At 62.7% G+C, this 62,702-nt stretch overlaps 3 protein-coding genes across 3 annotated transcripts; 1 reads left to right on the top strand and 2 right to left on the bottom strand.

Annotated features, from left to right (window-relative positions):
- Positions 1-2,381: 2,381 nt before the first annotated feature.
- ARHGAP27 (Rho GTPase activating protein 27) lies at positions 2,382-18,992 on the bottom strand. The gene is made up of 16 exons (XM_054176666.1): positions 18,310-18,992; positions 17,835-18,096; positions 12,158-12,628; positions 10,743-10,955; positions 10,077-10,187; positions 9,910-9,977; positions 9,716-9,803; positions 7,283-7,387; positions 6,526-6,624; positions 6,343-6,433; positions 6,033-6,158; positions 4,578-4,676; positions 4,227-4,304; positions 3,963-4,097; positions 3,080-3,185; positions 2,382-2,562 (listed from the first exon to the last, which is right to left on the bottom strand). The coding sequence occupies exons 1-16, from the start codon at positions 18,783-18,785 to the stop codon at positions 2,385-2,387; spliced, it is 2,706 nt and encodes a 901-aa protein (XP_054032641.1). The 5' UTR covers positions 18,786-18,992; the 3' UTR covers positions 2,382-2,384.
- A 1,773-nt stretch (positions 18,993-20,765) lies between these two features.
- On the bottom strand, positions 20,766-56,002 carry PLEKHM1 (pleckstrin homology and RUN domain containing M1). The gene is made up of 12 exons (XM_054176626.1): positions 55,826-56,002; positions 48,567-48,655; positions 47,582-47,829; positions 41,437-42,087; positions 37,666-37,750; positions 34,082-34,322; positions 32,171-33,082; positions 29,414-29,559; positions 28,771-28,964; positions 28,265-28,328; positions 26,128-26,285; positions 20,766-20,954 (listed from the first exon to the last, which is right to left on the bottom strand). The coding sequence occupies exons 2-12, from the start codon at positions 48,606-48,608 to the stop codon at positions 20,825-20,827; spliced, it is 2,871 nt and encodes a 956-aa protein (XP_054032601.1). The 5' UTR covers positions 48,609-48,655; positions 55,826-56,002; the 3' UTR covers positions 20,766-20,824.
- A 2,399-nt stretch (positions 56,003-58,401) lies between these two features.
- Positions 58,402-58,845, top strand: LOC128898947 (putative uncharacterized protein FLJ46204). Its single transcript, XM_054176625.1, has one exon. It carries the CDS (start codon positions 58,402-58,404, stop codon positions 58,843-58,845), a length of 444 nt encoding a protein of 147 aa, XP_054032600.1.
- The last annotated feature ends 3,857 nt before the right edge of the window (positions 58,846-62,702 follow it).

Here is a 62,702-nt window from a genome sequence, read left to right as displayed (position 1 = left end):
CTTTGCCACCATCCCCCCCACACATCCCCCTCCTGGCCAAGCTGTCAGCCCCTGGCTGGGACAGCAGCTCTCTGAGCTGGGTGAGGAACTGGCTGGAGGCTGAGCCCAGAGAGTGGTGGTGAATGGTGCCACAGCCAGCTGGCAGCCAGGCACCAGTGGTGTGCCCCAGGGAGCAGTGCTGGGCCCCAGCCTCTTTAACATCTTCATTGATGATCTGGATGAGGGGATGGAGTCAGTCAGCAGCAAGTTTGCAGATGACAGCAAGCTGGGGGCAGATGTTGGTCAGTTAGAGGCCAGAAGGGCTCTGCAGAGGGACCTCGACTGACTGGACAGATGGGCAGAGGCCAACAGGATGGCATTCAACAAGTCCCAGTGCCAGGGGCTGCACTTTGGCCACAGCAACCCCAGGCAGAGCTACAGGCTGGGGTCAGAGTGGCTGAGAGCTGCCTAACAGAGAGGGACCTGGGGGTGCTGATTGACAGCTGCCTAAACATGAGCCAGCAGTGTGCCCAGGGGGCCAAGAGGGCCAATGGCATCCTGGCCTGCAGCAGGAAGAGTGTGGCCAGCAGGAGCAGGGAAGTCCTTGTGCCCCTGGACTCTGCATTGGTTAGGCCACACCTTGAGCCCTGTGTCCAGTTCTGGGCCCCTCAGTTTAAGAAGGACATTGAGAGACTTGAAGGTGTCCAGAGAAGGGCAACAAGGCTGGGGAGGGGTCTGGAGCACAGCCCTGGGAGGAGAGGCTGAGGGAGCTGGGGTTGCTTAGCCTGCAGAAGAGGAGGCTCAGGGGAGACCTCATTGCCCTCTACAACTACCTGCAGGGAGGTTGTAGCCAGGTGGGGGTTGGTCTCTTCTCCCAGGCACCCAGCACCAGAACAAGAGGACACAGTCTCAAGCTGTGCCAGGGGAGGTTTAGACTCGAGGTGAGGAGAAAGTTCTTCACTGAGCGAGTCGTTCGGCATTGGAATGTGCTGCCCAGGGAGGTGGTGGAGTCCCCAGCCCTGGAGGTGTTCAGGAGGGGCTTGGATGTGGCACTTGGTGCCATGGTCTGGTCATGAGGTCTGTTGGGACAGGTTGGACTCGATGATCCTTGGGGTCTCTTCCAACCTTAGTGAGACTGTGACACAGTGGTGACCCAGGGTTTGGGGCTGCCAGGCACAGGGGACAGTCACCTCAGCAGCCTGCAGCCTCACCCTCCTGGCCATGCCAAGGTGCCCTCATCCTGGTGGGGCACAAAGGGCACATCCTGTCCCTAGAGGTGACCAGGTGGGGGTCGTCACCTCCTGCTGTGCCCCCCCTGGTGCCCCTGGGGCTGTGCCCATGCCCTGCCAGCACCACCTCCTCCTCACAGCGGAATGTGCTCTTTATTCAGGCACAGGGCACTGGGCTCCTGCTGGGCACTGGCTCCAGCCATGGCACAGCCTGGCTGCTCCCTGCCCGCTCTGCTGGTGGCACCGTCCCCATGGCCACTGCCCCACTGGACACCTCCATGCTCCAGCCTCTTCTGTCCTTCATCATCCATCATGAACCATGCTCCATCATCCTCCATCCTCCACCATGCTCCATCATCCCCTGTCCTTCATCCTCCATCCTTCATCCTCCATCCTCCATCCTCAATCCTTCACCCTCCACCATCCTCTGTCCTTCAGCCTCCATCATCCTCCATTCTTCCTCCATCACCCTCCTTCACCCTCCATCATCCTCTATCCTTCATCTTCCATCATCCTTCACCCTCCATCATCCTTCATCCTCCATTCTTCATCATCCTCCATCCTTCATCCTCCATTATCCTCCATCATCCTCCATCCTTCATCATCCTCCATGCTTCATCACCCTCCATCCTTCATCATCCTCCATCCTTCATCCTCCATCCTTCATCCTCCATTATCCTCCATCATCCTCCACCCTTCATCATCCTCCATGCTTCATCACCCTCCATCCTTCATCATCCTCCATCCTTCATCATACTCCATGCTTCATCACCCTCCATCCTTCATCATCCTCCATCCTCCATCACCCTCCATCCTTCATCACCCTCCACCCTCTTGTCCATCCTGGTGAGATGGGGACTGACCGCAGGGCTCTGTTGTCCCCTCCTGACTGCCCAGGACCCCCTCCAGCTCCACTCACCCTCTGGGGCTCAGCCTCCACAGAGGAGTGGGTGGCAGAGGAGCAGGAGGTGCTGCAGGTGCCCCCAGCTGTGCCATCCATCCCCTGAGCTTCACCCTGAGCCAGCAAGGCCACCAGGCTGCCCTTCATCGAATCCACGACGGCCACCACCCAGTGCAGGGCGGCGCCGGGCCAAGTCCTTCCCCTGAGACGCTGCTCCTTCGTGTCCCCAGCGCTGAGCTGGTCCCCACAGGTGTCCCCTGGTGGGTGGGGGGGCTTTAGCCATCGGGGAAGATGTAGCTGTAGTGGTTGAGGATGTGCTCCACCACCTGGTTCTGGAAGACCATGTGCATGGCCATGCTGGCCTCCTCGCCCGCCGGGCGCAGCAGCGTGGGGCCGAAGACGATGGCGACGCTCTGCACCGACATGCGGTTCTCCTCCCGGTGCTCCACCACCCTGAGGGGACAGGCAGGGGTCACCTATGGGGATGGGGCTCCTCTGCCACGGGGACAAGGCTGAGAGAGTTGGGGCTGTGCAGGCTGGAGAGGAGAAGGCTCCCAGCAGACCTAATTGTGGCCTTGCAGGATCTGCAGGGGGCTCCAAGAAAGCTGGGGAGGGACTTTTGAGGGTGTCAGGGAGGGACAGGGCTGGAGGGGATGGAGCAGATTGGATGTTAGGAAGAAGTTGTTCCCCATGAGGGTGGTGAGAGCCTGGCACAGGCTGCCCAGGGAGGTGGTGGAAGCCTCCTGCCTGGAGGTGTTTGCAGCCGGGCTGGAGGTGGCTGTGAGCAACCTGCTGTGGTGTGAGGTGTCCCTGCCCATGGCAGGGGGTTGGGGCTGGCTGAGCCTTGAGCTCCCTTCCAACCCTGACAACTCTGTGATGCTGTGGTGTCACCCAGCATGTCCCCACAGGTAGGGCCTGTCCCCTGTCCTGCCACAGAGTTGGGTTTGGGGGGCCCTGAGATGAGTGTCACCTGCAGAGGTGGCGGAAAAGGACCTTCATGGTGTCGTGGTGCGCGGGCGGCAGGGACCCCACCAGCTCACGGACACACCGGCCCCGGCGGCTCGGCTCCTGCGTCTCTGGGGGGGAGGCAGCAGATGGTGGCTGCTGGCTGCAGCAGAGGGAGCAGCTATCCTTGTCCCCACCCTCATCACCATCCTCCTCCTCATGACCACCCTATCACTGTCCCCACCCTCATTCCCATCCCTGTTCCTGTCCCATCCATGTCCTCATCCCCATCCTTGTCCCCATTCCATCCCATCCCAACTCATCCCCATCCCCATTCACATCCCCCTCCCCATCCAGTTCCTGTCCCTGTTCCCATCTTTGACCCCATCCCTATTCCTGTCCCCATCCCTGTTTCCCATCTCCATCCCTACCATACCCCCAACCCATTCCCTGTTCCCTTCTCCATCCCATCCCATCCCATCCCATCCCATCCCATCCCTATCATATCCCCAACCCATTCCCTGTTCCCTTCCCCATCCCATCCCATCCCATCCCATCCCATCCCATCCCATCCCATCCCATCCCATCCCATCCCATCCCTATCATATCCCAAACCATTCCCTGTTCCCTTCCCCATCCCATCCCATCCCAACCCTATCATATCCCCAACCCATTCCCTGTTCTCTTCCCCATCCCACCCCATCCCATCCCATCCCATCCCATCCCATCCCATCCCATCCCATCCCATTCCTACCCTATCATGTCCCCAACCCATCCCCTGTTCCCTTCCCCACCCCATCCCATCCCATTCCATCCCTACCATATCCCCAACCCTTTCCCTGTTCCCTTCCCCATCCCACCCCATCCCACCCCTCCCCAGCCCACCCAGTGCCGTGCCCAGGGCTCACTGATGGCAGCTATGAAGCTGTCGAAGTGGCTGAAGGGGACCAGGGGCTCCGGCAGCTCCCTGAAGAAGAGCTTCAGCGCCCCGGTGACCACGTGGATGTCCTCCCAGCGCCCATCATCCAGGTCCAGCTGCTCGTCTGCAGGGCCAGGCCAGCACCTCAGGAGGGTCTCAGAGCCCCAGGGAGGGGCAAGGGTCCCTCTACCACCCTGCCCTCGGGGGGGTTATGTCCTCTTTGCCCCCCTGCTGCCGCCAGAGGTGACCTTACCGTGCTCCACCTTGTAGCGCAGCTTCTGGACGGTGGCCAGGTTGCCGCTGACCCGGTACAGACCATCGATGTCCAGGCCTGGCAGGGGATGGTTGTGGAGATGGGGAGAAAGCCCCTGGCTGACCACGACCCCCGCCCCCCCCCCCCAGCCACCAGCAAGGGTGCTGAAGGCACCCACAGGTCCCCACACGTCCCCTGCAAGACGGCCCCAGCCGGGTGGCACAGGGTGACAGTGCCTGGCGTGGCAGCCAGCATCAGAATTCCAGGGAAACCCAACCATCAAACCCAGGCTTTCCTCAAAGCTCTCCCCCTGCAGGTGCCCCCCCAGGCTGCCCCTGCCCCCAGGGGTACCTCTCCTCTCCACGGTCTGGATGCACTGGAGGACGAAGCGCGGCACCGTCCCTCGCTCCCTCTCGCACAGCACCGGCAGGGAGCACCCAAAGACCTGATCTGGAAAACCAGAGGGGGCTTCAGCACGGCCAGGGGACAGCCAGGGGACAGCCAGGGGATGCCTGCCGGGGGCTCCACGGCTGGAGACCTCGTGGAGGGTCCCATCCCATCCCAGTGTGACACTGAGATGGCCAGAGGGGAGGGCACCTGCTCGAGGCTGTCACCGAGAGCCTGGGTAGAGTGCCATGTGGTGCCCCAGCCCTCTGTGCCAGCCCCAGCCTCAGCTGCCCCCAGCGGCCTCCCAGCCTGGGAACAGCTCAGGGGAGCTCAGCACCACCCCCAGGCACTCAGCCTTGATGTAGCCCCATCCTGAACACCCACTCTTGATGCAGCCACCCCCCAGCACTAGCTTGATGTAGAACCATGGTGGTACCCATCCTTGATGTGGCCCCATCCTGGTACCCATCCTTGATGTGGCACCATCCTGGTACCCATCCTTGACATGGCCTTATCCTGGTACCCATCCTTGATGAGGCCCCATGCTGGTACCCATCCTTGATGAGGCCTCATCCTGGTACCCATCCTTGATGAGGCCCCATGCTGGTACCCATCCTTGATGAGGCCTCATCCTGGTACCCATCCTTGATGAGGCCCCATCCTGGTACCCATCCTTGATGTGGCCCCATCCTGGTACCCATCCTTGATGTGGCCCCATCCCAGCATCCCAGCACCCACCCTTGCTGTAGCTCCACCCTGAGCACCTACCCTTGATGTAACCTCATCCTGGTACCCACCTTAGATGTAGCCCCAGCTCAGCCCCAGCCCAGCACCCACCCTTGATGTAGCCCCAGCTAACACCCACCCTTGATGCAGCCCCAGCCCAGCACCCACCCTTGATGTAGCCCCAGCCCAGTACCCACCCTTGATGTAGCCCCAGCTAACACCCACCCTTGATGCAGCCCCAGCCCAGCACCCACCCTTGATGTAGCCCCAGCCCAGTACCCACCCTTGATGTAGCCCCAGCTAACACCCACCCTTGATGCAGCCCCAGCCCAGCACCCACCCTTGATGTAGCCCCAGCCCAGTACCCACCCTTGATGTAGCCCCAGCTCAGCCCCAGCTCAGCACCCACCCTTGATGTAGCCCCAGCCCAGCACCCACCCTTGCTGTAGCTCCACCCTGAGCACCTACCCTTGATGTAACCTCATCCTGGTACCCACCCTAGATGTAGCCCCAGCTCAGCCCCAGCCCAGCACCCACCCCTGATGTAGTCCCAGCTCAGCACCCACCCTTGATGCAGCCCCAGCCCAGTACCCACCCTTGATGTAGCCCCAGCTCAGCCCCAGCCCAGCACCCACCCTTGATGCAGCCCCAGCCCAGCACCCACCCTCGATGCAGCCCCAGCCCAGCACCCACCCTTGATGTATCCTCTCTCCCTGAGGGACTGCAGCGTTGGTCTCCTCTGCAGGAACTTGCGGAGCTTGTTGCGGACTCTGCCTGCGTCGCACTCGCTGCTGGCACTGCCCCCGGCCTGCCCGGCCACTGCCTGCCCGGCCACTGCCTGCCCGGCCACTGCCACAGACAGGGCACACGTCAGGGACTGGGCTCCTCCTGCTGTCTGCCACCACCACAGGGAGCTGGCGACCCCCCAGCGTGCCCCCCCCCCCCCCCAGCTGCCTGGTTTGGGTGGTGCCAGCCCGGTGCCCGTCCCTGTGCCCGGGCTCACCTGCCCGCTTCTCCTCGCCGCCCCACACCTTCTCGCGGGAGCCCAACTCAGCCCCGGCCTCAGCGTCCTCCTCTCCAGGGAGGTCGACAGCCTAGGGAGGGGGCAGAGTGAGACCCCGTGCCCGCTGCCCGGGGGGCGGGGTGCCCGTTCTCAGGGGGCAGGGCGGGCAGGGCGGGCGCTCACCAGCCTGCTGATGCTGTCGGCGATGGCCTTCTGCCAGGCTGCGATGATCTGCTCCGAGTCGTGCTGGATGAGGAACTCGGAGCCCTCCCTCGTCCTCAGCTGCAGGAGCGGAGGGCAGAGGTCAGGGCAGGGCCTTGGGGGTGCCCGAGGCCGGCCACAAGCAGCCGGCTCTGGGGGCCGGGCTGAGGCCAGTGCCCAACTCATCACAGTGCTGAGCCCAGGAGCCGCTGAGCTGAGCTGCAGGGAAGCCTCCTCCCGGTGCAGGGCCCAGGAGTGAGCACACCCTGGGGATGGTGGCTGGCAGCACACAGCCCTCTGCTCCCAGCCTGGCCACAGCCCCCTGCGTGCCCACCCACCCCTTCCCCTCAGCTGGGATCAAACCAGAGAGCCACAGAGCTGTCAGGGCTGGAAGGGAGCTCAAGGCTCAGCCAGCCCCAGCCCCCTGCCATGGGCAGGGACACCTCACACCACAGCAGGTTGCTCACAGCCACCTCCAGCCTGGCTGCAAACACCTCCAGGCAGGAGGCTTCCACCACCTCCCTGGGCAGCCTGTGCCAGGCTCTCACCACCCTCCTGGGGAACAACTTCTTCCTCACAGCCAATCTCAATCTCCCCACTTCTGGTTCTGCTCCATCCCCCCCAGTCCTGTCACTCCCTGACAGCCTAAAACGGGCAGGTGCTGGCACCACCCCCACCCCCTGGGCCACATGTGGAGCCCAGTGTGTGCCTGGTGCCCCTGTCCCTGTGCCCAGCCCACCTCCAGGACGTGCTTCTTGCTGGACTTCTCCCTGCTGGCCCACGCCAGGCTGGCACCGCTCAGCTCCACTGTGTGCTCAGGGGTGGTCAGGCTGCTGGGCTGCCTCTGCAGGGGCAAAGGCACAAGGCTGGCACCTGCCCAGAGGGGACAGGGAGCACAGACTGGGGGCTTTCCCCCTCCAGAAAGGCAAGGGTGACAAAACAGGGACAGCCCTGTCCCCTGCCATGGCACTGGGACCTCTCTGTGGGACCAGGGCATGGTGCTGCTGTGGGTTGAGTGTTGTGGCCACCAGCACAGGGACATCCTCGTGGGACATCCCCAGCCCTGCCCTGGGACCCCAGAGATCTTCAGCTTCAGGGTCCCTCTGGGTGACAGAGAACCACAGAACTGCTTAGGCTGGAAAAGGCCTTGAGGGTCATCAACCCCAGCCAGCACCATGGCCCTCAGCACCACATCCCCACAGCCTGGAAACCCCTCCAGGCATGGGGACTGCACCACTGCCCTGGGCAGCCTGGGCCAGGCCTTGACAACCCTCAAGGGGAAGAAACTGTTCCTCATGGCCAACCTGGACCTCCCCTGGGGTAACTTGAGGCTGCTTCCTCTTGTCCTCTCACTTGTTAGCACTGAGAGACCAACCCCCAGCTCCCTGCAGCCTCCTCTCAGGGAGCTGTAGAGTGCAATGAGGTCTCCCTCAGCCTCCTCTTCTCCACACTCAACCCCCCCAGCTGCTCCTCCCCAGCCCTGCTCTCCAGACCCTTCCCCAGCTTGGTTTCCCTTCCCTGCCCTCTCCAGCCCCTGAATGTCCTTCTTGGAGTGAGGAGCCCAGAACTGACCCCAGGATTCCAGCTGTGGCCTCCCCAGTGCCCAGCCCAGGGGCACAATCCCTGCCCTGCTGCTGCTGCCCACAGCATTGCTGCCCCAGCCCAGGCTGCTGGAGGCCTTCTTGGCCCCCTGGGCACTGCTGCCTCAGCTCCAGCACCCCCAGGGCCTTTTCCCAGGCACTTTCCAGCCACTCTGCCCCCAGCCTGGAGCATTCCTGGGCTTGCTGTGACCCAGGTGCAGGACCCAGCCCTTGGCTGTGCTGAACCTCATCCCTTTGGCCCTTGCCCATGGCTCCAGCCTGGCCAAGTCCCCCTGCAGAGCCTCCTGACCCTCCCCCAGCCCCACACTCCTGCCCAGCTTGGTGTCATCTGCAAACTCACTGAGGGGGCCCTGATCCCCTTACCCAGGTGATTGATGCAGGCATTGAAGGACCCTGAGTGGCTGTCCCCAAGGGGTGGACAGTCCCCAGGGGGCTGACATTCCCCTGGGGCTTTCCCAGCTGCAGTGCCTCAACCTCCCTTGCTCTCCCCATGCCCTGGGTTTGGAGGGCCCCTCCCCCAGCCCCCTTCCAGCCCTCTCCTCCAGGAGGCTGCCCCCAGACAGAGCCCTGCACCCACTTCCTGGCAGCGGTGCCAGCACTGTGTCCCCCCCGGGGGTGGCTCTGTCCCCTCTCCTTCCCCTGCTGCTGTCACCACAGGATGTTGCAAGACCCATGGCAGCTTCTGCATCTGGGCAGAGGGGGCTGGGTGCTGGGGGGGCTGGGTGCTGGGGGGGCTGGGTGCAAGTGGGTGCTGGGGGGTGGTGGTTTCCACATCCTTCCCACTCACCCCAACACCCTGACACTGGCTCAGGTCCTACACAGGAGGTGTGGAGCACACCTGCTGGGGCATGGGCACCCAGACCAGCACTGGGCCTGAGTGCTGACCCTGTCCTGTGGGGGCTGGCTCCATCCTACAGGTGCTGGCTCCATCCCATGGGTGCTGACCCCAGCCCATGGGTGCTGATCCCCTCTCACAGGTGCTGGCTCCATCCCATGGGTGTTGGACCCATTCCATGGCTCCTGAGCCCATCCTGTGGGTCCTTGCCCCATCCTGTGTGTGCTGGCCCCAGCCCATGTATCCTGGCTCTGTCCCAAGGATGCTGAGCCCACCCCATGGGTGCTGAATCCACCCCACAGGTGCTGGACCCATGCCACAGATTCTGAACCTATCCCACAGGTGCTGACCCCAGCCCAGGGGTGCTGACCCCAGCCCATGGGTGCTGACCCCAGCCCAGGGGTGCTGATCTCACCCCATAGATGCTGACCTCAGCCCAGGGGTGCTGACCCCAGCCCAGGGGTGCTGATCTCACCCCATAGATGCTGACCTCAGCCCAGGGGTGCTGACCCCAGCCCAGGGTTGCTGACCCCATCCCATGGGTGCTGCCCCCATCCCATGGGTGCTGCCCCCAGCCCAGGGGTGCTGACCCCAGCCCATGGGTGCTGACCCCAGCCCTGGGGTGCTGATCTCACTCCATAGATGCTGGTCCCAGCCCAGGGGTGCTGACCCCAGCCCATGGGTGCTGCCCCCAGCCCAGGGGTGCTGCCCCCAGCGAGGCCGTGGGGGCTCTCACCAAGGCAGCAGCTGCTGAGTGCTTGGAGTCCTTGAAGAAGGTCAGGATCCTGCCCTCCAGCACGGTCCAGGAGGAGCTCCAGTTCTTCCTGGGGAGCAGAGGGGGGGTCACAGAGGGGGACAGCACTGCCGCTGTGCCCTCTGTGCCCCCGGGGCTGCCCTCTGCGGGGGGGGGGGGCAGCAGGCTGTGCTTACCGGAGCCTCTTCCCCCTGTCCATGGTCCTGGTGCGGTTCAGCACCCCTGCCTTCTCCAGGCTCCTCAGCTGCGGGGCAAGGCGTGGGGAGGGGGGGGCTGAGCTCTGCCCCCTGCCCTCCCTGCTGCCGGGGTGGGGGAGCTGCCCTCCCCCGGGGTGGGTGCTCACCTTCTCCTCCCTGAGCCCCGGGGCTGGTGGCACGGGGCTGTGCCAGGCCCAGAGGCCGCTGTCCTGGCTGGAGCCGCTGCTGGCCCGCTCCTGGCGGCCTCCTGCTGGCACCTGGGCAGGGGCAGCGGGAGTGGGTGATGCCCGAGGTGCCCCTGCCGGGTGGGGGCTGGGCTCTGCACCCCCTGTACCCCACAGTCCCTGCCTGCTGCTGCTGGGGTGCTGTGAGGATGCTCATGGACCAGGCAGACATCCCTGTCCCCACCTTGGTCCCTGTCCATACCCCACTGCTGTCCCTGTCCCTGTCATCATCTCCAGCATGGCTCCCACCCACCTCCATCTCCCTGTCCACATCCCATCCACCTCCATCTCCCTGTCCACATCCCACCCACCTCCATCTCCCTGTCCACATCCCATCCATCTCCATCTCCTGTCCCATCCACATCCCCATCCTGTCCCCATCTCCCTCCCTGTCCCTCTTCCTAGCCCTGTCCCCATCTTCATCTCCATCTCCACCTCCACCTTCATGTCCATTTCCACTTCCATCATCTCAATCTCCCTCTCCACTGTCATCTCCATCTCCATCTTCATCTCCATCACCATTCTCATCCCTTTCCCCATCCTCCTTCCCACCCCCCTCCCCATCCCCTCCCCATCCTGTCCCCGTACCGTGTCAGAGGTGAAGTGCTCAGGGTAGAACACAGCTCCCTCGGGGTGGCTGTGCCTGTACCAGCCCTGGGGGGAGCCCAGCTCCTCAGGGTGCCTCGGGGACAGAGAGAGAGTGGCTCCATGATCATAGGAGCCCATGGGGGAGTAGTCCTCAGGATAAGCCTCCAGCTCATCTGGAGACAGGTTGGGGTAGTCTGCTTCTGGAGTTGGTGGCTGGAGAGAAGAGTCAGGTCAAGATCTTGTGTCCCACCAAGAGCAGCCACATGCTGGAGCCATGGCCAGCCCAGATGGGGGCTGCTCCAGCTCCATCATCTTCATCTCTATTCCCACCACTGTCTCCATCTCTGTCTCTGTCCTTATCTCCATCCTTATCCTCATCTCTCTCTCTTTATCTCTCTCTCTCATCTCTATCTCTCTCTGTCTCCATCTCCAAGCCCATCCTCATTCCCATTCTCATCCCAATCTCCATCTTTGCCTCCATTTCTATCTCTATCCTCATCTCCCATCTCTGTCCTCATTCCCATTCCTGTCTCCATCCCTGCCTCTGTCTCTGTTTCCATCTTTGTCTCCACCTCATCATCTCCATCTCCACCTTTGTCTCCGTCTTCATCTCCATCACTGTTCTTATCCCTTTCCTTATCTCTGTCTCTATCTCTATCTCCATCTGTCCCTATCTCTGTCTCTACCTATCTCTCTTTATATCTGTATCTCTATCTCTGCCTCTACCTATCTCTCTCTCTTTATATCTCTATCTCTTTATATCTCTCTCTTTCTACCTCTACCTCTATCTCTACTTCTATCTCTATCTCTACCTCTCTATCTCTATCTACCTCTATCTCCATCTCTACCTCTATCTCCATCTCTACCTCTATCTCTGTCTCCACCTCTACCTCTATCTCTCTATCTCTATCTCTACCTCTATCTCCATCTCTACCTCTATCTCTGTCTCCACCTCTACCTCTATCTCTCTATCTCTATCTCTACCTCTATCTCCATCTCTACCTCTATCTCTACCTCTATCTCTCCATCTCCATCTCCATCTCCAACTCTATCTCTACCTCTACCTCTACCTCTACCTCTATCTCTACCTATCTCCACCTCTACCTCTATCTCTCTATCTCTATCTCCCTCTATCTCTACCTCTATCTCTATCTCTACCTCTGTCTCTACCTCTATCTCTACCTCTACCTATCTCTCTTTATATCTCTATGCCTATCTTTATCTCTCTGTATCTTTATCTCCATCTCATCTCCATCCCCATCCCACCCCCACCCCTACTCCCACCTCCACCTCCATCCCCATCCCCATCCCCATCCCCATCCCCATCCCCATCCCCATCCCCCTCTCCACCCCCACCCCCATCCCCATCCCCCTCCCTATCTCCACCCCCTGCCCTGTCCCCTCTGTGTTCTCACCCTGTGCTCCCCGGCCCCCTCTGGCGCCCCCCCGGGGTGCATGTCCCGGGTGCTGGTGGCGCTGGGGGGGTCCCAGGAGGTCTCCCCTGTCAGGGGGTTGTAGAAGAAGGGCTGCCCGCTGCCTTCGTCCACGTACTGGTCCCAGTCGGGGAACTGGGGGCTGTGGGCGGGCGAGGAGGCGGCCGAGGGGGGAGGGCTCCCTCCGGCCTCTGCCCGCCCAAAGGGGCAGTCCCAGGTGGTCTCTCCCGTCCCTGGGTTGTAGTAGAACAGGAGCCCACTCTCCGTGTCCCTGTGGGTCTCCCACTCTGCCGCCCAGGCGCCGGCGTCCTGCGGGGCCGAGCCGCTGGAGCCGGCAGCGGCAGCAGCGGCAGCGGCAGCGGCAGCAGCGGCAGCGGCAGCAGCAGCTTCTTCCTGCAGCTCCTGCAGGTTGAGGTAGATTGGCGCTGGGGGCTCCTCTGGCTCCGGCCCTGCCTGGGGGACACGAGAGGCTCACTGGGTGCTGCTCAGCCAGCCCCGGGGCAGGGCTGCTGCGGCTGCTGGTCCTGGCATGGCCCCCTCACGGTGCCCGGGCTGGTGGGTGGGTGAGGGGCTGAGGAGCTGCAGCCTGCCCTGCCCTGCCATCCCCTCTCCTGCCCGGGTGCCCAGCGGGCACCTCAGACAGCCTCTCACGTGGGACAGCAGCTGCAAGGGGGTGCAGATGGCCAGGGGGAGGAGGAGGGCACCCACAGCACCCACGCTGGGGCAGGGAGCACCCAGCTGGCAGAGGGGGCACATGGAGAGAGGTTGAATTGGGGCATCATGGCCCTGGTGTCAGCACCCAAGCCACCACCACCCAGGTCACCTGCAGCCAGGGCACCAGCACCCAGCACCTGCACCCACGGCATCTGCACCCACATGATCTGCACTCCCATCAGCAGCACCCACAGGCCTGGCAGCAGCACCCACAGCATTGGCATCAGCACCCACAGGCCTGGCAGCAGCACCCACAGGCCTGGCAGCAGCACCCACAGGCCTGGCATCAGCACCCACAGAACTGGCATCAGCACCCACAGCACTGCCATCAGCACCCAGCACTTGCACCCATGACACCTGCACCCACATCATTGGCACCCAAACCACCTCCCCTCAACATCTGCAGCCCCAACCTCTGTGCCCACCTGCCTGCGATCAGCACCCTGCACACAGCACCCTGGGACACCTCTGACACCCACATCCACTGCACCCCCACATCCACTGCACCCCCAGCCTCTGTGCTCACATTGACAGCACCCAGCCCACCAGCAGCACCCAGACCATCAGCACCCAGCCCACCAGCAGCACCCAGCCTATCAGCACCCAGCCCACCCCTAGCACCCAGTCCATCAGCACCCAGCCCAGCAGCAGCACCCAGTCCATCAGCACCCAGCCCACCAGCACCCAGCCCACCAGCACCCAGCCCACCCCTAGCACCCAGTCCATCAGCACCCAGCCCACCAGCAGCACCCAGACCATCAGCGCCCAGCCCACCAGCAGCACCCAGACCATCAGCACCCAGTCCACCCCTAGCACCCAGTCCATCAGCACCCAGCCCAGCAGCAGCACCCAGTCCATCAGCACCCAGCCCACCAGCACCCAGCCCACCAGCACCCAGCCCACCCCTAGCACCCAGTCCATCAGCACCCAGCCCACCAGCAGCACCCAGCCCACCAGCACCCAGCCCACCCCTAGCACCCAGTCCATCAGCACCCAGCCCACCAGCAGCACCCAGTCCAGCAGCACCCAGCCCACCAGCAGCACCCAGCCTATCAGCACCCAGCCCACCAGCAGCACCCAGTCCATCAGCACCCAGCCCACCCCTAGCACCCAGTCCATCAGCACCCAGCCCACCAGCAGCACCCAGCCCACCACTAGCACCCAGCCCACCAGCACCCAGCCCACCACTAGCACCCAGCCCATCAGCACCCAGCCCACCAGCACCCAGCCCACCACTAGCACCCAGCCCATCAGCACCCAGCCCATCAGCACCCAGCCCACCAGCACCCAGTCCACCATTAGCACCCAGCCCATCAGCAGCACCCAGTCCAGCAGCACCCAGCCCACCACCAGCACCCACCTATCAGCACCCAGCCCACCACCAGCACCCAGCCCACCACCAGCACCCAGCCCATCAGCACCCAGCCCACCAGCACCCAGCCCACCACTAGCACCCAGCCCACCAGCACCCAGCTCACCAGCCCTCAGCCCATCAGCCCTCAGCCCACCAGCAGCCCCCTCAGTGCCAGTCTGCACAGCGCCCCCTGCACCCTGACCCCCCTCTGCTGCCCACAGCCCCATTGCCACAGCCCCAAGGAGAGCTCTGAGCACCCCGGGGGCAGCCTCCTGTCTGCCCCACCCCGTCAGGGGCTGCCGTGGGGGAGGGACACATCCCCTGGGGCTGGCTGACCAAGGGCTGGGTGGCTGCCGGTGGGGAGTGCCCTCCTGGCACCTTTGATCTCCCTCCCCAGCTTTACAGCCCTTGAGCCTCCCTCCAACAGCCTCAGGGACAAAGGTCCCCACTGCCCCTCCTGTCGCCACGGGGAGGGGGAGAACAGTGGCTGAAGTGTCCCTGGGGACACCCCGGATGGAGGGGGACAGCAGGCTGAGGGGCCCCAGGGACACTTTGTCACCTGCCCCCCGCTGCTGCCACCCTACCACCCCCCTGCTGCCACCCTACCACCCCCCTGCTGCCACCTTACCACCCCCTGCCAGGGTGAGCAGGGCCAGAAACACTGCACAAGAGGTCACCTTCCCCTTGGGGACAAGGGACAGGGGGTGACAACAGAGAACCCCCAGCACAGAGCCCCCCCAGCACCTCCCCTCCCCCCAGGGATGCATCCCCGGAGGTTCCTCTCCCCTGGGGGGGGCTGGGTGCCCCTCACTGCTCTGGGAAGTGCCCGGTGCCACCTCCAGAGGGGAGGGGGCTTGGAGGGAGAGGGTGACCCCACAGCACCTTCCCCTCCACCCCACGTCCGGGGGCACCCATGGGTGCTGCCTACCTTCCCCAAGCGCAGCAGCCGCGACACCCTGCTGCGGGAGCGCCGCGGAGCGCCCGCCACGCGCTCCCCCATGGCGGGGGGCACCCAGAGGCTCTGCTCAGGCCGGTGGTGCCCTGTGCTGGGCACCCAGGGCTGGGGGGGCACCCGGGGGGGGGGCACCCGGAGGCTCCAGTCGGGCAGACAGTGCCCTGCGCTGGGCCCCGCAGTGCTTCCTGCCGGGGCTCGGGCAGCGGAAGAGCCTCCTGGGAGGGCGGAATCGGCTGCGCCTGGGGGTGGCACCCCACCACCCACCCCACCACCCACCCTGGCACCCCACCACCCACCCTGGCACCCACCCCATCACCCCATCACCCACCCTGGCACCCACCCCATCACCCACCCTGGCACCCACCCCATCACCCCATCACCCACCCCACCACCCACCCCATCACCCACCCTGGCACCCACCCCATCACCCACCCTGGCACCCCATCAACCACCCTGGCACCCTGGCACCCCGTCACCCACACTGTCACCCCATCACTCACACTGACACTTTGGCACCCACCCTGGCACCCCACCACCCACCCTGGCACCCACCCCATCACCCCATCACCCACCCCACCACCCACCCCATCACCCACCCTGGCACCCCATCAACCACCCTGGCACCCCGTCACCCACACTGTCGCCCCATCACTCACACTGTCACTTTGGCACCCACCCTGGCACCCCATCACCCACCCCATCACCCACCCTGGCACCCCGTCACCCACACTGTCGCCCCATCACTCACACTGACACTTTGGCACCCACCCTGGCACCCCATCACCCACCCCATCACCCACCCTGGCACCTTGGCACCCACACTGTCACCTTGGCACACACCCTGACACCCCATCACCCACACTGTCACCTTGTCACCCACACTGTCACCCCATCACCCACCCTGTCACCCCAGCAGCCAGGGTGGTGCACGAACACCGTGGCCAGGATGAGGCCACTGCAGCTCTGCCACTGCTGACACCGGTTGGGTTTGAAGCCAGTTGGGTTTGGGAGTGGTTCAGTTTGGTGCCATTTGGGTTTGGGGCTGGTTTGGTTTGGTGCTGATTGGGTTTGGGGCTGGATGGGTTTGGGGATGTTTGGGTTTGGTGCTGATTGGGTTTGGTGCTGGTTAGGTTTGGGGCTGGTTTGGTTTGGGTCTGGTTAGGTTTGGTGCTGGTTAGGTTTGGGGCTGGTTAGGTTTGGGTCTGGTTTGGTTTGGGGCTGGTTGGGTTTGGGTCTGGTTGGGTTTGGGGCTGCTTTGGTTTGGGTCTGGTTGGGTTTGGGTCTGGTTAGGTTTGGGTCTGGTTTGGTTTGGGTCTGGTTAGGTTTGGTGCTGGTTAGGTTTGGGGCTGGTTTGGTTTGGGTCTGGTTGGGTTTGGGGCTGGTTGGGTTTGGGGCTGGTTAGGTTTGGGTCTGGTTTGGTTTGGGTCTGGTTGGGTTTGGGTCTGGTTAGGTTTGGGGCTGGTTTGGTTTGGGGCTGGTTGGGCTTGGGCAGGGGAAGGGTGAAGCTCTGGTGCTGGCACTGGGGCTGGGGCCCACACTGAGACTTCCTGGGGAGGGGGTGGGGGGTCAGAGACTTTGGGTGTCCAAAGAGCACTGGGGGTTAACCTGGCACAGCCAAGGTCACAGGGTCACCATGTCCCCACCCCCCCATCCCCTTTCTCTTAGCAAAACGCCCCCTGGGGGGCACCACCCCTCGAGCTCCCCTGGGAGCAGGGTTGCCAGGGCTGGCTGTGCTGTGGGCACCTAGGGTTACCCCAAAGGGAGGTGCTGGGGTGGGGAGGGGACAAGGACCGGGGAGCCCCCCCTCTGCTGTCACCATCACCCCTCTGTGCCCCACCCCCTGCGCTGGTGGCAGTCAAGCAGCCAGGGGACAACCCCCACCCTTGGGTGCCCCCCACAAGAGGGGTGCAGCGAGCAGCCCTGGGGGGACGCTGGGAAGGGGCCCTTGCTACTTACTGGTGCGGGGTGAGCCTGGGGTTGGGGGTGCAGGGGGGTGCCCACCGCAGCCGGGGTGCACCCAGCACCCACCTTCGGCCCCGGGTGCCGTGCCCAGGTGACACCCGCCCCAGGGAGGAGCTGCTCCGCTTCCCGGTTAACCCTTTCTGCCTCCACTCACCCTGCAGCTCGGCTGGCACTGGGTGTGGGACCCCCTCAGACAGCCCTGGGTGGCACCGACCCCCCCCCAGACCGTGGGCATCGCTGGGGTCTGCACCCTGCTGAGAAGCTTCTGGGGAGGGGGAGGGGTGGGGGCTGGGAGCCCTCGGGGCTGGGGAAACTGAGGTAGGGTGCAGGGAAGCTGAACAAGGAAGGTGCTCAGGGTGGGGACAGGGGATGGGGGTCACTCATCCTCTCCCCCCCCCCAGGTGGTAATTGCTGGTATGGGGGTGGGAGTGCCATGGGGGGTTTGCCCCATGGGGTCGGCTTGAGGGGGAACACGGAGGTCCTGGTGGTGGCAGCAGTGCCAGGGGGTGCCTGGGTGCCACCTCACCCTGTACCGGGGATCACAGGGCAGTGCCAGGGGGAACACAGGGCACTGAATCAGCCGGGGGACGCAGTCCTGCCCCCTGCTCCCGCCCCCAACGCCCCCCCGCTCCGCGGCGCTGCCTTCCGGGACAGCGGGGGGGATGGCACCGTACCTGAGCCGCATGGCCGGACCCCGGCCACCTCCTGCCCGCGTCCCTGTCCTGCCCAGGCGCGCAGAGAGTCTCGGAGCGGCTCTTGCCAAGCGGGCGAGCATGTCCTGGGGGGTCCCCACACCCCCCCGTGCTGGTGGCACCGTGCGGTGCCGGCGTCACCCCCGCCAGGTCATCCAGGGAGTGTGAGGGTCGCACGGACTCGGCGGGGTGGGAGCTCGGTCCCGGGGGGACCCGAAAAGAGCTGAGTGCTGGTGGCGAGTCCCTAGTGGGCACCGAGTCCCTCGTGGGCACCAAGTCCTTCCTGGGCACCGAGTCCCTTCTGAGCACCGACTCCCCTCTGGGCACTGAGTCCTTCCTGGGCACTGAGTCCCTTCTGAGCACCGAGTCCCCTCTGGGCACCGAATCCCCTCTGGGCACGGAGTCCTTCCTGGGCACGGAGTCCTTCCTGGGCACTGAGTCCCTTCTGAGCACCGACTCCCCTCTGGGCACCGAGTCCCCTCTGGGCACGGAGTCCTTCCTGGGTACCGAGTCCTTCCTGGGCACTGAGTCCCTTCTGAGCACCGACTCCCCTCTGGGCACCGAGTCCCCTCTGGGCACCGCGCATCCTCCGGCCGGCTCCTTGCCCTCGGTGGCACCGACGAAGCGATACTCGTAGGCCGGCGGCTGCTGGGGGGTGAGCGGTGCCGGCTCCGTCCCAGCGTGTGCCAGCGGCGGGGGGTCCAGCGCGGCCGGGGTGGCGATGGGGGGCAGCTCCTTGACGTACTGGGCAGGGATGTAGAAGGGGCGAGTGTCGCCGCTCCTCTTGACGTGCCACCAGTGGTGGTTGGTTCTCTTCAGCAGCACGTAGCGCTCGTTGGGCTTGATGGAGACCAAGGTGCCGTCCTTGGCTCGGTACTCGAAGCCGTACTCCACCAGCACCAACGCCTCCTCCGCCGGCACCGCCGCCTCCATGGCTGCCTGGCACCGCTGCCTGCAGGAGATGGGGTGGGCAAGGGGCTGAGGGCACCTCCCAGCCCCCCACCCCCTCCACTGCGGGGCGAGCGGAGCCCCTGGGGGAGGTGAATTCGGGGATCTCCGTCGAGCTCCAGCCCCATGCGGAGCTTCCTTGAACCGCCCAAACCCGCCTGAAACAGCCCCGGGGGCCCCGCCGCGGTCCCGGGACCCCAGAATCCCAGGGCGGAGGGGGTCGGAAGGGACCCCTGGAGATCAACCCAGTCCGCCCCCGCTGCCAGCGCAGGATCCCCCGGGGCAGGCCACGCAGGAAGGCGTCCGGGCGGGCTGGGACAGTCCCGAGGTGAGTCTCCAGGTCTCTGTCCTCGCCGCACCGGCCTCAAGCCCCCGAGCACGCAAGCCCCAAGGGCCGGAGCCGCCGAGCCCCCCCCGAGCTCACCTGCCGGCGGTGCTGGGGCGCCGCGGGGGCTGCGGGGCGCTCGGCGGCGGCCCCGCTCCTGCCCGCCCTGGGCTGGTCCCGACTCGCCCCTGGTTTCCTGCCGACGCCTCGCCGAGACACGGGGCCCGGCTGCTGCTGCTGGGTGCCCGGGCCCCCGGCTGCGGCGCCGGGGCGCTGGTGGGGGCCCCGCCGCTTCCCTCCCCTGGGCTGGGAGGGAAGGGACGATGGCGGAGGGGACCTGCTGCCGCCCGGCCGAGGAAACGGCGCCTCGGGAGGTTCCTGCCGCAGGAAGGGCCCTGCCCCGCCGCTGAGCCGGGATCTGCCGCCGCTGCCGGATCCGGCACGGCCCCCCCAGGCAGGGGGATGGGATCCCCGTTAGGGGGTTCCCATGGGAGTTGTCTTCACCTGGATTTTGTCGTGTCCCCCCCCGGGAGTTCTGCTGTGGTCCCTGTGGTGGTGAGTGCAGCCCAAACACTCCCAGCACCAGGAGCAACTGGAGATACCAACTGGGGATACCAGCGGTGTGGAGGAGCAGATGGAAGGAAAATGGGGAAGGGTCCTCCAACCACCCTGCAATTCCCCAAAGGATGGGCCAGGAGGATGGAAGATGGGCAGGAGATGGAGGATGGCCAGGAGGGTGAAGGACAGGCAGGGAGGACAGAGAATGAGTAGGGCTGGATGGGCAGGGGGACAGAGGATAGGCAGGAGAATGGAAGACAGAGGATGGCCAGGAGGATGGAGGATGAGCAGGAGGCTGGAAGACAGGAGGATAGAGGAGAGAGTATGGCCAGCAGCATCCCCATCCCATCCCCACCCCTCCTGGCAGGGAGGTGCAGCACCAGGCTGTGGCTGAGGAGAAGCAAAGCCCCAGACGACTTCACTCATCGTTAAATAAACTTTAATGATCTTCGCACGGGGAGGGGGAAAGGGACAATAAAATCTCTGGGAGGGTTAAGAGCAGCAGGCAGGGAGGAGCGGCCTGGAGCTTCTCTGCCCTCTCTCCCTGGAGGCCAGGGTGAGGGAGGGGTGGGTGGGTGAGGGGTGGGCTCCCGGGAGCCGGCAGGAGAGGCTCAGCCGGCCCTGGCCAAGTCCCTCAAGGCACAAAGTGTCACTGTGTCCCCTCCCGGCGTGGTGGCTGCCCTCGGGTCCCCGAGCAGCCACCTTGTGCAAAATCCCTGGGTATAAAAATACTGCCTCTGGAGTATGGCACAGCCTAAAAAACTAGAGAGCTCTGGTCACCGTCAGCACCTCGGCACCCACCCCCCGCTGCCAGGCCCAGCTCGCACCCTGCAAAGCCACCGCGTCCCCCCCGCGGCGCCGGGCACCGGCCTGGCACCGGCAGCGCCCCCGAGCAGCACCAGGTTAGTGTGTGTGGGGAGGGGGATGGACCCTTCCAGCCCCCCTTGCTCAGCCCTGGGTGGGCAGAGGGTCCCTCCGTGGGGCAGGAGCACCCATGGCACGTTGCTGAGCACCGGGGCAGGGCCGGGGGTAGGATCGGCCCCCCCGGGCGGGTGGGGGGCTCTCTTCTCAGCCCCTTCCCCTCGATGCTTGTGCAGATGGAGGAGATGCCAGGGGCAGCGTCACAGCCGGCCCCCGGGGGCTACAGGTTGGGCTCCAGGCCGGCCTCCGCCTGCAGCTGCCGCTGGTAGCGCTGCCGGCGCTCGCAGCGCGGGCACGACCGGGCCCGGGCCTGGCACTCCCGGTGGAAGACAGTTTTGCATTCACTGCACCTAAGAGAAAGCAAAGGGAGAAACCAAAGCCCTCACAGTGCTGGCAACAGCAGGGCACAGACCAAACACCTCCTGAGCAAAGCAGACCTGGGGGTGCTTCAGAGTCACAGGAGCCCAGACTGCTTTGGGTGGGAAAGGAACCCCCACAGCTCACCCAGTGCAGCCCCCTGCAGCCAGCAGGGACAGCCCCAGCCCCAGCCCCAGCCCCAGCCCCAGCAGGCTGCTCACAGCCCCACACAACCTCCCCTGGCCTGCCACTCCCTGCAGCTCCAGCTGCAACCAGTGACCCCAGCACTGGAAGGGCTTCTTGGTGGAACTGACTCCAAATCATAGAATCACAGAATGGGTGTTGGGTGGGAAGGGACCTCCAAAGCTCCTCCAGTCCAACCTCCTGCAGCCAGCAGGGACAGCCCCACACAACCTCCCCTGCACTGCTGCCAGCCATGGGGCAGCTCCCAGCTCTCTGGGCAGCCTGGGCCAGGCTCTCCCCACCCTCAGTGCCAAACCTTTCTCCTTCTCTCCACTCTCAAGCTCCCTCTTGCCCTTTCCAACCATCCCCCCTTGTCCTGTCCCATCAGGCCCTGCTCAAAGCTCTGTCCCCAGCTCTCTGCTGGGCCCTTGAAGCCCTGCAAGGCCACCAGAAGGTCTCCCTGGAGCCTTCCCTCCTGCAGGCTGCCCAAGGCCAACTCTCTCAGCCTGGCTCCCAGCAGAGGGCTTCCAGCCCTGCCAGCACTGCTGTGGCCTCCTCTGGCCCTGCTCCCCCAGCTCCCTGTCTGTGCTGAGAACTACAGACCTGGGGACAGTTACTCCTCTCAGTTTCCTCCCAGCCCTGCTGGAGCACAGATCCCAGCCCCAGCCCCAGCTCTGCTGGAAGCCTGCAGGCAGGAGCAGGAACTACTTGAGCACAACATCCACCTCCAGCACGCTGAGAGCGAAGGCAGCAGCGCGCCCGGAAGGAGCTCTGTGGGCAGCTGCCAGCGAGCTGCTGGGGTTTTGTTTGCAGATAAAAGAGGGAGGTGCTGAGAGAGGCCTGCACCTTCTCCTCACAGCTCTGACAGCACAAGGGCAACACTTTGTGGCTGAGACACCAAACCCTGTGTGGGTGCAGGGAGGGAGAGCCCAGCCACGGCCCCTGGTGGGGCTGGGCTGCAGCTCGGTGCTGCTGCTGCATGGACGCTCTGCTTGCTGGGGCTGGGGGGCTGACAGGAGCTCCCCAACCCTGCCAGCAGGACCTGCAGGTGACAGGGACACCGCTTGGGGACACCAGGAAGGGGGTCAGGAGGCCGGGTACGGCGTTGCCTTTGAGTCAGTGGCTCTGGGAGCCACTTGGCTGGGAGCCACAGCGGGAATGGAAGCAGCCCCAGATGGCACCTGGCGCGGGGCGGCGGGCAGGAGACACCCAGCTCGGCCTGGGGCGTTCACAGAGCTTGAGTCAACAGCAGGCAGGGCCCAGCCAGGAGGGCTGAGCTCAGTTTCACCCAGTCCCCACACCCCCCTTGCCAGCAGCAGCAGCAAAAGGCAGCCAGGCCAGGCAGCAGCAGGCCAGGCAGGTCGCTTCTTCATGGCCTCAGGTGCAAATACCTGGGGCACCAGCGGGGTGTGAACGTCTCTGAACATCCCAGGTGCCCAAAGGATGAGTGCAGAGGGGAGTGGAGAAACACCCCAGGCAAGGGACCATGACCTGGGTCACAGGAGGGTCAGGAGGCTCTGCAGGGGGACCTGGCCAGGCTGGAGCCATGAGCAAGGGCCAAAGGGATGAGGTTCAACAAGGCCAAGGGCTGGGTCCTGCACCTGGGTCACAAGCCCAGGAATGCTCCAGGCTGGGGGCAGAGAGGCTGGAGAGTGCCTGGTGGAAAAGGCCCTGGGGGTGCTGGTCAGCAGTGGCAGAGGATGAGCCAGCAGTGCCCAGGGGGCCAAGGAGGCCTCCAGCAGCCTGGGCTGGGGCAGCAATGCTGTGGGCAGCAGCAGCAGGGCAGGGATTGTGCCCCTGGGCTGGGCACTGGGGAGGCCACAGCTTGAATCCTGGGTTCAGTTCTGGGCCTCTCACTTCAAGAAGCACATTGAGGGGCTGGAGAAGAGGGCTGGTGGGGAGCAGCTGAGGGACCTGTGGGTGTTCAGTCTGGAGAAAAGGAGGCTGAGAGGAGACCTCATTGCTCTCTGCAACTGAAAGGAGGTTGCAGTGAGGTGGGGGTTGGGCTCTCCTCCCAAAGAACAAGTGTCAGGACAAGAGGAAATGGCCTCAAACCACCCCAGGGGAGGTTCAGGTTGGACATGAACAACAATTTCTTCCCCCAAAGGGCTGTCAAGGCCTGGCCCAGGCTGCCCAGGGCAGTGATGGGAGTCCCAATGCCTGGAAGGGTCTCAAAGCTGTGCAGATGTGGTGCTGAGGGCCATGGCTTGGACTGGATGATCTGCAAAGCCCCTTCCAAACAAGCAGATTCTGTGGTTCTAACTCCTGCTCCTGCCAGGAGGCTGCAAGCCTGGGGATGCAGAACAGACTTGGGCACAGCCAGGCCAGGAGATGCCCCCTGGCACCATGCAGTTTCTCAGTGCACTTCCATGCAGCTCCTCCCTGAGCACTGGGAGGGAGGTCTGCAGGGCCAGGGGCTGCTTTTCACCCTGGGTGTCTCTGAGGGAGCAGCAGCCCTAGGGAGGCCAACTCCAGCCCCCATCTGCCCTCGGCAGCTGGAGGAAGCAGGCAGCACAGCTGCGAGGAGCTGAGGCATTGTTCAGGGAGGGCTCAGACACATCCTGCAGGCAGGGACTCTGACCCCAGCAGCTGGGGGTGCCCCGGGGCAGGCAGAGGGGCAGGAAGCCAGGCTGAGGATGTTGGTTGAGCTGCTGCTTTCCTGCTGCACGACCTCCTCTGCTGGGAACACAGATCAGAGAGGTCCACAAGCTCCAGAGGCCACGAGCCCCCCAGCCAGCTGAGCTCTGCCCTGCCTCTCTGCACCTCCCAGAGCCCTCCTGCTCTTCTTCCAGGGAAAATCCATCCCCTGGTGCTGTCCTTGAGGCAAGGAGGGGGAGTGAGAGACCCTGCTCAGCCACCTGGCAAGCAGCTGCGACCACTGTGGGGTACCCAAGGATCCTGGTCCTGGTGGCATCTCCTGCAGCTTCTGGATGTTGTTTGTGGGGCCTGCCAGGCAGAGCAAGGGCACAGAGCAGCAGGCTGTGAAACCTCTCTGCCAGGACCACCCTCACTCCCAAATAACCATGGAGGTGAGGACCTCTCTGCACCCAAGGTGGAGCAGGCTCCTGGGCTGGAAGGCTTTGGGATGGCTTTAGCAGACATCCACCTTCCAGCAGCCCCATCTGATGCCAGTGCCTGCTCAGCTGCTGAGCCCTGGGCTGCCCCTGAGCCCACCACACACTGGCACCCTGCAGCTGGGAGCTCTGCAGGCAGGAGACAAAGCCAGAAGGAAGCCAGTGTCCCCCATCCTGCTGGGGACACCCCCAGCCTCTCTCCACCATGTCCCACAGGGCTGCCTACCATCTAGAGCCACAGAATGGCTTGGGTTGGAAGAGACCTTTCAGACCATCCAGGCCAAGCCTTACCCCAGCACTGCCAGGGCACCACCAACCCCTGGCCCTCAGCACCACATCCCCAGGGCTGTGAGACCCCTCCAGGCATGGGGACTCCACCACTGCCCTGGGCAGCCTGGGCCAGGCCTTGGCAACCCTTTGGGGGAAGAAATTGTTCCTCATGGCCAACCTAAACCTCCCCTGGGGCAACTTGAGGCCATTTCCTCTGGCCTGTCACTTTTCTTTGGGAGAAGAGACCAGCCCCAACTCCCTTCAGGGGGAAAGGTCTCCCCCCAGCCTCTTTTTCTCTACTTCTTGGCCACCTGGGCACACTGGGTTCATCTTCAGCCGCTGCTGACCAACACCCCCAGGTCCTTTTTGCCCCCAGGCAGTTTCCAGTGACTCTTCCCTTAGCCTGGAGCATTCCTGGGGCTGTTGTGACCCAAGTGCAGGAGATGATCTCCAAACCCCTGTGTCCTTCCTCTTCTCCCTGCTTGCACAGAGGCATGAACATTGCTGCTCCTGCTTCTCCTTCCCTCCTCCAGCCTCTGGGAGGGCTTGGGCAGGAGTTGAACAGGAGATGTGTTGGCCAGGTGAGCGAGGCAAGGGGGCACAGCACCTTCCTCCTCCTCTTCCTCTCTGCCATCCTGGCACCCAGCACCCAGCCAGGCTTTTGCAACAAGGTGCTGGGTGGCTCTGCAAAGCCACCTGGCTTGGTGACATCTCAGCTCTGTGGTGAATGGTCCCTTGCTGTCCCAAAGTGCACACTTCTGGCTCGGGGCTGATGGGCACCAGGAGGATATGGAAACCAGGAGCATGTGGGCACCATGAGGAAGTGGAAGCCAGGAGGGTGTGGATTCCATGAGGTACATGGATACCATGAGGATATGGGCACCAGGAGGCTATGGATACCATGGAATCATGGATACCAGGAGCACATGGGTACCCTGGGTTATGGATACCATGAGGATGTGGGCACCAGGAGGCTATGGATACCAGGAGGCTATGGGTACCATGGAATCATGGATACCAGGAGCACATGGGTACCCTGGGTTATGGATACCATGAGGATGTGGGCACCAGGAGGCTATGGATACCAGGAGGCTATGGGTACCATGGAATCATGGATACCAGGAGCACATGGGTACCCTGGGTTATGGATACCATGAGGATGTGGGCACCAGGAGGCTATGGATACCAGGAGGCTATGGGTACCATGGAATCATGGATACCAGGAGCACATGGGTACCCTGGGTTATGGATACCATGAGGATGTGGGCACCAGGAGGCTATGGATACCAGGAGGCTATGGGTACCATGGAATCATGGATACCAGGAGCACATGGGTACCCTGGGTTATGGATACCATGGGGACATGGGCACCATGAGGGCATGGGTGCCATGGGGACATGGGCACCAGGTAGACATGGGTGGCATGGGGACATGGGCACCAGGTAGACATGGGCATCATGAGGGCATGGGCACCAGGAGGGCATGGGGACCATGGGGATCCACAACCATCTCAGACCTTCCTCCAGGCCACTTTGTGCCTAGAGCGAGAGCCCCTGGGACGAGCCCAGGGCAGGGTCCGGGCTCCTGGGCAGCGCCAGGCGCTGGGCTGGCAGCAGCAGGAGGTGAGGCTGGCACTCACCTGGTGGTGGTGTCAAACTCAAAGGGGAAGATGATGTCACTGCTGTTGCAGATCTGGCAGATGAAGCCCCGCTGGGTGCAGAGGTCACAGCTGTAGACGTGGTGGGAGGCAAACTGGAGCAGGGAGTGCAGGAAGCTCTCGAAGGCTCCGTCGGCTATCTGCGGGCACAGGGCGGGCAGCCGGCCCTGCAGCTCACCCCCTGCTGGGGCTGCACCGTGCCAGGGCCACACCACAGCCGATCCTGGTGCTGCCACGGGGAGCTGGCCTCTAAGCTCGACCCCAAGCACGGAGCCCGGCTGGCAACGGCACCGCCGAGGGCTGGCAGCAGCACCCAGCGCCTGCTGGCATCAGGCTCCTGGCTGTGGAGTCAGTGAGGAGCAACCACCCAGCACCCAGCACCAAGTACCCAGCACCCAGCACCTGCTGGCATCAGGCTCCTGGCTGTGGAGTCAGTGAGGAGCAACCACCCAGCACCCAGCACCAAGCACCCAGCACCCAGCACCTGCTGGCATCAGGCTCCTGGCTGTGGAGTCAGTGAGGAGCAACCACCCAGCACCCAGCACCAAGCACCCAGCACCTGCTGGCATCAGGCTCCTGGCTGTGGAGTCAGTGAGGAGCAACCACCCAGCACCCAGCACCAAGCACCCAGCACCCAGCACCTGCTGGCATCAGGCTCCTGGCTGTGGAGTCAGTGAGGAGCAACCACCCAGCACCCAGCACCAAGCACCCAGCACCTGCTGGCATCAGGCTCCTGGCTGTGGAGTCAGTGAGGAGCAACCACCCAGCACCAAGCACCCAGCACCTGCTGGCATCAGGCTCCTGGCTGTGGAGTCAGTGAGGAGCAACCACCCAGCACCAAGCACCCAGCACCTGCTGGCATCAGGCTCCTGGCTGTGGAGTCAGTGAGGAGCAACCACCCAGCACCAAGCACCCAGCACCCAGCACCTGCTGGCATCAGGCTCCTGGCTGTGGAGTCAGTGAGGAGCAACCACCCAGCACCAAGCACCCAGCGCCTGCTGGCATCAGGCTCCTGGCTGTGGAGTCACTGAGGAGCAACCACCCAGCACCAAGCACCCAGCACCCAGCACCTGCTGGCATCAGGCTCCTGGCTGTGGAGTCACTGAGGAGCAACCACCCAGCACCAAGCACCCAGCACCCAGCACCCAGCACCTGCTGGCATCAGGCTCCTGGCTGTGGAGTCAGTGAGGAGCAACCACCCAGCACCCAGCACCCAGGGCCTGCTGGCATCAGGCTCTTGGCTCTGCAATCAATGAGGAGCATCCACCCAGCACCAAGTACCAAGTACCCAGCACCAAGTACCCAGCACCCAGCACCTGCTGGGGTCAGGCTCTTGGCTGTTGAGTCAGTGAGGAGCCAATCACCCAGCACCAAGCACCCAGCACCACGTACCCAGCACCCAGGACCTGCTGGGATGGAGCTCCTGGCTTTGGAATCAATGAGGAGCAACCACCCAGCACCAAGTAGCCAGCAACAGAACCTGCTGGCATCAGGCTCTTGGCTCTGCAATCAATGAGGAGCATCCACCCAGCACCAAGTACCCAGCACCAAGTACCCAGCACCAAGTACCCAGCACCAAGTACCCAGCACCCAGGACCTGAAGGGATCAGGCTCTTGGCTCTGTAATCAGTGAGGAGCAACCACCCAGCACCAAGTACCCAGCACCCAGAACCTGCTGGCATCAGGCTCCAGGCTGTGCAGTCAGTGAGGAGCAAGCACCCAGCACCTGCAGTGCTACCTGCAGTGGCCAGAGGTTGGTATGGAGCTGTGCAAGCACCAGTGCTGTGTAAACCCAGGAGACACACACTCTCTCACATGGTTTCTGAAGTTCTTGGGAGGGCACAGGCTTGTGCCAATGACTTTGGCAAATGGAAGTCATCAGCTCATCAAGCCATGGAGCTGCTTAGGGTGGAAAAGACCTTTCAGACCATCAAGCCCAGCCAGTGAGCAGCCAATTGCTGCTACTTTCCTCCAAGCTGATGCACAAGCTTGCAGAGCACCCATGATGGAGAAGAGGGAGGCAGAAGGACACCTGAAGCTGTTTGAAACCTCCTGCTGGAGGTCCCCAGACAGGACCTGGGAGGTGCTCACCAGCAGAACAACCTCACAGAGCTCTCACCTGCCTCAGGTCGGCGACGCTGTACTTGTGGGGACACTCCAGGAGGTAGTGCCTGTGATCAAGCCTGCAAAGCAACACAGAGAGGAAGGTGGGAGATGGCTTCCCCCACAGCTCCAACAGCTCTGAAGCGAAGCTGAGCCTGGGGGGATGCAGACTCCTGAAGAAAATCACCCCTGGTCTGATTTGTTCATTGTGCCACACGTCCCAGATCCTGCCCCTGGGAGGCTTTCAAAGGGGGGAAGGAAAGGAAACCAATCTCTCATCTACTTCCCCAGGTGTTTCCTGTCCAGCCAGAAGCTCCTGGGCTCAGGAAGGTGCTTCCTGAGTTACATCTCAACGTGTCAGCCCAGCCAGCAGAGGGTCCCTCCTCAGAGCAGCTGACGTGGAGCTACAGCCCAGCCCTCGCCTTGGCTGCAGAGCTGCCTGCTCCAGCGGCGAGGATGAGGAGGAGCAGGAGGCCATGGGGGTGCAAAGAGGAGGAAACATCCCCCAGAGAGGGTCCTCACCTCTTGCTGAGCTCCTTCAGGGCCCCACTGCGGCACATGATGAGATAGTCTCCCAGCAGCTTCAGCTGCTCCCTGCTCCGCTGGATCCTGCGCATCGTCTCCACGTGGTCGTAGAGGCTCTCGTTGACCAGCTTCAGGTCAATCAGGGGCTGGTGGTGGATCTGGGTGAGGAACTTCAGAGCCTGCCTGCAAACCTGGGGCAGAGGGAGGCCAGAGGTGGGCAGGCAGCAAGGAGCGCCTCAGGAGGCGGCGGGGAGGGAGGGCTCGGCCGGGCGCCTCCAGCTGCGCGGCGGGCGGCAGCGGCGGGCGGTCCCCTCCGGAGCGGTCCCCTCCGGAGCGGTCCCCGCCGGAGCCGGCCCCCGCCGGAGCCGGTCCCCGCCGGAGCCGTCCCCCGCCGGAGCCGGTCCCCGCCGGAGCCGTCCCCCGCCGGAGCGGTGCCCGCCGGAGCCGGCCCCCGCCGGAGCGGTCCCCGCCGGAGCCGGCCCCCGCCGGAGCCGGTCCCCGCCGGAGCCGGCCCCCGCCGGAGCCGTCCCCCACCGGAGCCGTCCCCCGCCGGAGCCGTCCCCCACCGGAGCCGTCCCCCGCCGGAGCGGTCCCCGCCGGAGCCGGCCCCCGCCGGCGGCAGCGCCGGGCCCGGACTCACCCCGCGCTTGGCCAGGTCCCAGTTGTGGATGAGGCGCGAGGGGATCACCGTCTCCTCGTCCCGGTGGCAGCTGTCGCAGTAGTAGAGCCCGGAGAAGGCGCAGAGCTTGGGCTTGCCGAAGGAGAAGCCAATCTGCCTGGAGCAGCCTGCGGGGAGCAGGGAGCAGCAGGGGGCTCAGGCACTGGCACAGGCTGCCCAGGGAGGAGGTGGAGCCCCCACCCCTGCAGGTGCTCCAGAATCAGAGAATCAACCAGGTTGGAAAAGAGCTCAGAGATCATCAAGTCCAAGCTGTCACCCAACACCTCCTGGCAACCAAACCATGGCTCCAAGTGCCACATCCAAGCCCCTCCTGAACACCTCCAGGGGTGGGGACTCCACCACCTCCCTGGGCAGCACATCCCAGTGGCCAATCTCTCTTGCTGGGAAGAACTTTCTCCTCACCTCCAGCCTAAACCTCCCCTGGCACAGCCTGAGACTGTGTCCTCTTGTTCTGCTGCTGCTTGCCTGGCAGAAGAGACCAACCCCCACCTGGCTCCAACCTCCCTGCAGGGAGTTGCAGAGAGCAAGAAGGTCTCCCCTGAGCCTCCTCTTCTGCAGGCTAAGCAACCCCAGCTCCCTCAGCCTCTCCTCCCAGGGCTGTGCTCCAGACCCCTCCCCAGCTTTCTTGCCCTTCTCTGGACACCTTCCAGCAGCTCAACCTCTTTCCTGACCTGAGGAGCCCAGAACTGGACACAGGACTCCAGGTGTGGCCTCAGCAGTGCTGAGCACAGGGCAGAATGACCTCCCTGCTCCTGCTGGCCACACTCTTCTTGCTGCAGGCCAGGATGCCTGCCAGAAACCTGTGGCCATGGCACTTGGGGCCATGGCTTAGTGGCCATGTAGGTGTTGGGGTGATGGTTGGACTGGCTGATCCCAGAGGGCTTTTCCAACCCAAACCATTCTATGACCTGGATGTGAGAGGGGATCCATGCTGCCCCAGGAGCCTGCTCCCATCACTGCCAGCATGGAGGAGAAACTTCTGGGAGCTCTTACTGAGCATTGCTCAGCTGCCCTCTGGGGCTGCTCTTCTGCAGGCTCTCAGCCCCAGGGCTCTCAGCCTTTGCTCCTCACAGAGCTGCTCCAGGCCTCTCAGCAGCTTTGGAGCTTCCACTGGACCCTCTCCAGCAGTTCCCTGTCTCTCTGGAACTGGGGAGCCCAGAAGTGGACCCAGGACTCCAGATGTGGTCTCACCAGGGCAGAGTAAAGGAGGAGCAGAAGTACTCTCAGCTCAGGCTCAGGTGTCAGGCTGGGTGGGAGCAGGCAGCCCCCCAGGGAAACCTGCACTTAAAACCTGGGAATTTGTCTTTTTGGCTTGGTGCTTCCAGCTGTGGGTGGGTGGATGGTGCAGGACAGAGCCTGGAGGGGAAGGGAGAGCCCAAAGAGAATGGAATAAACAAATAAATACACAGAAACAAAAGAAGAGAGATGAAAGAGAGCCCAACCTGCTGCAGGGTATGAGAATCCAGCTGAGGGAGAGAAATGTCAAGTTTAATTAACTCCCCAAGGTGAAGAGCTCAGGAGAGGTGCCAGGGAGGTCACCAAGTGTGAGCCCAGTGGAGCAGCAGGGCCCTGTGAGGCACCAGGGGAGGGTGGGGGGAAGGTTGGGCAGCCCCAGCCTGTCACACCCTGCCCTGCTGCCCTACCGGACTGACAGCTCCTGCTCCTGCCTGCACCTGCCCCAGGGGCCAGAGAGAGAGTCCTGGGCACCTCTTGGTCCACCTAAGATCTTGGTCTCCACCTAAGACCTTGGTTTCAAACCCAGATCTCCACTGCCTGTCTGTAAGTACCATAAATAAGAGCCCAGGGGCTGTACCTGTGCCAGGGTGGGATGGAGTTGCAGCACTGGGGGCACCCACCCTGGGCACACAGACCACCAGAGGTGCCTCTGACTGGGGATGTGAAGCACCATGGAGGGGCTGGGGGGCTGGGGTATGGATGGGGAGACCAGCAGCTGGCCTGCAGTGGGCTCCCAGGGCACAGGGCAGTGCTGGTTTGATGTCATCTCATTAACCTGAATGAAGGTGACAGCATGAAAGGTGGAGATGAGCTGGCACCAAGCACTGCCAGCCCAGCCCCAGCCTGGCCTGGGCTGAGCCCCAGCAGGGTGGGCAGCAGGGGCAGGGAGGGGATTCTGCCCTCTGCTGTGCTCTGCTCAGACCTCCCCTGCAGGGCTGGGGCAGCTCTGGAGCCCTCAGCACAGACAGGGAGCTGGGGGAGCAGGGCCAGAGGAGGCCACAGCAGTGCTGGCAGGGCTGGAAGCCCTCTGCTGGGAGCCAGGCTGAGAGAGTTGGCCTTGGGCAGCCTGCAGGAGAGAAGGCTCCAGGGAGAGCTTCTGGTGGCCTTGCAGTGCTTCAAGGGCCCAGCAGAGAGCTGGGGACAGAGCTTTGAGCAGGGCCTGATGGGACAGGACAAGGGGGGCTGGTTGGAAAGGGCAAGAGGGAGCTTGAGAGTGGAGAGAAGGAGAAAGGTTTGGCACTGAGGGTGGGGAGAGCCTGGCCCAGGCTGCCCAGAGAGCTGGGAGCTGCCCCATGGCTGGCAGCAGTGCAGGGGAGGTTGTGTGGGGCTGTGAGCAGCCTGCTGGGGCTGGGGCTGTCCCTGCTGGCTGCAGGGCTTGGACTGGCTGAGCTTTGGGGGTCCCTCCCCTTCCCACCCAAACCATTTGCTGGTTCTCTGACCATCCCCCAAGCCAAAGCTGGTGGTGGCCAGGCCAAGCCATACCTGCACAGATGAAGCTCTGAGAGTCCAGGCCCTTCTCAGTGGGGATGGCCACCAGGTACTGCAGCATGAAGCCGTTCTCCTTCACCATGCTCTTCAGCAGGACCTGGCAGTGCCCATCCAGGCTGCCAGCCAGGGTCACTGCCTCCTCGGCGCTCTCCAGGTAGGCCATCAGCACCTCTCGGACCAGCTCCCTCCAGGAGGCTGCCTCCTGGGCGCTCTCAGCCTGCAGCTTCAGCACAGCTTTGGAGGTGATCACCTTGAAGAAGGCAGGGCCCCCGAGGCTGCTGTCCGGCAGGATGTCCTGGATGGTCTCGATGCCGTAGCTGTTGCTCAAGACCTTCTCATTGTTCCGGACCTTAAAGCACTTCAGCGTCTCCAGAGACAGGGAGAAAACGAAGGGCACCCAGCTCCTGTCCAGCTCCAGGTACAGCACAGCCTCTTTGATGGCATCCAGCTCGGGCTGGGGGGCCGCAGCCCAGTCCAGGCTGCCGGCGGGCGCCTCGGCGTGCTGCGGGGCAGCGCCGCAGTCGCCCAGCGGGGGCTGGCCCTCGCCGCCCTCCTCCGGGCGGCACTCCACCGTCTCCCACTCCTCCTCCTCCAGCTGCGGCCGGCACTTGTGCAGCGCCTCCCGGATCCTGTCCAGCCAGTCCTCGGCCTCGTCGCGGGAGGCGGCTCGCAGGCAGAGCTTCTTGCCCAGGAAGACCAGCTCGAAGCGGCCGTCGGCGTGGGTGAGCGCCAGCGCCTCGCAGCGCAGCAGGGAGTAGCTCTCCGCGCAGATGCGCTCCGGCTGCTCCAGGAAGAGCCTCAGCTCCAGCGGGGACAGCTCGCAGCAGAACTCCTTCCAGATGCCCATGGCCCCCCTGCGCTCCAGGCTGCCCAGCTTCAGCAGCCCGCGGAAGGGGTTGGACAGGCCTGGGCACAAAGCAGACGTCTCAGGTCAGGGAGGGGGCAGGGATTCGCTGAATGCCTCTGGGTTGGAAGGGATCTTAAAGGTCAGCCAGTTCCAACCCCCCCTGCCATGGGACACCTCACACCGGCCCAGGCTGCTCCAGGCCTCGGCCAACCTGGCCTGGAACAGTGGGGAGGCACTGGCACAGGTTGCCCAGGGAGGCTGTGGCTGCCTCCCCCTTGGAGGTGTTCAAGGCAAGCTGGGCTGGTGGGAGGTGTCTCTGCCCATGGCAGCAGAGTTGGAGCAGGATGATCTTGAAGGTCCCTTCCAATCCATCCCACTCCATGAATCTAGGATTCAGCTGAACCAACAAAGGGGAAGGCAGCAGAGAGAGCAAAGCCAAGGAGCTGCCTGCAGCAAGCAACCAGCTTAGAGTGCTGGTCCTGGGGGCAGGAGTTCACAGGACCTTTGCCTCCATCATGTCCAGTGACAGGGCAAGGGGAATGGCTTTAAACTGAGGCAGAGCAGGGTTAGACTGGAGCTGAAGAAGAAATTCTTCAGTGTGAGGGTAGGGAGACTCTGGCACAGGCTGCCCAGGGAGGCTGTGGCTGCCTGCGCCCTCGGGGTGTTCAGGGCCTGGCTGGATGAGGCCTTGAGCAGCCTGGGCTGGTGGGAGGTGTCCCTGCCCATGACAGGGGGTTGGAGTAGATGACCTCTGAGGTCCCTTCCAACCTAAGCCATTCTGTGCTGTGTCCACCTGCACTGAGGTTCTGAGGCCGGAACGAGTGGGATGGCCACAGGCTGGACAGAGCCAGCATCATCTCCCCTCCTACAACACCCCTGCTGGAGCCATGCTGGGCTCAGCCATGCCAAGGGGAGCTGCTCCTCTGCCTCCTGCAGCTGTCTGAGCTGCCACCAGCTCAGCAAACAGCATCTTCCCAAGTGCCCCTCAGCCAAGCCCCCAGCCCAGCCCCTCAGCAGCGCCCAGGGCAGGCAGCAGGGGAGGGGAGGCTGCCACGCACCCATCTGCCTGCGGTGCACCACGCTGAAGCCCTTCTGCTCCCGCTCAGGGGATGCTTTGGGCTTCCCACTCTCTGAGGAGGGCACTGAGAGCCTTTCCAGGTCGAGGGCACTGATGAGCCCCGGGGCCAGCCCCTCCTCAGCTCCCTCAGGCCCAAAGCCGTTGATGTTGGCTGTGCTCTCGCTGCTGTCGCCCAGAGCAGGTCTGTAGAAGTCATCTTCTGAGATCCAGCTCTTCCCTTTCTGTTCAAGAGAGAGCAATGAAGGTATTAATGACCCAAGCTACTGAACACCCTGAGCCCCTCAAATGTGCACCACCCATGGGGACCCCTCCATGGATCCCCTCAACTCCCATGAGTGGCCATTCCCATGGGGGTGGCTCCTCTGCTCTCTCCCATCAGGAATACTCCAGGGGACTGCCTTGGCAGCTGCCAAGTGCTGGAATCCTGCACTGGTGGGACTCAAAAAGTCTAACACTGATCAGTTCTGTCCCCTTCAAATCATGGAGGGGCCCCAAGGGGGAGGACATTCCCTGCAGGAACCATAATGAGGGCCTGGGCTGAGCCCCAGCAGTGAGGGCAGCAGGGGCAGGGAGGGGATTCTGCCCTCTGCTGTGCTCTGCTCAGACCTCCCCTGCAGGGCTGGGGCAGCTCTGGAGCCCTCAGCACAGACAGGGAGCTGGGGGAGCAGGGCCAGAGGAGGCCACAGCAGTGCTGGCAGGGCTGGAAGCCCTCTGCTGGGAGCCAGGCTGAGAGAGTTGGCCTTGAGCAGCCTGCAGGAGAGAAGGCTCCAGGGAGAGCTTCTGGTGGCCTTGCAGTGCTTCAAGGGCCCAGCAGAGAGCTGGGGACAGAGCTTTGAGCAGGGCCTGATGGGACAGGACAAGGGGGGATGGTTGGAAAGGGCAAGAGGGAGCTTGAGAGTGGAGAGAAGGAGAAAGGTTTGGCACTGAGGGTGGGGAGAGCCTGGCCCAGGCTGCCCAGAGAGCTGGGAGCTGCCCCATGGCTGGCAGCAGTGCAGGGGAGGTTGTGTGGGGCTGTGAGCAGCCTGCTGGGGCTGGGGCTGTCCCTGCTGGCTGCAGGTAGAAGTGGCTGAGGGGCTTGGCCTGGATGAGCTCCCTTGGGTGCTCCCTTCCCACCCAAGCTATTCTATAAGATGCTTGGTCCATGAAGTACTTCTGGCAGCAGGTGGAACCCAGCCATGCCATGGGAGGGCATCAGCACTGTGCCACCCTTGCTCCAGGAAGAACAGAGGAGGTGTCCAGGATGGAATGAAGCCTTGTGGCTCACAAGCAGGTGCAGCAAACGCCAGGCCTGAGCAGCACAGGCAAAAAGCAAGGCAGGGAAGGCAGAGGGAACCTCAGCCTCCCTGTGTCAGGAGGGGAAGAGAGCCATGAGCAGCAGAAAGCTCATTAAGCTGGAAGAGCACCTGGCTACTGACTTCCCTGGGGGGGTTCTGGCCTGAGGTTCTGAGGCAAGGTCCTCAAACACACACCAAGAGCCACCTGTGACCCAGCTCAGTGCCCTGGCAAAAGCTTCCTTAGACCCTGCCATCCCTTCCAGGGCTGCATCCCAGCAGGAACAACCTCTCAGCTGCTTCCCAAGAGCCTTTCATCCCGAGTCCAGCAGGAAGGGACAGCAGGAGAGCTGCCAGCACCCCGTGGGGAGGCTGACAAGTGGCTGGTGGTGCAGGTGCCCAGGTGCAGGCAGGCTCAGCTCACTGCCAGCCCAGGGCTGCAGGCTGCTGGGAGTCATGCCAAGGCAGGGGGCAATTTCCTGTTGGCACAGGGAGCAGGGCAGCCTGGCAGGGCCTGGGCAGCAGAGGAAATGGGACAGAGGGGAGGCAGCTGAGACCAAACCCAAGGGAAACCTTTTTGGTGTGTGTGGGGGGTTAGGAAGCATGTCCCAAACTCACTGGGGTGGAGATGATGGGGACTAGGATGGAAGTGACAGGAACTAGGGGGGAAATGGCAGGAGCTAGGCTAGAAATGATGGGGACCAGGGTGCATGAGGACCAGGATGGAAATGATGGGGACCAGGGTAGAAATCATGGGGGTTAAGATGGAAACCATGAAGACCAGGATGGAAACACTGGGGACTAGGGTGGAAATGACAGGAACTAGGGTGGAAAAGATGAGGATCAGGGTGGAAGCCATGAGGACTAGGATGGAAATGATGGAGACCAGGGTGGAAATGATTGGGATTAGGACAGAAACCATGAGGACTAGGATGGAAACACTGGGGACCAGGGTGGAAACCATGAAGACCAGGATGGAAACAGTGGGGACTAGGGTGGAAGTGATGGGGGCCAGGGTGGAAGTGAATGGGGGCCAGGGTGGAAACCATGAGGACTAAGATGGAAATGATGGGGACCAGGGTAGAAATCATGGGAACTAAGATGGAAACCATGAAGACCAGGATGGAAATGATGAGAGCTAAGATGGAAATGATGGGGACCTGGGTGGAAATGATTTGGGTTAGGACAGAAACCATGAGGACTAAGATGGAAACAGTGGGGACCAGGGTGGAAACCATGGGGACCAAGATGGAAACCATGAAGACCAGGATGGAAACAGTGGGGACTAGGGTGGAAGTGATGGGAGCCAGGGTGGAAGTGATGGGAGCCAGGGTGGAAGTGATGGGAGCCAGGGTGGAAGTGATGGGAGCCAGGGTGGAAACCATGAGGACTAGAATGGAAATGATGGGGACCTGGGTGGAAATGGTTTGGGTTTGGATAGAAACCATGAGGACTGGGATGGAAATGATGATGGGGACCAGGATGGAAATGATGAGAGCTAAGATGGAAATGATGGGGACCTGGGTGGAAACCATGGGGACTAAGATGGTAACCATGAAGACCAGGATGGAAACAGTGGGGACCAGGATGGATACAGTGGGGACCAGGATAGAAATGATAGGAAGTAGAATGGGAACAAAAGGAACCAGGAGCCAGGAACAAATCAAAGGACAGGGATGTTCAAAGAGCTTCCTGAAGGCAAAAGCAAGCAGAGCAGCTCCTTGGCAGCAGCAGGGGAAATCCGCTGCTGCTGAAGGTGGCCTAAGCACTCAGGAATGCCACCCTGCCCCAGGAGTGCCACCCTGCTCCAGGAACAGATGTGCTGCATCAGTATTCTTTCACTGGTAAACCACAGCTGGTTTCCCACCCAGTCACCCCCTCCCCCTCCTCCTATGTGGCCCCCATGAGCCCCCTGGCACACAGCCCAGGGCCAGGCCTGGGAGCTCATGGCTGCCCAGATAACCTTCACCAACCCAAAGGCTTCCTGCTGCAGCTTCCTGCTGTCCACCCAGGCAGGGCTCCAAAAGCTTTGGTGCCTCTTCCACCAGGGAACACCAGCTTGGAGCCAGTTTCTCCCAGGGGACAGCTCCATGGAGCTGCTGATGGAGCAGGGAGCATCACTCAGACCCAAAGTGCTGTTAGGAGAGCGGAAGCAGCACGGAAGAGGAGAGCTTGGAGAACATGCTGCCTGCTCAGAAAGTGCCCCCAGTCCTGCTCTCCTGTTCCATGAGATCTGCTGGTCAAGGAAGCATAAACCCAAGGAGATCAAAGAGCAAGGAGCTGTGAGACTTACTGGACACCCCAGCAGGGGAGAAGGGAGGCTCTGGGCCGTGGGGCTGCGGAGCGCTGCATTCGTCTCGCTGCTGCCTCTGCTGCTCTCTTTGCTGCTCTCTCCTCTGCTGCTCTCTTCTCTGCTGCTCTCTCCTCTGCTGCTCTCTTTGCTGCTCTCTCCTCTGCTGCTCTCTCCTCTGCTCAGACCACCAGGCAGTGGGGCACAGACCCCTGCTGAACCACCAGCTTCTGGTGCTGCCTCTCTGTCCCCCTCGCCGCTGGGCACTGTGGCAGGGCTGGGCCTGCTGGTGCTGGGAGGAGGCTGCTGGTGAGCTCCAGGAGATGGGGATGGGGGGAAGGGAGATGTGGCCAGGGGGCAGGAGGGTGGCTGTGGGGAGCAGCCCAGCACACTGGGGACCAGCTGTCCTTCTGGGGCTTCCAGGCTCGACTTGGCTTTGTTGAACTCAGACAACACCCTTCAAACAGAAAAGGGACCAGCTTGAGGCACAGAACAGCACAGGATGGTGTGGGCTGGAAGGGACCTCTGGAGCTCATCCAGTCCAACCCCACCTGCCAAAGCAGGGCACCCCCAGCAGCTTGCCCAGCAGCACAATGCCCAGGGGGAGTTGGAAGCTCTCCACACCAGGAGACTCCACAGCCTCTCTGGGCAGCCTGCTCCAGGCCTCCAGCACCCTCACAACAAACAACTTTCTCCTCCTCTTCAGATGGAACCTCCTGGGTGCCAGTTTGTGCCCCTTGTGCTGTCCCTGGGCACCACAGAGCAGAGCCTGGCCCCAGCCTCTTGCCCCCCAGCCTTCAGCTCTTGGTGAGCATTGCTCAGCTCCCCTCTGGGGCTGCTCTTCTGCAGGCTCTCAGCCCCAGGGCTCTCAGCCTTTGCTCCTCCCAGAGTTGCTCCAGGCCCCTCAGCAGCTTTGGAGCCTCCCCGGGCTCTCCAGCAGTTCTCTGTCGCTCTGAAGTTGGGGAGCCCAGAATTGGACCCAGGACTCCAGATGTGGCCTCAGTTGGGCAGGACAGAGGGGAAGGAGAACCTCCCCTTGACCTGCTCTTCTTAATGCACCCCAGGAGCCCATTGGCCTTCTTGCCCAGCAGGGCACTTTGCTGGCTCATGGTGAATTAGTTGTCCCCCAGCTCTCCCAGGTCCTCCTTGGAGCTGCTTCCCAGCAGGTCTCCCCTCACCTGTCCTGGTGGAGGTTGTTCTTCCCCCAGGGGTAGGACCCTGCACTTGCCCTGGTGGAGCTTCATGAGGTTCCCTCTGCCCTGCTCTCCAGCCTGGCCAGGTCCCATTGGATGCCAGCACAGCCTGGGGGGTGTCAGCCACTCCTCCCAGTTCTGTATCACCAGCAAACTGCTTAGGTTCCCTTTTCCCAGGCCATTGATGAATGCAGCTGAGATGATGCTGACAAACCCCTGATCTGTGCCCCCAGAGCAGCAGGGAAGCTCAGGGCAGCCAAGGGCCCTGCCTGCAGGGGATGCCCCTCCTTGAATGGGGTTTAGTTTGCTTCTGGGGGACAGGTGGAGAACAGGGCTGGGGAGGAGCAGCTGAGGGAGCTGGGGGTGTTCAGCCTGGAGAAGAGAAGGCTGAGGGAGACCTCATTGCTCTCTACAGCTCCCTGACAGGAGGCTGGAGCCAGGCAGGGGTTGGGCTCTGCTCCCCAGTAACAACTGATAGGATGAGTGGCAATGGCCTCAAGTTGCACCAGGGGAGGGTTAGGTTGGAGAGGAGGATAAATGTCTTTGCTGCAGGGGTGGTCAGGGACTGGCACAGGCTGCCCAGGGAGGTGGTGGAGGCCCCATGCCTGGAGGTGTTCCAGAAACCTGTGGCCATGGCCCTTGGGGCCAGGGTTTGGTGGCCATGGTGGGGTTGGGTTGCTGGTTGCACATGGAAGGCTTTCCCAACCCAAACACTTCCATGGCTCTGTGGTTCTAAGATCCCTCACTAGGAACCTCCCAACCTGCTTAGCTATGGCAATTTCAGGAGCTGGGATCATAAAGGCTGTGGAAAACCTCTTTCCTTTATGGACCCTGTGGTTTCCCCTGGAGAAAAAGAGAGCTCCTGGATGCCCCAGGGCTAAATGCACTGCTAGCAACCCCAGGCAGCCCTGGGGTGCCCCTGGGGCCATGGTGGTGGTAATGGTTGAACTGAATGGCCTTGGAGGGCTTTCCCAACCCACCCAATCCCCTGGTTCTATTCTGTGATTCTATCTCCTGACAGAAAGGAAGTGCTGGGTGCTCCCCACAGGCAGCTCCTGGACAGGCAGCTCCTGGACAGGCAGCTCCTGGACAGGCAGCTCCTGGACAGGCAGCCAGCCATGGACCAGCAGCCAGCCATGGACCAGCAGCCAGGCTTCAGCTGTTCTCAGGGCTGCTAATGAGCAATTAGTGGAGCCTGGCTGAGACCTTGTTCCCATGGCCCCTGCCCTGCCACCAGCCCAGTCCAAATGAAACCAGTCCAGGGCTGGAATTCAGAGCTGACATCCTCCCCCCACCCCCCTTGCATCCAACCTGGGCAGCCCTCAGAAGAGGCAAAAAGCCTCCAAGGAGCCAATGATGCCACAGCCTGCAGCTCCCAAGCCTCCTGAAGACCCTTCAAGGGTCCTTCACCAAGCAGCACCCCCAAGGGCCAGGCTCCTTCAGTGCCAGGTTTTAAGGGTGGCAGGGAAAACATTTGCTGCTTACTCAGAGCTTACATAACCCTCTGGAGATCTCTGTGCTGAGTGCTGGGTAGGCCCAAGTCAGGAGGATGCCAAAGCTAACCACCTCCCTCCTCTGGCTGAGCTGCCAGAGCTGCAAATCATCACCCTGGCCTCCACCTGACTGCTTGCTTCCCCCCTCCCCCCTCCCAGAAAGCCCTGCCAGGGAGCTGGGACATTCCTGCAGCTGGGGAGCAGCATTCCTGGGATGCTTCTGCCCCAGGGGAGAGGACAGACAGACACTGCAGTCACCAGGAGCTCATCTGCCAGGGCAGCAGGGTCCCAGCAAGCTCTGCTGAGGGGTGCTTTGTACCTTACAGGCTGCTTCCAGGAGGAAATGATGAGTTTGAGAGGAGCCCTGCAGAGAAGGACTTGGGGGAGAAGCTGGACAGGAGCCAGCAATGGGCACTGGCAGCCCAGAAGGCCAAGGGCAGCCCTTGGGCTGCCCTTGGCCTTCTGGGCTGCCAGTGCCCATTGCCAGAGATGGAGAGAGGGGATCCTGCCCCTCTGCTCTGCTCAGACCTCACCTGCACTGCTGTGCCCAGCTATGGGACCCCCAACACAAGAGAGGCCTGGGCCCTGCTGGAGAGGGTCCAGAGGGGGCCACAAAGATGATCAGGGGGCTGGAGAACCTCTGCTATGGGGACAGATGGGGCTGTTCAGCCTGGAGAAGGCTCCAGGGAGACCTCAGAGCTCAGTATCAGGAGGGAGGGACTGTTTAGAATGGCAATGCTTTGAAACTGGAGCAGGGCAGAGTCAGGTTGGGCACCAGGAGGAAGTTCTGCACAGGGAGGCAGGGGAGACCCTGGAACAGGTTGCCCAGGGAGGTAGGGGGTGGAGGCTCCAGCCTTGGAGCCATTCAAGGCCAGGCTTGATGGGCCCCTGGGCAGCCTGCTCCAGCTGGAGCTGCCCCTGCTGAGTGCAGGGGGAGGGGGCTGGACAAGAGGGACCTTGGAGGGTCCCTTCCAGCCCTGTGAGCAGCTCGCTTGAGGAACGCTGGGAAGGAAAACGCAGTGGGAAAATAAGCGAGGCCCAGGAGAGGGTGAAAAAGCCCTTTGAGGAGAGGTGAGGGGAAGACTCACTCTCGCAGTGACCTGTCCAGGTGCTGGCTGGCCGCCGTGCCCAGGTCCGAGTCGCAGGGGAGCGGCTCCTCGGCCCGCTCGGGGCTGCGGGCGCAGGGAGCCGGCAGGAGGCCGTCGGAGCCCAGGCTGGAGGAGAGCTGCGACGAGCTGGTGGTGTTGAGGCTGAGCGAGGACGACGTCAGCTTGGGCTTGCTGCCGGCCTTGCCGATGGGCAGGACCGAGGAGGGCTGAATCTCGATCTCGTCCGAGCCCGAGGACTGCGAGATGGAGCCCAGCGACGCCTTCCGCAGCGGCTCCGGGCCGGGGAGCGGCTCCGGGCCGGCGAGGGGCTCCGGCAGCTCCGAGAAGGGACACAGCCCCGAGAGGGACAGCGGGGTGACAGTCCACTCGTTCAGGACTGCCGACTTGTAGGAGAGCTGGAAGGTGAGGGAGGACAAGCCCTGCAGGTAGCTGAGGAGGACCTCGCACTCCTCGGCGTCCAGCAGCAGGGCGCTGGGCTGGTAGTAGTCGGGCAGGGGAGAGCTGTGGCGCAGCAGCAGCTTCAGGTAGCACTCCAGGAGGCCGTCGTTGAGCGCCAGGCGCAGCCAGGCTCGGCACCGCCCCACGTCCGTGCTGATGAACAGCAGCTGCTCCAGCTCCGACACGATGTTCCTGCCCACCGGGACACAGCACGGCCTCAGCGCCTCCGCTCCCAGCCCCCGGGCTGCAGGGGAGCTGAGGAGCAGCCAGCAGGGCGCTCAGGTGGCCAACAAAGCCCCCGGGACACAGCTGGACCTCAGCAGCTCCTCTCCCAGCCCCCGGGCTGCAGGGGAGCTGAGGAGCAGCCAGCAGGGCGCTCAGGTGGCCAACAAAGCCCCCGGGACACAGCTGGACCTCAGCAGCTCCAATCGAAGCCTCCGGGGCTGCAGGGGAGCTGAGGAGCAGCCAGCAGGGCGCTCAGGTGGCCAACAAAGCCCCCGGGACACAGCACGGCCTCAGCGGCTCCTCTCCAAGCCCCCGGGGCTGCAGGGGAGCTGAGGAGCAGCCAGCAGGGCACTCAGATGGCCAACAAAGCCACCGGGACACAGCTGGACCTCAGCGGCTCCTCTCCCAGCCCCCGGGCTGCAGGGGAGCTGAGGAGCAGCCAGCAGGGCGCTCAGGTGGCCAACAAAGCCCCCGGGACACAGCTGGACCTCAGCAGCTCCTCTCCCAGCCCCCGGGGCTGCAGGGGAGCTGAGGAGCAGCCAGCAGGGCGCTCAGGTGGCCAACAAAGCCCCCGGGACACAGCTGGACCTCAGCAGCTCCTCTCCCAGCCCCCGGGGCTGCAGGAGAGCTGAGGAACAGCCAGCAGGGCACTCAGGTGGCCAACAAAGCCACCGGGACACAGCTGGACCTCAGCAGCTCCAATCGAAGCCTCCGGGGCTGCAGGGGAGCTGAGGAGCAGCCAGCAGGGCACTCAGGTGGCCAACAAAGCCACCATCACCCTGGTCTGGATCAGCAGGAGTAGGGAAAGGATTGTCCCCCTGTAGTGGACCAGCAGGATGCTCAGGGGGCTCAGAAGGCCACCAGCATCCTGGTCTGGGTCAGCAGGAGTATCATAGAATGGTCAGGGTTGGAAGGGAGCTCAAGGCTCAGCCAGCTCCAACCCCCTGCCATGGGCAGGGACACCTCACACCACAGCAGGTTGCTCACAGCCACCTCCAGCCTGGCTGCAAACACCTCCAGGCAGGAGGCTTCCACCACCTCCCTGGACAGCCTGTGCCAGGCTCTCACCACCCTCCTGGGGAACAACTTCCTCACAGCCAATCTGAATCTAGGGAAGGGATTGTCCCTTTGTACTGGACCAGCAGGGTGCTCAGGTGGCCAAGAAGGCCACCAGCATCCTGGCTTGGATCAGGAGTGGTGTGGCCAGCAGGAGCAGGGCAGGGATTGTCCCCCTGTATTGGGCCACACCTTGAATCCTGGGTTCAATTTTGGGCTTCTCTCTGCAAGAAGGACATTGAGGGTCTGGAGCAGGTCCAGAGGAGAGCAATCAAGCTGGGGAAGGGTCTGGAGAGCAGGGCTGGGGAGGAGCAGCTGAGGGAGCTGGGGGTGTTCAGCCTGGAGAAGAGGAGGCTGAGGGAGACCTCATTGCCCTCCACAGCTCCCTGAAAGGAGGCTGGAGCCAGGTGGGGGCTGGGCTCTTCTCCTTAATCTCAGGTGATAGAAGGAGAGGAAATGGCCTGAAATTGTGCCAGGGGAGGCTTAGGTTGGAGAGGAGGAGAAATTTCTTTGCTGCAGGGGTGGTCAGGGACTGGCACAGGCTGCCCAGGGAGGTGGTGGAGGCCCCATGCCTGGAGGTGTTGTGACCATGGCCCTTGGGGCCAGGTTTGGTGGCCATGGTGGGGTTGGGTTGCTGGTTGGTCTTGGAAGGCTTTTCCAACCCAAACACTTCCATGGCTCTAAGATCCCTCACCAGGAACCTCCCAACCTGCTTAGCTATGGGAATTTCAGAGGCTGGGATCATAAAGGCTGTGGAAAACCTCTTTCCTTTATGGACCCTGTGGTTTCCCCTGGAGAAAAAGAGAGCTCCTGGATGCCCCAGGGCTAAATGCACTGCTAGCAACCCCAGGCAGCCCTGGGGTGCCCCTGGGTGCTGCTCCTCTCTCTAGCTTGGAGGCATCTCCCACACACCACTCACCCTGGACTGAGGATGCCATGGGGGGAGCTCCTGCTCTCCCTGCATGTTCCTCTAGCTGACTGCTCCTCAGTGCCAAGTGCATCTCCAAACCTTAGCTTCAAGCTTTAAATCAGCCAAAAACCAGAGAAAAGGCCTGAAGCAACCCCAAAAGATCCCCAACCCTGGGCTGGGCTGAGCCCCTCAAGCAGTCTCAGCCTCCTGGCTAATCATACCCTGGGCTGCAGCCAGAGCAGGGTGGGCAGCAGGGCAGCAGAGGGGATTCTGCCCCTGGGCTCTGCTCAGACCTCATCTCCAATCCTGCCTCCAGTTCTGCTGTCCCCAGCAGCAGAAGGACACAGAGCTGCTGGAGAGAGGCCAGAGCAGGCCACAAAGGTGATCCAAGGGCTGGAGCAGCTCTGCTGTGAGCACAGGCTGAGGGAGCTGGGGCTGTGCAGCCTGGAGAGGAGAAGGCTCCAGGGGGACCTCAGTGCTGCCTTCTAATAGCCAAAGGAAGCAGCAGGAAGGCTGCAGAGGAACTTTTCCTGAGGGTGTCTGGAGCCAGGCCAAGGGGGAATGGTTTGGAGCTGAGGCAGAGCAGGGTCAGCCTGGAGCTGAGGAAGAAGCTCTGCAGTCTGAGGGTGGTGAGACACTGGCACAGGCTGCCCAGGGAGGCTGTGGCTGCCTCCTGCCTGGGGGTGTTCAAGGCCAGGGTGGATGAATCATAGAATCAACCAGGTTGGAAGAGACCTCAGAGCTCATCAAGTCCAAGCTGTCACCCAGCACCTCCTGACAACCAAACCATGGCTCCAAGTGCCACATCCAAGCCCCTCTTGAACACCTCCAGGGATGGGGACTCCACCACCTCCCTGGGCAGCACATCCCAGCAGCCTGAGCAGCTGAGTCTGGTTGATAGGTGGCAGGGAGGGGGTTGGAGTAGATCCCTGAGGTCCCTTCCAATCTGAGCCATTCTGTGCTTCTCTGACTTCAGCCATTCCTGCCCCAAATCCCCCAGTGCCACCAGGCTCCAGAATCCTCCCTGGTGCCAGCTCATGCCACAGAATGGTTGGGGTTGGAAGGACCCTCTGGAGACCATCAAGTCCAACCCCCCACCAGTGCTGCCATGGCTACAAAGCCCAGAGCAAAGGCTTTGTGAGAGAGGTGGTTTCTAATCTGTCACTCCAGAAAGGAAGGGGGGAAAGAAAAACAACCTTCAAAGGGCACAAAAATATCCCCTGCAGCATCTGAGAGAGCTCTTTTCATCTGCTCCTTCATAATTCAGGAGCTGGAGCTGGAAGAGGCTTTCACAGCTACCTCTGTGGGGGCTGCTGCTGCATGTGGGAGGACTCTGAGTGGCTCAGAACAACCCCAGCCCACCACCAAGCTGACCCAGGAGAGGCCTCCTCAGAGGCTGGCTGGGACATGGGGAAATGGAGGCCAACCACCCCCAGCCAGCTCCAGGTCAGAAGAGAGACCACAGCGCTGCACCACCCCTCCCATAACCCACCAGTGGGGTCCCAGCACCCACAAACAGGTAAGGAAGGGCTCAGCCCCAAGCTGGCAGCAGCACTGCACCCCCCAGCTGTGTGGGGACACTGGCTCAGGCCTAGCATGGCACTGTGCCCCCTCCTGCTGAGGGAGGGTCTGGGACACCTCTCCATGGGACACCTCCACATGGCAGAGCTCTCCATGGCCAACCCTTCATGGCAGAGCTCTCCATGGGACACCTCCTCATGGCAGAGCTCTCCATGGGACACCTCCTCATGGCAGAGCTCTCCATGGCCAGCTCCTCATGGCAGAGCTCTCCATGGGACACCTCCTCATGGCCAACCCTTCATGGCAGAGCTCTCCATGGGACACCTCCTCATGGCAGAGCTCTCCATGGGCCAGCTCCTCATGGCAGAGCTCTCCATGGGACACCTCCTCATGGCAGAGCTCTCCATGGCCAGCTCCTCATGGCAGAGCTTTCCATGGGACACCTCCTCATGGCAGAGCTCTCCATGGCCAGCTCCTCATGGCAGAGCTCTCCATGGGACACCTCCTCATGGCAGAGCTCTCCATGGGACACCTCCACATGGCAGAGCTCTCCATGGGACACCTCCACATGGCAGAGCTCTCCATGGGACACCTCCACATGGCAGAGCTCTCCATGGGACACCTCCACATGGCAGAGCTCTCCATGGCCAGCTCCTCATGGCAGAGCTCTCCATGGGACACCTCCTCATGGCAGAGCTCTCCATGGGACACCTCCACATGGCCAACCCTTCATGGCAGAGCTCTCCATGGGACACCTCCTCATGGCAGAGCTCTCCATGGCCAGCTCCTCATGGCAGAGCTCTCCATGGGACACCTCCTCATGGCAGAGCTCTCCATGGGACACCTCCACATGGCAGAGCTCTCCATGGCCAGCTCCTCATGGCAGAGCTCTCCATGGGACACCTCCTCATGGCAGAGCTCTCCATGGGACACCTCCTCAGGGCAGAGCTCTCCATGGGACACCTCCTCATGGCAGAGCTCTCCATGGCCAACCCTTCATGGCAGAGCTCTCCATGGCCAGCTCCTCATGGCAGAGCTCTCCATGGGACACCTCCACATGGCAGAGCTCTCCATGGGACACCTCCTCATGGCAGAGCTCTCCATGGGACACCTCCTCATGGCAGAGCTCTCCATGGCCAGCTCCTCATGGCAGAGCTCTCCATGGGACACCTCCACATGGCAGAGCTCTCCATGGGACACCTCCACATGGCCAACCCTTCATGGCAGAGCTCTCCATGGCCAACCCTTCATGGCAGAGCTCTCCATGGGACACCTCCTCATGGCAGAGCTCTCCATGGCTAACTTTGTGTGGCAGAGCTCTCCATGGCCAACTCTTTGTGGCAGAGCTCTTCATGACCAACACTTTGTGGCAGAGCTCCACATGGCCAACTCTGTGTGGGACAACCCCACATGGCCAACTCTCTGTGGTGTAAGTCTCCAAGGCCAGCTCTGTGTGGGAGGACTCCACTTGGCCAGCTCTGTGTGGGACAATTGCCTGTGGCCAAGTCTCCAAGGGACAATCCCATGTGGCTAACTCCACTTGAGGACAGCCTTACACAGGCTGGCAGATTCCAGTGGTCCTGTGCTGGTCCTCCCTGAAACCTGGCACTCCAGAAAGGATTGGTGCTCCAGGAATGGCCACAAGGGCACACTGCTGGCTTATGGACAACTTGTCCACCAGCACTTCCAAGTCCCTCTCCTTGGAGCTGCTTCCCAGGAGGTCAGCCCTCACCTGGACAGCTGCAGGGGGCTCTTCCTCCCCTGCAGTTGTCCTTAATGAGCTTCATGAGGTTTCCACCTTCTCCCAGTGGTCCTGGGCAATGCCCACCCCCTGTGAGGGCAGATGGGATGGGGCAGGGATGTATCTCCCCATCAAGCCAACCTCCTGCTCGCAGTTCCCTGAAGCTTTTTGCTTCTGGGGGGCGCTCAGGGGAGAAGCCTGAGCTAAGAGCCCCTGGCGGGGTGGCCACTCACCGGTGGGTGATGCTCTTCAGCAGACCCCAGAAGACAGGCTGGGGAAGCGGTCCTCGACCTCCTGCTTTCTTCCCTTTGCCCCCACTCTCTGCCTTGATGTGCTTTGCCTTCAGCCCATGCACAAAGACGGCCTCCAGGGCGCTGCAGAGCGCGTTGGCGTTGCCATCGTCGCTGGTGACGACGGCGTCCGAGGTGGCGTACTGCTTCTGCAGGGCCTTGATGGCACTCACCAGCTGCCTCTTGATCAGCTGCAAGGCAGGAGGCCCAGGCTTGGCTCACAGAGCAGGCAGTGTGAGGGCAGATTGCACAGATTCATGCATTCACACAGTGGGTTGGGTTGGAAGGGATCTTAAAAGCTCATCCAGTTCCAACCCCGCTGCCATGGGCAGGGACACCTCCCCCCAGCCCAGCTTGCTCAGGGCCTCATCCAGCCTGGCCTGGAACATCTCCAGGGAGGGAACATCCCCAACCTCCCTGGGCAACCTGTGCCAGAGTCTCCCCACCCTCCCTCTCAACAATTTCTTCCTCTTCTCCACTCTCAGTCTCCCCTCTCCCAGCTCAAAGCCATTGTTCCTCAGCCTGGCACTCCCAGCCCTTGTCCAAAGTCCCTCCCCAGCTCTCCTGGAGCCCTTCAGATACTGGAAGGCTGCTCTGAGGTGTCCCTGGAGCCTTCTCTTCTCCAGGCTGAACAGCCCCAACTCTCAGCTTGTCCCCAAGGCAGAGGTGCTCCAGCCTCTGATCATCTTCATGGCCTCCTCTGGCTGGGTGAGGCCTTCAGCAAGCTGGGCTGCTGGGAGGTGTCCCTGCCCATGGCAGGGGGGCTGGAACTGGCTGAGCTTTAAGGTCCCTTCCAACCCAAACCATTTGCTGATTCTGTGATCCCAACCCCAGCACAAAGAAGTCCTCCCACATCCCCACCTGGAAGTGGGAGCTGCCCTGGGGAGTACCTGGAGCTGCCTGGGGAGGTTCAGGCTGCCTCACTCACCTGAATGGCTTCCTTGGGGTCATTGCTGTGGCTCGAATGCATCTCAGCTGCTGCCACTCCCCAGGCTGGGCACTGCCTTCACATGTCACCTTGGGGACAAGGAGGAGAGACACATCTGAGCACCCAGGTTTGCTTCACACCCAGCTCAGCTGCCCTGTGCAGGGCACCCAGTGTCACACAGGGGGTGGCTCACGCACCACGGCCTCGTGCCAGCGCTCAGGGCCAGGCTGCTGCTGGGATCAGCCTCCCACCACATCAAACCAGGGGAGCAGGAGAGCTTCAGACGAGGCAGAGCGTGGCCAAGAGGCCACAAGGCAGTAATTAAGCCTTGCAAGAGGGAGTAATTAACTCCTGCAAGCTGCCCACAGGCAGCCCTAGCCCTGGGGGGGACGCCAGGCCTGGCGAGCCAGCAGTGAGTGACCCAGGGGCTGCTCCTCATCACCTGCAAGGCCTGGGCACCAGCAAGGGCATCAAAGCTGGCATTCAGGGGGTAAACCTGAACCATGGCACATCAACCCCGTGGGGATGGCATTAAGGTGGCACAGACCAAGGAGTGGCAGACCCTGGGCAGAGGTGGCAGCAGCAATGCTGCTGCTGAAGCCCAGCAGGAGGGACCCTCTCAGAGGTGCCTGGGCACTGGTGCCATGGCACAGAGCTTGCTGGCAGCACGGGAAGGAAGGATGGAGGCTCTCTGCTAGGCCTCCAGGTGCTTTGTTCAGATGAACACCAGGATCTCCCTGCTCCCTGGGGGCTGCTCTGCTGCAGCTGGCTTTGGTGGAAGAGCAAAATCCTGTGGCCTCCTGCTACTGGAAACCCTTGGCAGAGCCAGCAGCGAGCAGTGGCAGCCTGCCTGAGGTCACCCCCAGCTGCAGGGTGTTTGCAGACCACAAGGGACCTTTGGCTTGTGACTTTTGGCCTCCTTCCCTCTTCTTCAGAGCCATTGGCTCTGCCTGGGGGCTCTGCAGAGCAGGCAGCTGCCAGCGAGACGCTGGTCACAAGGCTGTGTCCCTGCTCCAGCACCACAGCTCCTGGTGGCAGCAAGGGTCCAAGAGCTGCTCCAGCACCAGCTACCACCACAGAGCTTCCTCAGGGTGTGAGAGCTGGGAGGAGGAAGCTTTTTCCCCTGGAGCTGCAAGCACTTGCCATCCAACCAGAAGACAGCCCAGCAGCTGACTGCGGGGTGCAGGGGTGCCCAGGGCAGGCAGTGGGCTCGGCAGGGCAGCCACGCTTCAGACTTGATTTCCAAGCCAACACAACCCCCCCAGGGATGCACCCAGCACACCTTGATGGCCTCCACCTGCCCCTCTCCCTGCACCATGACCTGTCACACCAGGGCAAAAGCATGGTGTGCAGAAGAGCTCCTGCACAGCCATGGCCAGTCCCAGAGGCACTGAGGGTCCAAATCCAGAGCAGCCCAAACCTGGAGCAGGCTGAACACAGAGCAGCCCAAACCTGGAGCAGGCTAAACACAGAGCAGCCCAAACCTGGAGCAGGCTGAACACAGAGCAGTCCAAACCTGGAGCAGGCTGAACACAGAGCAGCCCAAACCTGGAGCAGGCTGAACACAGAGCAGCCCAAACCTGGAGCAGGCTGAACACAGAGCAGCCCAAACCTGGAGCAGGCTGAACACAGAGCAGTCCAAACCTGGAGCAGGCTAAACACAGAGCAGCCCAAACCTGGAGCAGGCTGAACACAGAGCAGCCCAAACCTGGAGCAGGCTGAACACAGAGCAGCCCAAACCTGGAGCAGGCTGAACACAGAGCAGTCCAAACCTGGAGCAGGCTGAACACAGAGCAGCCCAAACCTGGAGCAGGCTAAACACAGAGCAGCCCAAACCTGGAGCAGGCTGAACACAGAGCAGCCCAAACCTGGAGCAGGCTGAACACAGAGCAGCCCAAACCTGGAGCAGGCTAAACACAGAGCAGCCCAAACCTGGAGCAGGCTGAACACAGAGCAGCCCAAACCTGGAGCAGGCTGAACACAGAGCAGCCCAAACCTGGAGCATCACAGCCTGGAGCAGCCTGAATCCAGAGCATCCAGACCCACAGCAGCTTGAATCCAGAGCATCCAGACCCACAGCAGCCTGAATCCAGGTCATCCAGACCCACAGCAGCCTGAATCCAGAGCACCCTAGACCCACAGCAGCCTGAATCCAGAGCATCCTAGACCCACAGCAGCCTGAATCCAGAGCATCCCAGACCCACAGCAGCCTGAATCCAGGCCATCCCAGACCCCCAGCAGCTTGAATCCAGGTCATCCAGACCCACAGCAGCTTGAATCCAGAGCATCCCAGACCCACAGCAGCCTGAATCCAGGCCATCCCAGACCCCCAGCAGCTTGAATCCAGGTCATCCAGACCCCCAGCAGCTTGAATCCAGAGCATCCAGACCCCCAGCAGCCTGAATCCAGGCCATCCCAGACCCCCAGCAGCTTGAATCCAGAGCATCCCAGACCCACAGCAGCCTAATTCTGGAGTATCCTAGATTCAGAGTGGCTTGAAGTTGGAGCATCCCAGAACCACAACAGCTTGAATCTGGACCAGCCTGAATCCTAAGGGTCCCAGACCTACAGCAGCCTGAATCCTGAGGATCCCAGACCTACAGCAGCCTGAATCCTGAGGGTCCCAGGCCCACAGCATCCCATGTACCTACTGCAGCAGCCAGTCCTGCTGGGAGCAGCAGGTCATAAGCTGTCTGGGAGCTCCTGGATGGATCCTCAGCATGTCCAGAGGTCAGACAACCCCAGAGAAAATGAAACTGCTCTCACCATGACTTGTCATGATATTTCCTCTCCTTGGGTTGCAACATCCACAGGGGCAGCACAGTGATCACAGCAATGTCCAGGGGCTCAAGGTGCTGCTGGAGGGCTTGTGGGGAGCAAGGGGATACCCAGGGGACAGCAGCAGGTGGTGAGGACCTCAGAGAGCCACCCCCACCGCTGCCCTCCTCAGGGCTGGGCAGCCTCTGCCCCCTTCCCCACCACCCTGTGAACAGGTGGGGAACAGGGACCCTGCCAGGACAAATCCAAGGTGCAAGAGCCGAGGGTGGGAGATGCTGTGGGCACAGCTGGCACTTCTCATGCCCAGAGGGGTATCAGCTCCAGCACTGCCCTCACTGTCTGTGCCCAGCACTGGCCACCCTGGTGTCCCCAGATGGTCAGAGGGTGACAGAGGTGTTTTTGTTATGACCTCATCCAAATGTTACTGAGGTGCTGCTGCCCCCAGGGAAGCTCCTCTGCCAGCACCACCTCTCCTGGAGCAAGAGCTGAGATGCAGAGGAGGACAAACTACTGCCTTCACCACAGGACTCTCCCACCACGACCAGTCCAACCAGTTTGTTCCAGTGCTGTGAATCCCCATGGCCTTGCTTCTGTTGGGACATCACCTGCCTGACTAATGAGTGCAAGGAACCAGCTCCCAGGCAGACTTCACCTGACACAAGTCCTGGCTGAGAGGTGGAAATGGGAGCTGGTGCCTGGCTGCCCGGCTTGGGAAGGAACCAGAGGGCTCCAGGGGGCTTCCAGGCAGACCCTGGGAAGCCACAGATCTTCCCTGGGATCCTGAGAGGCTCACAGAATGCATCACGCAGGAAGGGACCCTCCAAGGTCATCTTCTCCGACCCCCCTGCAGTCAGCAGGGACAACTCCACCTACAGCAGGTTGCTCACAGCCACATCCACTCTGATCTTGAATGTCTCCAGGGGGCCCTCAACCACATCTCTGGGTGACCTGTTCCAGTGTCTCCCCAGCCTCACTGTGCAGCACTTCCTCCTGATGGCCAACCTAAACCTCCCCTGCCCCAGTTTCAACCCACTGCCTCTTGTCCTGTCCCCACAGCCCCTTCTGAACAGTCCCTCCCCAGCCTGCCTGTAGCTCCCCTTCAGCTGTTGAAATGCAGCTCTAAGATCTCCCTGGAGCCTTCTCTTCTGCAGGCTGAACAGCCCCAACCCCTTCAGCCTTTCCTCACAGGAGAGGTTCTCCAGCCCTCTGATTTTCTTGGTGGCCTCCTCTGGATCCTCTCCAACAGTTCCAAGTCCTTCCTGTGTGTGGAGGACTCCACAGCTGGACACAGCAGTGCAGGTGAGGTCTCCCCAGAGCAGAGCAGAGCAGAGCAGAGCAGAGCAGAGCAGAGCAGCAGAATCCCCTCTCTCCATCTGCTGGCCAGGCTGCCTCGGAGGCAGCCCAGGATTTGTTTTGCTTTCTGAGCTGCCAGCACCCACCGCTGGCTCACCGGAGCCCAGGTGAGCTCAAGCACAGAGAGAAGCACCTCTGCAGTCGACAAACCCCCCCACAGCCCTCCCCAGCCGTCCCCACCCCGAGGCAGAGCCCAACCAGCTGGAGTGAGAGGAAGAAAACACCACAAGTGAGCCACAGCCGGGCGGGCAGCCAGCCCCGGCCGGACCTACCCGGGCAGCGCCGCGGAGCTGTCTGCTCACCGAGCTCCTCAGGAGGGCTTCGTGGGGAGTCCAGCCTGGAGCCAGGAGAGAGGCAGAGCCCCCGCGCCGGCGCTGGGCTCCCTGCTCTCCCCACAGCAGGTTATAAATAACCAGCAGGTCACAGCTTGTGCTCCGCCGACGGAAAACAACAGCCCCGGCCCCGCCGCCGGCGTGAGTCAGGGCCCGGCCGCAGAGCCACTCAGCTGCCGAGCACGAGTGCTGCCTGTCACCCTCTGCCGTGTGCTGTCCCTCTGCCCTGTGCTGTCCCTCTGCCGTGTGCTGTCCCTCTGCCCCGTGCTGTCACCCTCTGCCGTGTGCTGTCCCTCTGCCCTGTGCTGTCCCTCTGCCGTGTGCTGTCCCTCTGCCGTGTGCTGTCCCTCTGCCCTGTGCTGTCCCTCTGCCCTGCGCTGTCCCTCTGCCCTGTGCTGTCACCCTCTGCCGTGTGCTGTCCCTCTGCCCTGTGCTGTCCCTCTGCCGTGTGCTGTCCCTCTGCCGTGTGCTGTCCCTCTGCCCTGTGCTGTCCCTCTGCCCTGTGCTGTCCCTCTGCCCTGCGCTGTCCCTCTGCCCTGTGCTGTCCCTCTGCCCCGCGCTGCCACCCTCTGCCCCGCGCTGCCACCCTCTGCCCTGTGCTGTCCCTCTGCCCTGTGCTGTCCCTCAGCCCTGTGCTGTCCCTCTGCCCTGTGCTGTCCCTCTGCCCCGCGCTGTCCCCCTCTGCCCCGCGCTGCCCCCCTCTGCCCTGTGCTGTCCCTCTGCCCTGTGCTGTCCCTCTGCCCCGCGCTGTCACCCTCTGCCCTGTGCTGTCCCTCTGCCCCGCGCTGCCACCCTCTGCCCTGTGCTGTCCCTCTGCCCTGTGCTGTCCCTCTGCCCTGTGCTGTCCCTCAGCCCTGTGCTGTCCCTCTGCCCTGTGCTGTCCCTCTGCCCTGTGCTGTCCCTCTGCCCCGCGCTGTCACCCTCTGCCCTGTGCTGTCCCTCTGCCCCGCGCTGTCACCCTCTGCCCTGCGCTGTCCCTCTGCCCTGTGCTGTCCCTCTGCCCCGCGCTGTCACCCTCTGCCCTGTGCTGTCCCTCTGCCCTGCGCTGTCCCTCTGCCCTGTGCTGTCACCCTCTGCCGTGTGCTGTCCCTCTGCCGTGTGCTGTCCCTCTGCCCTGCGCTGTCCCTCTGCCCTGTGCTGTCACCCTCTGCCGTGTGCTGTCCCTCTGCCCTGTGCTGTCCCTCTGCCCTGCGCTGTCCCTCTGCCCTGTGCTGTCACCCTCTGCCCTGCGCTGTCCCTCTGCCGTGTGCTGTCCCTCTGCCCTGCGCTGTCCCTCTGCCCTGTGCTGTCACCCTCTGCCGTGTGCTGTCCCTCTGCCGTGTGCTGTCCCTCTGCCCCGCGCTGTCACCCTCTGCCCTGCGCTGTCCCTCTGCCCTGTGCTGTCCCTCTGCCCTGTGCTGTCACCCTCTGCCGTGTGCTGTCCCTCTGCCCTGTGCTGTCCCTCTGCCCTGCGCTGTCCCTCTGCCCTGCGCTGTCCCTCTGCCGTGTGCTGTCCCTCTGCCCTGCGCTGTCCCTCTGCCCTGTGCTGTCACCCTCTGCCGTGTGCTGTCCCTCTGCCGTGTGCTGTCCCTCTGCCCCGCGCTGTCACCCTCTGCCCTGTGCTGTCCCTCTGCCCTGTGCTGTCCCTCTGCCCCGCGCTGTCACCCTCTGCCCCGTGCTGTCCCTCTGCCCCGTGCTGTCCCTCTGCCCCGTGCTGTCCCTCTGCCCTGCGCTGTCCCTCTGCCCCGTGCTGTCCCTCTGCCCTGCGCTGTCCCTCTGCCCCGCGCTGTCCCTCTGCCCTGTGCTGTCCCTCTGCCCTGTGCTGTCCCTCTGCCCCGTGCTGTCCCTCTGCCCTGTGCTGTCCCTCTGCCCCGTGCTGTCCCTCTGCCCTGCGCTGTCCCTCTGCCCTGCGCTGTCCCTCTGCCCCGCGCTGTCCCTCTGCCCCGCGCTGTCCCCCTCTGCCCTGTGCTGTCCCTCTGCCCCGCGCTGTCCCTCTGCCCCGTGCTGTCCCTCTGCCCCGCGCTGCCCCCCTCTGCCCCGCGCTGCCATCCTCTGCCCCGCTCTGCCCCCCTCTGCCCCGCGCTGTCATCCTCTGCCCCGGGGCCAGCAGACCCTGCAGGAGACCCTGGGCCCGAGGGAACAACCCTCTCCTCCTACACACTGCAGGACACTGCCCAGAGAGGCTGTGGAGCTTCCTTCTCTGGATGTGTTCCTGTGTGACCTGCCCTGGACTCGGATATCTCCAGAGGTCCCTTCCAGCCCCTACCACGCTGGCATTCTGTGATTCCACACAGCTTCTGGCCTGCCCCCAGCACACCCAACCCTGCTTCAAACAGCCTGACCCCACGTGGAGGCAGCTGGGGAGTGAGAAAAGCAGCTGGCACGGGCAGGGGGGTGGCTCGTTGGAGGTTAACCCCCCTCAGGCATGGTTCAGCAAGGGTTTGGGCAAGGCCAGAGCCTAACCCCAGCCAGCAGCAAGACCCTCATGGTCCAACTGCAGCTCCTTCCTAGTGCCCAGCCTGGTGCCAGCCAGCACCACAACTCCCACTACAAGAAGAGCAGCTGGCACGGGCAGGGGGTAGCTCATTAGAGGTTAACCCCCCTCAGAAATGCTTCAGCAAGGGTTTGGGCAAGGCCAGAGCCCAACCCCAGCCAGCAGCAGGACCCTCATGGCCCAACTTCAGCTCCTTCCTAGCGCCCAGCCCGGTGCCAGCCAGCACCACAACTCCCACTACACCACACAGGCATCCCACAAGGGATGGGGACCCCCACACCACCCTCCTGGCCCTGGATGCGTCCTGCTGGCAGCTGACAAACCTGCTGGGGGACGGAGAAGAGCTGCTGGCGGTGACCCCCTCCAACGTCTGCCCTGGCAGCAGGGCGCGGGGCACGGCGGGGAGGGCAGAGCAGGCACTGAGCTCCCAGCGTGGCCCTCGCTGGCACAGCCGTGTTTGCCAACCACTCCAAGCTGGGAAGTCCTTCCAGCCTGCTGCCTACTCCAGTCCCGGGCGGCAGCGCGCCGGAGCCGCGGGGGAAGCCGGGGTTGGTTCTGCCCGGCGCCGCAGCGGGCACGGCCGAGGTGCCAGGGTGAGGCAGGTTGTGAAAGCCTCAGCACCCCGAGGCAGGACCTTGCTGTGTTTACATTCCCAGTTTTGGTGCCACTTCAGATTCCCAGCGCTGGAGCTTCCTGCTCGATGCGGTGGGCACCAGGCGGGGCGGGCGGCTCGGCTTCCTTGACGGGGGGGGAGCTGGGACTTGCTGGAAGGGAGGCAGCAAGAAAGCAGCTCTTTAAACTCTCCATTTCCTGCTGGACACAAGAACTACCCAGAGCCTGCTGGCAGCCCCTGGTTTCAAGTGAGAAAATGGCATTTATGGGGAAGGTAACACCCCACAAATCACAGAGAGCCGTCAGGATCCCACTCAAGCTGGGATCCCTGCCCGGGTCCGGCCTCTGCAGCTGCTGTGAGGTCTACAGGGATGAACCTGGCCAAGAGGTTTGGCTGCCACAGAATCATGGAATGGTTTGGGTGGGAAGGGACCTTTCAAGATCAGACAGTTCCAACTCCCTGCCATGGGCAGGGACACCTCCCACCAGCCCAGCTTGCTCAAGGCCTCATCCAGCCTGGCCTGGAACACCTCCAGGGAGGGGGCATCCACAGCCTCCCTGGGCAACCTGTGCCAGGGTCTCCTCTCCCTCACTGTGGAGTGTCACTGCTGGATGGAGCAGATGGAGGACCAGTGACTCCCCCAGGGATCCCCTGGAATGCGACCTATATGTGAGGGGTGGCACAGGTGCCCCATGCCATGGTGCCACTCATGGGGAGGCTTAGCACAAGGCCAAGGCCACTGACTGCCCACAGGTGGGGTCTGGCATGGGTCACCACGGGGCCAGGCTCAGGGCTGTGGGGTGTGGGTGGGAATGGATGGGTCCCTGCCCCTTCTGCCTGCCAGGGTGGTGCAGGCAGAGGGGCCTGGGCATGGGGTGCACAGCACACAACCCTTTGCTTGCACCACCCTGCACCCCCTGTCTGCACCACATTACAGTGCACCTCCACACCTCAGCCATCCTGCACCCCCTATCTGCACCCCACGACCCTGCACCCCTAGACCACATCACCCTGTACCCCCTGTCTGCACCCCCAGACGCAAATCACCCTGCAGCCCCCACCTGTACGCCATTATCCTGCATCCCATGAACCAGCCTCCCTCTGCACCTCTTCTGCCGCCCATCCCCCTGTCACTCCCCGCACCCTTCCCTCCCCCTGTCCCCCTCTCTCCCCCTCCCCCGCCGCTCACCGGCTCCGCGCCTCCGCCGGAGGGAGGAGGAACCCGGAAGTGCCGGCCCAGCAGGGAGGGCGCACGCCCCGCCCCGCCTGACGTCAGCACGTAAAGGGGCGGAGCGAGGGGGTCCGAGCACGCCCACCGCCGGGCGAGCGAATGCGGGGCGCGGGGGCGCGCATCACGCAGGGACACACGGGACAGACACACACGGGGGCACACGGACGGACAGAGATGCAGGCGGACAGGCAGACGTGCAGGCACACGGACAGAGATGCAGGCACACGGACAGACGGACGTGCAAGGCACACGGACAGAGATGCAGGCACACGGACAGACGGACGTGCAGGCACACGGACAGACGGACGTGCAGGCACACGGACAGAGATGCAGGCACACGGACAGACGGACAGGCAGACGTGCAGGCACACGGACAGAGATGCAGGCACACGGACAGACGGACGTGCAGGCACATGGACAGAGATGCAGGCACACGGACAGACGGACGTGCAGGCACACGGACAGAGATGCAGGCACACGGACAGGCAGACGTGCAGGCACACGGACAGAGATGCAGGCACACGGACAGACGGACGTGCAGGCACACGGACAGAGATGCAGGCACACGGACAGACGGACGTGCAGGCACACGGACAGAGATGCAGGCACACGGACAGACGGACGTGCAGGCACACGGACAGCCGGACAGGCAGACGTGCAGGCACACGGACAGACAGAGATGCGGGCACACGGACAGCCGGACAGCCAGACGTGCAGGCACACGGACATACGGACGTGCAGGCACATGGACAGAGATGCAGGCGGACGGACAGCCGGACAGGCAGACGTGCAGGCACACGGACAGACAGAGATGCGGACACACGGACAGCCGGACAGGCAGACGTGCAGGCACAGGGACAGACAGAGATGAGGGCACACGGAGAGCCGGACAGGCAGACGTGCAGGCACACGGACAGACGGACGTGCAGGCACACGGACAGAGATGCGGACACACGGACAGCCGGACAGGCAGACGTGCAGGCACACGGACAGACAGAGATGCGGACACACGGACAGCCGGACAGGCAGACGTGCAGGCACAGGGACAGACAGAGATGAGGGCACACGGAGAGCCGGACAGGCAGACGTGCAGGCACACGGACAGACGGACGTGCAGGCACACGGACAGAGATGCGGACACACGGACAGCCGGACAGGCAGACGTGCAGGCACACGGACAGACAGAGATGCGGACACACGGACAGCCGGACAGGCAGGCACACGGACACGCAAGCCCGGACACGAGGGCACAGCGGTGGGCGCGGGAACACCTCCCCCAGCTGTCCCTACGCACACACGGGCACAGCGCTGCCCGCAGGCACGCAGGGGCGCACACACGGGCACACCCCCCCCGTGCACATACGTGTACACACGCACGCAGACCCCTGCACACAGACATGCGGGCAGGCAAGTATGGACATGTGTGCACACATGCACGGCCCAGCACACACATACATGTTCACATACATGCAGACACATGTACCCACCCGTGCATGTAGACACACGTCTATGTGCACATGCATAAATGCACAGCCCAGCACACACATGCACACACGTGTGAACAGCCCAGCACACACACACGGAGCCCAGCACACACATGGACAACATAGCACACATGTGAACAGCCCAGAACACACAGCCCAGCACACACATGTACAACATAGCACACGTGTGTACAGCTCAGCACACACATGCACAGCCCACCACACACATGTACAGCATAGCACACGTGTACAGCCCAGCACATGTATGTACAGCCCAGCACTCACATGTACAACATAGCACACGTGTACAGCCCAGCACACACATGCACAGCCCACCACACACATGTACAGCATAGCACACACGTGTACAGCCCAGCACACACGTGTACAGCTCAGCACACACATGTACAGCATAGCACACACATGTACAGCCCAGCACACACATGTACAGCTCAGCACACATGTGTACAGCCCAGCACACACATGTACAGCCCAGCACACACATGCACAGCCCACCACACACATGTACAGCCCAGCACACACATGTACAGCTCAGCACACATGTGTACAGCCCAGCACAAGCATGTACAGCCCAGCACACACATGCACAGCCCAGCACACACGTGTACAGCTCAGCACACATGTGTACAGCTCAGCACACACATGTACAGCCCAGCACACACATGCACAGCCCACCACACACATGTACAGCTCAGCACACATGTGTACAGCCCAGCACAAGCATGTACAGCCCAGCACACACATGCACAGCTCAGCACACATGTGTACAGCCCAGCACAAGCATGTACAGCTCAGCACACATGTGTACAGCCCAGCACAAGCATGTACAGCCCAGCACACACATGCACAGCCCAGCACACACATGTACAGCTCAGCACACACATGTACAGCTCAGCACACATGTGTACAGCCCAGCACAAGCATGTACAGCTCAGCACACACATGTACAGCTCAGCACACCCGTGTACAGCCCAGCACAAGCATGTACAGCCCAGCACACTCACGCACACCTCCCCACAGTGACAGGACACGCTGGGTGCCAACCTCCCCAGTTTAATGGCAGTGTTGAGACCCCTTCCCCACCACTACACCTCCGTGACCTGCCCTGGGAAGCACTGCAGCCCTCTCGGGCCCTGGGCACCCCCCAGGCCTGTGTCCACCCCCGGGGATGTCCCCTCCCTGCAGCCCCATGTCCCACACATGCAGGACAGTGCACAGCTGCAGCTCTTGCACCCTGCATGCTGCCCCCAGCCAGGCCTGCTGCTGCCACTGCCCCCTCAGTGCCCCACAGCCCTCCCGTTCCACCCATTCACACCTCACCGGGATGAGCTCTGGGGGACCCCCAGCACGGGGCTGCCCCCAGCGCCCTCCTCCGGGCAGCCAGACCCCGGTGCCAGCTGCTGGGGTGTGCTGGAGACGTGGGGCAGAGCTCCTGGCACTCCGGGTGGGGGAACTTCCTGACCCCCACGGCTCTTCCAGCAGGGAAATCTGCAAGGGAATGGCACCCAGGGAGTAACAGAGGGGAAATGGCACCCAGGAAATGGCACCTGGGAAATAACAGAGGAGAAATAGAACTCAGGAAATGGCACCCAGGGAGTAACAGAGGGGAAATGGCAGAGGGGAAATGGCACCCAGGGAATAACAGAGGGGAAATGGCAGAGGGGAAATGGCACCCAGGGAATAACAGAGGGGAAATGGCAGAGGGGAAATGGCACCCAGGGAATAACAGAGGGGAAATGGCAGAGGGGAAATGGCACCCAGGGAATAACAGAGGGGAAATGGCAGAGGGGAAATTGCGCCCAGCGAGTAACAGAGGGGAAATGGCACCCAGGAAATGGCACCCAGGGAATAACAGAGGGGAAATGGCACCCAGGGAGTAACAGAGGGGAAATGGCACCCAGGAAATGGCACCCAGGGAATAACAGAGGGGAAATGGCACCCAGGGAGTAACAGAGGGGAAATGGCACCCAGGAAATGGCACCTGGGAAATAACAGAGGAGAAACAGAACCCAGGAAATGGCACCCAGGGAATAACAGAGGGGAAACAGGGAATAGCACCCAAGGAAAAGGCAGCCAAGGCAGTGGCACCCAAGGTACTGGCACCTGAGGCAGTGCCAGCTGAGGAAGTGGCACCCGAGGCAGTGGCAGCTGAGGCAGTGCAGGCAGCAGAGCCTCGGCAGGGCCAGGGGAGCGGCAGGGCCTCGGCAGGGCCAGGGGAGCAGCAGAGCCTCGGCAGGGCCAGGGGAGCAGCAGAGCCTCGGCAGGGCCAGGGGAGCAGCAGGGCCGGGAAGCCCCCGGGGCCCCTCCCATCCACTCACTGTCTTTGGGGCCTGCTGAAGATCTCCTCGTCAGAGCTGTCCAGGCAGAGCTGGGCCATGGCTCTCTCCTGCTGGGGGTCCAGGGGCTCAAAGAGGTCCTGGAGCCACTGTGGTTGGGTTTGGGTGGGATTCCACACCGGGGAGTCCTGGGAAGTGCCAGGAAAGGGCAGGATTTGGAGCCGGTGGGGCAGGCAGAGGGGAGGCCTGGCAAGAGCTCCCTGCCCTCACCTCTCCATCCCCATCCTTGCTCTTGCTCCATCCCCGTGGCAGGAGCCGTCGGAAGAACCTGGAATAAAGCAAGGAGAAGCAGGATCTGAGTGGAGGCCGCTGGGGGTGGTGGTCACCAGTGCCATTCCCTGCTGGCTCCAGTGGGATTGAGTGCCTGGGCTGAGCAAGTTAAAGCCAGGGGGGGAAAGGCTTTTGGGTTTTTGTCACCCCAGAATTCACCTTCCCCAGTCCCTAAGCAGCAGGCTCGGCCAGGGAGGGCTGAAGTGGCTGCGACCACCCTGCTGGGGCTGAAGGCTCCACCTGAGGAAGATGAGGAGCCCCAGAGGGAAGGGATGGTGCTGGCTGATGTGGCTGGGGATGAGTCCTGGCATAGCAGGGGTGTGAAAGGCACCCGGAGGGGACAGGACTGAGCTCTTCAACAGCCTCTCCAGGGAGAAACTGGGCAGAGATGGCCCCAGGGAAGAGCTTTACTGGGAAGCAGAGCAGAGGGGGCAGGTTTGCTCAGAGCTGGGCATCATGGCCACAGGGCCATGGGACCATGCAGGAGCCCAGGGCCACCACATCCACCCTGTCTGGTGTGGAGAGAGGCTGGCTGGGAGCTCACAGCCCTGGGGATCACTCCTGCTTTGGGACCCCCAGTCTGGGGCTCCTACAGAAGCTGTGTGTTTGAAAGCCAGACTGGGGAGGGAGTCCTCAGCAGGCAGTGTCCACCTGGCTGGGGGTGGGCTTGGAGATTTGTGCCCAGCAGGACAAAGGAGGGGATTCTGCCCCTCTGCTCTGCTCAGCCCCCACCTGCAGCACTGCCTCCAGCTCTGGGGCCCCCAGCACAAGGACATGGACCTGCTGGAGAGGCTCCAGAGGAGGCCATGAAGATGATCAGAGGGCTGCAGAACCTTCATGGGGACAGGCTGGGAGAGTTGGGGCTGTTCAGCCTGGAGAAGAGAAGGCTCCAGGGAGACCTCAGAGCAGCCTTCCAGTACCTGAAGGGCTCCAGGAGAGCTGGGGAGGAACTTCTGCAAGGCCTGGGAGTGCCAGGCTGAGGAACAATGGCTTTGAGCTGGGAGAGGAGAGACTGAGAGTGGAGATGAGGAAGAAATTGTTGAGAGTGAGGCTGGGGAGAGACTGGCACAGGTTGCCCAGGGAGGCTGTGGATGTCCCCTCTCTGGAGGTGTTGAAGGCTGGATGAGGTCTGGGCTGGGGGGAGGTGTCCCTGCCCATGGCAGGGGCTTGGAACTGGACGGTCTTTAAGGTCCCTTCCCCACCCCTTTCAGGTCTCTTCCCTATCCCTTTAAGGTCCCTTCCAAC

This window comes from Dryobates pubescens, chromosome 36, assembly GCF_014839835.1.
Source record: "Dryobates pubescens isolate bDryPub1 chromosome 36, bDryPub1.pri, whole genome shotgun sequence".
Lineage (NCBI taxonomy): Eukaryota > Metazoa > Chordata > Aves > Piciformes > Picidae > Dryobates > Dryobates pubescens.
Note: the sequence above shows the minus strand (reverse complement) of the source record. Positions and strands in the feature narration are given on the sequence as shown.

Excerpts from the sequence above, each read along its gene's own strand:
- ARHGAP27 (XM_054176666.1), bottom strand. The coding sequence starts at position 18,785 with ATGGAGGCGGCGGTGCCGGCGGAGGAGGCGTTGGTGCTGGTGGAGTAC. Across the intron at positions 18,097-18,309 it reads GACTCGGTGCCCAGAGGGGA|GGACTCGCCACCAGCACTCA; the intron begins GTCGGTGCTCAG and ends GGTGCCCACTAG. Across the intron at positions 9,804-9,909 it reads GACAGGGGGAAGAGGCTCCG|GAAGAACTGGAGCTCCTCCT; the intron begins GTAAGCACAGCC and ends TCTGCTCCCCAG.
- PLEKHM1 (XM_054176626.1), bottom strand. The coding sequence starts at position 48,608 with ATGCATTCGAGCCACAGCAATGACCCCAAGGAAGCCATTCAG. Across the intron at positions 47,830-48,566 it reads ACCCCAAGGAAGCCATTCAG|CTGATCAAGAGGCAGCTGGT; the intron begins GTGAGTGAGGCA and ends CCTGCCTTGCAG. Across the intron at positions 20,955-26,127 it reads GAGTTTGACACCACCACCAG|GTGCAGTGAATGCAAAACTG; the intron begins GTGAGTGCCAGC and ends GCTTTCTCTTAG.
- LOC128898947 (XM_054176625.1), top strand. The coding sequence starts at position 58,402 with ATGAGGGCACACGGAGAGCCGGACAGGCAGACGTGCAGGCACACGGAC.